The 66,142-nt window shown below is 44.2% G+C and overlaps 2 protein-coding genes across 3 annotated transcripts; one reads left to right on the forward strand and one right to left on the reverse strand.

Moving 5' to 3' along the window:
• The first annotated feature begins 3,845 nt into the window (after positions 1-3,845).
• On the forward strand, positions 3,846-54,774 carry gabbr1b (gamma-aminobutyric acid (GABA) B receptor, 1b). 2 transcript variants are annotated; one of them, XM_018754455.2, is made up of 24 exons: positions 3,846-3,876; positions 10,950-11,036; positions 12,320-12,384; positions 13,063-13,201; positions 13,487-13,672; positions 14,325-14,342; positions 30,281-30,441; positions 33,305-33,439; positions 33,831-34,001; positions 34,327-34,428; positions 34,991-35,056; positions 35,662-35,853; positions 37,056-37,301; positions 37,566-37,629; positions 41,035-41,112; positions 46,138-46,288; positions 46,678-46,810; positions 47,295-47,411; positions 48,987-49,094; positions 49,353-49,446; positions 49,805-49,932; positions 50,577-50,705; positions 51,497-51,640; positions 51,999-54,774. In XM_018754455.2, the coding sequence occupies exons 2-24, from the start codon at positions 10,958-10,960 to the stop codon at positions 52,281-52,283; spliced, it is 2,991 nt and encodes a 996-aa protein (XP_018609971.1). In that variant the 5' UTR covers positions 3,846-3,876; positions 10,950-10,957; the 3' UTR covers positions 52,284-54,774. The 2 variants fall into 2 exon arrangements, with proteins under 2 accessions (XP_018609971.1, XP_018609969.1); XM_018754453.2 differs by lacking the exon at positions 3,846-3,876 and adding an exon at positions 3,915-4,801.
• Positions 54,775-56,546: 1,772 nt separating this feature from the next.
• tnfa (tumor necrosis factor a (TNF superfamily, member 2)) lies at positions 56,547-59,333 on the reverse strand. Its single transcript, XM_018754366.2, has 4 exons — positions 58,762-59,333; positions 58,470-58,497; positions 58,293-58,352; positions 56,547-57,764 (listed from the first exon to the last, which is right to left on the reverse strand). Exons 1-4 carry the CDS (start codon positions 58,912-58,914, stop codon positions 57,310-57,312), a joined length of 696 nt encoding a protein of 231 aa, XP_018609882.1. The 5' UTR covers positions 58,915-59,333; the 3' UTR covers positions 56,547-57,309.
• Between the last annotated feature and the right edge of the window lie 6,809 nt (positions 59,334-66,142).

Here is a 66,142-nt window from a genome sequence, read left to right on the forward strand (position 1 = left end):
GGTTTAGAACCAGTACTACTGGGATTCACTTATTTTTGCACCTGAACTACTGCCGTGTTTCTGCGACACGCACGATTTCCTTTAAGGCAACATATGGAATTAGTCCTTACACGCCTATTGTGTCACATGAGAAACACTGCACCTCATTCAACAATCACATTGTCTGAACCGCTTGTCCCATTCGGGGTCGCGGGGAGCCGGAGCCTGAGCCGGAGCCTAACCCGGCAACACAGGGCGTAAGGCTGGAGAGGGAGGGGACACACCCAGGACGGGATGCCAGTCCATCGCAAGGCACCTCAAGCGGGACTCGAACCCCAGACCCACCGGAGAGCAGGACCCGGTCCAACCCGCTGCGCCCCCCTTATTCAATAATCATTTTTTGGTAAAACTAAAGGACACAAGGGGTTCGCATGCTTTTGAGCAGCACTGTACATGGTGACTGCATGGCTCAGGATGCTGGGTGGAACAGAGGCCTCTTTGCCCCCAGGGTTCGAGGGAAGAAGCCATACATTGCAGTGTTTCCTGCACGTGTGTGTTCCTCTGCCTCCCTTACTTCACATCTCAGAGCTGCGAACCTGGCAAAGTCGAGCAGATCGAGGCTGGAAAGAGGCGTCCGAAGAGAAAAGAGGAAAACCTGCTCGTGGGGGTGGGGGAGGTGATGTGATAGGAAGAGGATGACAGGAGTGGGAGTAATGGCCAAAAAATGTGACGGTGCAATGTCTGACGGCTGGGGATGCGGAATAGGATAGGGGATGGGGATGGGGGATGGGGGGGTGCAGGCAGCCAGAATATCACAGGCATCAATGGCTAATGAGCAGAGATTCAGAAAAGGAAAGATTGTCCTCTGTCTCTGGGCTTTAATTATTCAGCAGTGATATAAATATAGAGAAGAATGCACTTAGAGCTGGTCGCTGGGGGAGACGGAGGGAAGAGGAGGAGGAGGAGGAGAGGAAAGGAGAGAGAGGAAAATGGGAAAACATGATAATTGACTGATGGCGGGTGGGTGGAAAAAGGGTGGAGACGTGGCACTCGGGAGGGGGGAGCGGAGATGGGCTTTAATTCTGCAGGACAGAGGAAGGGGGATAAGATATGTTGAGGAAGATGACGACAGACAAGGGGTCCTGGACGCAACGGAGCGAGGGCAGCCGATCATGGCTGTTGCGGATTGAAAACAGCGCAGGGATTTTAAAAATTTATTTTCAGCGCCTTTTTAGACTGAGCAAGAAAAAAAAAAGTTTTTTTTCTTTTCCTTCATATATGTGTGCATTCCTATTTTAGACATCCAAAGGAGAACCATTAAGAGTTTAATCAGAGTCGAAGCGGGTCGTCGTTCTGCGTTTCTGTGCTTTTTTTTGACATTTTCCAAGTAAAACCAAAAGGTTGAGGTCACACTGCTGCGTACCGACCTTATAATTCTTTTTTTTTTTGTTTTTTCCCCCACATCCACATCTTTTAAGTGCCTGTTTGCAGCTGTGAGGTGGGGGGGCGAGCATGTCTCTAACAAGTTCGACTTCCTGATGGGCTGTCCAGGGAGATGCTTTCAGATGTCTCGTACCGTTGGTCTGCAAGGCTTACATTCACACATCACACATCCCTCTTTCTTCCTCCCTGCTGTATTTTCGAGTAGGAGGAAAAGAGTGTGTTCCTGCCCTTGAACCGCTTTTTTTTTTCAGCATTTCCTACCTCTCCCGATGGTGGCGGACCAGGTGACTTATTGTCTCTCCAGGGTTTCGCTCCAAGGATAAAATCATTATTATCGTAAATGAGATTCACCCCTAAAACACACACTGACAGGGATGGGAATTAATCCAGATTGCATACCAGCTATTCGTATTGTGGATCAAAGGCAGAGAGGTAACAATTGATTCGGATCAGTCAATTGATCTCAAAGAAAGATGTAAATTACACATACGAGTATGCATATAAGCATTGGAGATCGCTTTGTATTTTTAAGATGCGGTTCGATTTGAACGAGCAACAGTGGGGAAGGAAGGAAGGGAGAAGAACTGAAGCGTTGCATCGTCTCCATCCCCTGGGAGCAGCTTTTTCTGAATGCCTGTGGGTAGCATCTGGGAGGCCCGACGTGTTGTGTTACGGCCCGGATTTTTGTGAATTTTTGCACGTGCAGCTGTTGTGCAGGGCCTGGATGGAGCTGGGAGGAATTTAATTCTGCAGTTCTTATCCTGTGTGGCACACACACACACACACACACACACACACACACACACAAACAAGTGGTGCAAAGGGTCTGTTGAGAGCTGGTGGAAAGTGGGCGGAGTCAATGACAGAGGCGGAGTCAGAGGCAGGGCCCTGCCAATCCCCAGAAGAGGGTGTGGCTAAACTCCTCTAATTGATGTAGGGGGAAGATGTCAAACCTGTTCATGTCCTCCTGTTTGATGTTCTGTTCTGCTCGGTCAGCGTGAGAAAAATCACAGACTGTAATAGTTAAAAGAGGAACGTTGAGATCATCTCCGCAGTCGTGTTCAGCTGTTGCTTCCGACATGCTAGCGGGAAAATGCACGCGTGTGAGAAGATGACGTGACACGTGCTTGTGTGTTACATTGGCAGAGCAGCAGGTGGTGTAGTGCTTGGAGCAATTTCCTTCCAGCTGAAGGGCCTGGGTTCAAATCCTTGCCTGTGCTGTAGTACCCCTGCGTACGGAGCTTATCCTCAATTCACGCTGTAACAATTATGCTGCTGTAAAAATGAATAAAGTAGCCTAGTAACATATTATTGTAAGTTGCTCGGGAGAAAATGAAATAATACCTGTTTTACATTTACATACTGAGCAGACGCTTTTCTCCAAAGTGACTTCCAATGAACTCTGTGTAGTGTTATGAACCCACACACCTTATTCACTGCGGTGACTTACACTGCTAGATACACTGGGTCACTCACCCATACATCAGTGGAACACACACACACACTCTCTCTCTCTCTCTCTTTCTCTGTCACTTACCCACTATGGGTGAACCTGAATAGCATGTCTTTGGACTGTGGGAGGAAACCAGAGCACCCTGAGAATATGCAAACTCCAGACAGACTCCAGACAAACCCACATCCTCTCGCACCACCCAGGCGCTGTGAGACAGCAGCGCTACTATTAAAGTAGAACTATTATTCCCAGACAGTCGGTAACGAAGCAGTTAGACCAGCTACCTTCTAACCTGAAGGCTGTTGGTTTAGATCCCACCCCAGCTGCCGTAACCCTTGATCATGGTATTTACGTTGAATTGACCCTACTGTGTGACTGCGATTATGTGTAAACTTTCACAAAGTCACCAGCCAAACACAGAGTAACAATAATTTCTGAGAGATACAGTTTTGAAAATGTTCGCCCACTTGCACTCTGCCTTACGGGGAGGGGACTCTTCTTGGAGGACAGCGGGAGCATTTCAGCTTCGGCATTCTTGGAAACCTGACCGATAGCCGGAGACGGCGCGGCACCAGTGACACATTCTCTTATTAGAGTCCAGAACATATTAACCTGTAGCACATCACGTCTGAGCCGGAGACATGGAGGCAAACATGTACTGATCTTCACCATCGTTGTCATCATCATCATCATTATCATCATCATCCTACACGAAACATCAAGGCGCCAGGGAAGCAGGGCCTGCCTGCCCACTGATATACATCAACTCAGCACGGGGTGGGGGGGGCGGCTAGATGCGCTCTGCATTATTTTTCTGGGGCGCGCGCGCATCATCTGTCTTCCCCTCGTCCAATTAGAGCTGCAGCATCCCTCTCATTATGGCACGCGGCGCGTGCGCACGCTACGGCGCGCGCGCGAGCTGCCGCAGACCGAAGCGCGACTGCCGGCCTGACGTCTCGCGCCGTGACGTTGGAAGGGAGAGAAGGCGAGCCAGCGCGCGGGTGAGTGAGAGAGAGCGAGAGAGATTGAGGGAGCGCGCGAGGGGGTGAGAGACAGAGGGGAAGAAGGGACCGCCGACCCGTGCTTCGTCGTCTTGTCTTTACTCTGATTTATAAACCCGTCAGGTTTAGAAATGGAAGCCCTCTGATTTTTTTTTTTTTTTAAATTAAACACGAACATTTATTGGCTGAGGAAAAATGCCACTTTTTACTTGATAAATGTCGTCAGAAACGCCGTTTTCGGCCGACTCGTTTCTGAGGTAAAATAACGCGGCACTGCTTGACCGAGAGAGAAGCGTTCGTGTGGAGTGAGCCTTCCCTCAGCCTCAGCATCCAGCTTCACACACGGTCCTCCCGAACTCAAAATTCGTCTCGTTCGTCGTTTTCATCTCTCAGGAAACATATTTATTTGTGACCGAACGGGCTTTAGCCGCAGCTTGAAAACCGAGCAATACAAGAACGGGAAGAAATGAGGCACAGACAGATGTAGCGACAGATATTTAAATGATAGATATTATCTGACTAGTTTTGGTTCGCGCCTAGCGCATTTGGTGAACAGAAAAATGTTACATATCATATATTTTATTCAAAAGTATATTCATTCAGCTCTTGTCAGTCAAGGGTTCAGCTGTTGAATTTCTATGTAGCTCACAGCAGCAGGCTAGCTAGAAATATAGCAACATATATATATACCGTTCTTACCTTCATGATTCTTCCGTCCAAGAGAACATTTTGCTTTTCTTTTTTGCCTGAACGTGCACTCTGTGCTCTGTTTTCTTGCAAGTTAATGTTTTAATTGTCACATGATTTTCAGTAGCTCTGTAGTATGCACACACACAAGAAAATCCTCGTTCAAAAGCAAAACAATTAATTTTATTGAAGAAACTGTAAAACCAAGTGCTGAAGATGAACTATCTGAAGAGCCTGTGTAAGTGGTCTTTCAGTTGTTTTATTTTCAGTGTTTGGCTTATTAAATGTGTGACAGCCAGTGCATGTTAGTGTTTTAATGTCATGTTTTATACTGATTTATTCATTGCAGTTCTGCCCTGGCACCTGTAAGCATCTGAGAAGTAAATGAACGTTAAAAAACGACTTTGTAGTTATCCATTAACAACATTTAATTTTCTTCCTGCTTTTGAGGAAGTGCTACGGCCCCCATCATTTTCAGGATCTCTCAGTCTCCCTGAAATATATCTACTGTTCGTTCTCTTTCTCTTTTTACTTTCCTTGCCACATGAAAATACGGGAAGTTTGGCAAGTCCACATTGCTGTGATGTATACTGTACAGTAGCTCTATTATACTGGATGAATGATGTCTTGCACAGGTTCCACAGAACTTTTCTCACTTGTGTTTTATGGATTGTACCTTCACTGAGAGCCTTGTGGCTCAACTTTCAAGTGTCTGGTAGCTCAGCAGCTGCCTGCTCTGTCACCACAGATGCCTAATAATATGATTTGCACCATTGCTTTTGACCTGGAACTTAATTTTACTACTTTTCCCCCCCTCCTGCTGTGGCTACATGTGCTTCTCATTGTACAGCACCACTGTCTTGGATGCAGTGCCCTTCATTTCTGCTGTCCGTGGTTCTGAAAACAAGACTGCTTGCTGACAGCAAAGAATCAAATAGACCAGATGGCGTTGAAGCAGAGAGCCATGTGCTGCTGGGTAGTAGTGAGTGAGACAGACACTGGAGGAGAGATGAGTGAGAGACATGTGGCGATGCTGTGTGGGTTTGTCTGCTGTTTATAGGGGACTTTATTCTCACCAAGGAGTGCCCCATTGCTTTCTGGGCCTGTGCATGTATCCATGGGCACAAGTGAGACTTAATTGGTGTTTCTGTGGAGATGTGAGGTGTTTAATCACCAGGAAGAATATGCCCACGGGATGCACAGTGAGTTAACGAACTCCAAATGAGGGAAATAATTAAATGTTCCACTGTGCTGACACTTTTTGTCCCTGTGTGATTATTGACAAAATCAACTTCTTTGGATGTTCAGTGAGACAGGAACATGGTAACTCCACACAGGAGAATGCATTTCATCCTGAAATAGGGTTATGATATATATGTATGTATACTGAGTGAAAACTATAGATTGTTAACAGTTAGCCTGGAGAAAACAACTTGCTAACTGTAAGGTGAAGCAATTCATTAAAGGTGAGATTACAATGGCGATGCTACACATGATCTTTCTGACACGACTTTGCAGTATGTTGGTATTATTGTGTGATAGGTTGTGGTTTCTAAGGTATCTGTTCATAGGCTGCCCTTACAAAGGAGCTTTAACTAACTGAGACTTATTGGATGCAGACTGGAGAGACCATCTTATACACAAATGTAGGATTGCTGACAGCAAGGCAAGACAGATGGGTGGTTTGCTTTAAATGTTCCCTGACTGACATATCTTACTGCTTTCCTTCTGTGGCTGACAAACGTACTAACATCTTTTGGCATCTGCAGCACTGGCGCAATCACATTCATGCTTTTCTTTTTATAAGTTCCCAGGAATGAGGTGTATGTCCTCTGAGGTTTGTTTTATTTTCTGTCTTCACTGTCCCTTTTGATGGAGACTTTTGATTCATTTCTTAATTATGTTTCAGTTTAATGCTGAATCTTCTGTGCTGTCTTTAATTCATGCAGTTCCCTGCTAAAGTTGCAGATGGACTCAGTAATATTGGTTTTCCAAAGTGCTGTGGCAGAACACTGGTAATCTGTTTTTCCTTCTTTTTCAGGGCAAGTTCACTTTTTTAGTCTTTTTAAGCTTTCTCTCCCATGTCCACATCTGATGGTACTGCCTCAGTGGCGCCCAGCAGTTCTGCCGCACTTGTTTCATGGGTGACCGCAGAATCAGGTCATCTGTACAAAGCATGAGACTTCTGTGTTGTCTTTAGGCGAAGTTGGGAATGGCATGTGCATCTTATAGAAATACTGGCCACATGAAATTTATGCTCATGTCATTGGTTTTTCCTTCACACTCATAACATTGCATCTTAGTAACCAAATGTATTTTTGATAATAGAGTATAAGCATAATTCTTTCTTTCTTTCTTCCTTCCTTCCTTCCTTCCTTCCTTCCTTCCTTCCTTCCTTCCTTCCTTCCAGTGTTTTAGGTCGTCTCATCATGTGCCCGTCTCGTAGCTGATTTCAACCAGCCAGTACCACTGTGTATCACAGAGTGTAGCTGTCTCTCTCTCTTTGGGTCCGACTCCTCTTTGATCTCTACCAAGCAGTACCACTGCCTGTCTCTCTTTCTGGGTCTGACTTGATTTTGATTTCTACCAGGCTGTACCACAGTGTATCTCAGTCTGTGCCTGTCTCTCTTTCTGGGTCTGACTTAATTTTGATTTCTACCAGGCTGTACCACAGTGTATCTCAGTGTGTGCCTGTCTCTCTCTGGGTCTACCTCTCTTGTGATCTTCATCAGGCTGTTTCACAGTGCATCTCAGCATGTGCCTGTCTCTTTCTCTCTCACTGGCTTTGCCATCCCTTTGATCTCTACCAGGCTGTACCACAGTCTGCCTCAGTATGTATTTCAGCACCCTGGTGTGTGACTCCCTCACGTCTCTCGTTTAATAATGAACCTTCCAAGTGTTCCATTTGTTTCTGACCCATGTGTGTTCTCACTCAATTCCCAGCAAGCTGACTGTATATAGGTGCTCATTTCCACCTCCTCTCATAATTAGGCAATTAGGCCCATCATGTTGATACTTTTCATTAAAAAAAATGATTACATACAAAGACTACAACTATTTTGCAGCACATCCTAGAAATATACATTTCATTGTTGTATTTGTAGGCATACAGGTTGATATAAATAGTACAAATAATATGAAATACTTATTGGATGAGTTGAGCAAAGACAGTGAGTTGGAATAAAAACCAGAATACAAACACCTGCACTAACTCCGGACATTTTTCACAGTTGTAAGCTTATTTTCATCTCTGTTTGGAACAGTTCAGTTTTCATTCAATCTGTCACAAAACAAGGATGAGATCATATTACAACAGGAAGTTTGTATTTTGAACAAAGGGCTTACAGAGGAGAAATACTGTAACTCCTTTTAGGTTTAGTGATGAAATACAGGAAAGCAGGGATATTTTTGTATTGAAGTGCAGTAGTGTAACAGTATTGTGGTCTATGTCATCTAAAACATCATATCTGTCTTTAAAATCATGACTTTTAAAGTGGATTTAAATTTTTATGGGGTGCCAAAAATAATGATGTTATCCAATTTGGAATTTGAAATGTTTATGTTTAGATGCAGTGGCACTGTACTCTGGAGGACTGTAGGACTGGAGGACAATTCACACATTGTTTTTTTTTTATGAGATGTACATCTCTTTGTATAAAAGCATCTGCTAAATGAATAAATGTAAATGTAGTGGATTTGACCTTGCTTCGACCTTGGCGGTTCTTAAGCAGTACTTTGTGAAAGCAGAAGAGTCATATTTCTAAAGAGGCTTGTGCTGGGATAGTACTTAGTCCCTGTCAGGTTTCTTCTCTGGTACTCACCAGTGACATTCTAACAGCAGATATAATCACCTGTCATTCTAGGTCACCGAAGTACTCTCAAAACCACACTCATTGTAACTCTTGAAGCCTAGTGTAGCTCAGAGGCTTTTGAGGGATTGCATTTTGGAACAGGCTTGGAAGAGCTACATTTGCTCAGATTGTGTGACATGTAGGAATTAGATAAACATTTAGTAAAACATCATGTTCCTTTTCCAGGAGGAGAAGCAGCACTTCCCCAGTGAGTGGCTGGGCATGAAGAACCCCTGTGGAGGCTTAGCCAGGAACTTCATTTGTACAATTTTTAACATTGTTCATTAGCATTATTAGTGAACATCATTATTGAAAATCAGTACTGAATCTCATTAACGAAATCATGGAACAAAATAACAAAACACTGTTTTTTTCCTCGTGGGGGTGCAGTTGCATGCTGGCGCGGTGGCGCGGTGACGCAGTGGGTTTGGCTGGCTCCTGCTGTCTGCCAGGTCTGGGGTTTGAGTCCCACTTTGGGTGCCTTGTGACAAACTGGCATCCTGGCCTGGGTGTGTCCCCTCATGCCCTCATGCCCTGCGTTGCTAGGTTAGGGTCCGGCTCACTGCGACCCCAGTTAGGACAAGTGGATTCAGCCACTGTGTGTGTTTTTTATTCATTTTTGTGTCAACTCGGTTCTTCAGATTTCTGTATCAAGCAAATCTAGTGGTAATAGACTTATGTCTGTCAGCATACCTGAAAGAAGGAAAGAGTGGCTGTGTCGATGCATACTTCACCAAACTGATTGCTTTCTATAAACAGAATTAACACGCTGACGCCCAGTGGAGGGACTGTGCCGGTTGATTGATGAGCATGTACACAAGAGTAGTTAATTTACATCTGAATAATCAGTTCTGCAGTAAATAGTTAAATCAATAAACAAATTAACCAATCAGTACATTTTATTCCAGCATCTCTAGAATTTTTTTTATTTTGTGAAGAAAAGAAAACATTGACAAAGTGTCATTCAAATATATGGAGGAAATTCAAAGGAAGACAGGTGTGTGTATCCAGTATTTGGACTCTCTTGGCCTACAGTTTCTATCTGAAGAGAGAGGAACAATCTTCTGTCATGTTTACGAAAGTGTGTGCATGTGTGTGTAAAAGTTTGCGTTCAGATACAAAAGTGTGGGAGCAAGGAAGGTATGTATGTTAAAGGCAAGAGTGAAAAGGCTAGAGAAGGGAAGCTGAATGCAGACTATGTGAGCTTCAATTCCAGGTACTTTCGGCCCTTGTGCTCCCATGTCCATCATTGTTAATGTCATGTGGGGCCCTTCAACTTGTGCTGTGTTGGAAACTTTGGTCCCTCAAATTAAATTTTCTAAATAAACCAGAAATACAATAAATGTACTAATGATCATGTAACTGTTTTTTATAACTTTTTTGATAGTCTCAGAACTGAACTCATGCTGAATTTGAATAAAGTCATACAAAGAGATGTATTTTGCCTTGTTAAGAATTGTTTTTGTGTGAAAAGATAAAATTGTGTTGAAAAACATCTCTTCATAAAGGTTGTTGTTCTGATGTATTTAATAAGTTGTGACTTTTTACAGTTTCATGAAAGTGAAGTGAGATCAGACTCCCTTGTCCGCTTAATTTTTGCAAAATTAAGTCTGATTAAATGTGATATTTTTCTATTTGTACAAAATCAGTGATCCTGAGAAAAAATCTAACTAAATATTACACAATTATCAATTGTCAAAATATGTCTTTTGCTGCAAGTATATTGAAAGAAAGCGTATGTACAATAGATTTATTCCCCTTGATACATACATTTAGATTTACGGGCTGTTTTCAAGAGTAGTCAAAGGTCATATGCAGATGTGTGATTAGTCTTCAACTACTCCTCATTTTCATTTAGATGGAATTGGCTTGTGTACAGAACTGTGCCATGTAACCAATGGGTTATACCTCTGCCACGTACAATCTTTTTTTGGTTTCATTCTCTCAAAAAGTAGTGTCTAAACTAGTATTCTAAATATTTTTCTGAGGCCTTTTGTTCTTTCAGCCTGCTGCTGGTCATGCTCATCCTGTCCTGCTTTCCTCTGCACTGCATTAACCTTTTCTCCTCAGCTTCACTGTAAATCTGTACTTTTTTTTGTATGTCAGTGTGTAGATTTTGGGAATGTATCATATCCTTCGTATAACATTAATTGTAGGGTAATGCCATCATGCCCTCATTTTATTACTGACAGGAAAAGAGCACCTTTCTCAACTCATCCCTTTTCCTTTTGCTGCAGGTTTCGTGTCTTTTACATCTTTATTAATTTTATACAATTATAACATTCATATTTAGGAATTTTTGCAGACATCTATTTAACAGTTACATGGCTGTATTTGCTTTGCCGGTCACAGTTTGATAGATGGACTGAACTGAAAAAAATTAAGTAATAGCAGTCTTAAAATGAAGGATGTGGCACTGACAGAAGCTGCATTGTGGAAGCCACTGTAGCTCACAGATTTGAAGATGTTGTGTATTGTCCTTCAGCCTGAGACTATTATTTATCATGCTTTCTCCCATTCTTTCACTCTCTGCAGGTAGAGGAATGGCCCAATATCTGCTTCTTTTTATCTTTACTGTTCTCCCTACCATCACTGTGGCTACACATAACACAACATCTGGAGGTAATTTGCATCTGAATCTCTGCGTGTTTTTATGTCCACCCTCTGTCTCAGCTCTGTATTTACACATTTTTCTCAGTTTTACATGTTTAGTATCAAACAGCTTTGTCAGTCATTTTGACTGAACCACACACACACACACACACACACACACACACACACACACACACACACACACACACACACACACACACACACATTTTCAGAACCGCTTGTCCCATACGGGGTCACGGGGAACTGGAGCCAACCCGGTAACACAGGGCGTAAGGCCGGAGGGGGAGGGGACACACCCAGGACAGGACGCCAGTCCGTCGCAAGGCACCCCAAGTGGGACTCGAACCCCAGACCCACCGGACAGCAGGACTGTGGTCCAACCCACTGTGCCACTGCACCCCCCTTTGACTGAACCATCAACACATTTTTTGATTACTTTCATTTTTGAGCTTGCCACCTTTGTTCAGGCAGTGAGTCTAGGGTCCGTTGTCTCTTAGAGGAGTGGGGATTTACAGGTTTGCAGAGCATGCATTGTTCTGCTCAGCATATAGAAAGGTGTGTATATCTGGGTGCTCTGGTTATCTCCCATAGTCCAAAGACACATGTTTCAGGTGAACTGGTGACTAAACTGACCTTAATGTTTGGTACGTGCAAGTGAATGAATGTGTGTGATTGCCATGTCATGGACTGACGTCCGGTTCATATATACTGATGTATAAATATATATATATAAGCAGTGTATAGATCAGAATGCTGTACATACAGGGTGAATGTAGATACAGTAGCCAACTGATTTGAACCATGCATATACTGTATATGAGAGAGAGAGAGAGAGAGAGAGAGAGAGAGAGAGGTATGTAGTCTGTATAGAGTTATGCACTGATTCTGCTGGTATGTTTTGCATATTGAGATCTGCAGTGCATACAGACATATTGTGTTTATGCAGGCATGCAGTGTAAATACTGATTTATGCAGGCATGCAGTGTAAATACTGATAAGCTGTGAATATGCAGTGCATTCAAACTACAGTACATCCATTGGAAAGAATCTAATGATTGATGTCATGGTGCTACAGATCCAGCATTTCCTGTCCAGTCTCTGGGTTCTAATTAGAAAGAGAGATCCTCCTGGGCCAGGCTTAGATTCTCACTCAAGGCTTCTACAGCCCTGTGTTCTTGTCATTGCGAGAGCACTGCTTTAAAGTTTGTCTTTTGAGAACAGCGCTCTCTCCTGGCTAAAATACAAAAGAAGCAGTTACACCGGTGAAGTGCTTGGTTCGTTTTCCTCCCCAGGCTGTGCAATCATTCGCCCACCGAGAGATGGAGGAATCCGGTACCGCGGGTTAACGCAGGAGCAGGTACAGTTCAGCTTTCCTTTTTTCCCATAAAGAGCCTCTCTCCCCCTTGCTTTAAATGTCATTGCATTCTTTATCATCACATGCAATTGACTAATTTGATTTTGATTCTTTATTAGGCAGCAGAGGAAAGTCTGATGAGGCTTCTGAAAAAGAAAATCAGTTTAATGTGTACGACACACTGGCTGGCATGAGAGAATCTATGCATATACACAAGACACAATTAGTTGAGATGGCGAAATGCTCATATATGGATTTCTTTGCTGCTAATTAACCACTGATGATATTCAGCCCCTTATGATATTGATGCAAGTAATTAAAACCAGAGCAATTATTACAAGGAGACACACAAGCTCATTGTAAATTCATGAATGCAGACAGTGGGGTCTGATTTAGAACTATCAAGCTGCTTTGCCCTGTTAATATAAAATAAGGCCATCTTAGCTTCGTTACATTCAAATAATATATTGTTAATAATATCTATGTTTACTTAACTTGTTTGGGAGAGATAAACACACATTTATTTCTCAAAAACCCAAATAAACTTTAACACAAATATCTATGTCTGTACACAAACATCCATCTTAACACGAAGATACGCTTTAGATAAATAGGCAGAAAGACGTGCATATGGACAGATGCTAGATGGGAGCTAGAGACATTCTTCCTTTCTCTTTGAAGATCCGCAGTGTGCAGATTCTACCAGTGGACTATGAGATTGAGTACATCTGCCGGGGGAATCGGGTGATTGTGGGGCCCAAAGTCAGGAAGTGTCTTCCCAATGGCACCTGGACAGACCTCACACTGCGCAGCAGATGCTGTGAGTACTGCACTGCCTTTGTTTTCCTCTCACTCTTCATGTTTTGTTACCCATCATATCTCTTCTTTTCCGCTTGCATCTGGCTTTTGAGTAAGAACATTTGGACTGGTAGACATGAAAAAGAGCCTTCACATCAGAATGCTCTCAGACAGGCCTTAAAGCTCTGACTTGTGGGATGAGTGGAAGTAAATATCCTTAAATGAAGGTTTTAGCAGGAACTTGGTGTGTGTGTGTTTATCAGTGTCAATGTGTGGCACTAATTGTCTCCCCTCATTGCCCACACAGTGCTCATGTGCCCACGCGTGTGGACATCCTTAGAAAATGGGCAGGTGACAGTGTTACCCCCAGGGCCACCAGTGGAGGGGACAGTGTTGCAGTACAACTGCCTGACAGGCTTCCGACTGGTGGGCCGCAACTCCACACTGTGCACCAAACTGGGAAAATGGGACTCACCCAAACCTGTCTGTCACTGTGAGTGTGCAGTGTTCAAGGGGCCGTCTACAGTGTGTCCATTTGTCTGTGCGTCGTGTATGTGTTGGTTTCTGTGATTCTGTTTCACTTTCTGTAAATGATCAAAAAATGACATTTTAAATGTAAAGTCAAGATACTTGTTCTGAATAATTTCAGCGTTATAAAGAGTATAGAACATAATAAGGAGTGTTAGTAATTATTGAGAGGAACATTTTGTTTTATAATGAATAATATACACACACACACACATTTTCAGAACTGCTTGTCCCATACGGGGTCGCAGGGAACCGGAGCCTACCCGGTAACACAGGGCGTAAGGCCGGAGGGGGAGGGGACACACCCAGGACGGGACACCAGTCCATCACAAGGCACCCCAAGCAGGACTCGAACCCCAGACCCACTGGAGAGCAGGACTGTGGTCCAACCCACTGCGCCACTGCACCCCCCTCATGAATAATATATTGTGTGTCTTTTTATAACAATGTCTGGTGTGGAGTGGAATATTTTCATATTTTGACTGCAAACGGTACTTTTCAAGTCATACAACATACTGATAAAAATGGCAATAACTCAAAATAGCATTAAAATTTTCAGTAAATGCTGACTATGTATTCTTTCTACTGTGTTTTCTTTCTCCTGCTCTCATTTCAAGATGATCGCCATTACTCAGGTAAGAACAACTTTTTTCAAAAATAGTTCATATTTGGCCCAGTATCATAGTGCAGGTTTTATATCCCACCTTAAAAAATCAGCCAAGCAGGAAGGGAATTTTTTTGGCTCTATTTGTGGCTGTTATTTTTCATGTTTGTGGGAATTTTCTCATATTCCATTGCTCTTCATTCAAAATTCAGTGTATATTTGAGCATTGGTTGTCAGGTGGAAATACCAAAGGCAAATAGAGTAAAAAAAATAAGGAAATGTGAAAAACCTAAGTGATCTGAAGTAACAAGTAGCTGAAGTGATATAGTTGAGCTCAAAGTGTTGTAGTTATCTCACATATTTAAAATATTGTGGCAAAGTGCTGTGATTGTTCATGTATGTAAGCAGTGATATCATTAGATTATACCTCTTCACAATGCTTGTATTGGTTCACAGGGACAGCTGGTAGTGTAGTGGTTAGAGCTGTTTGATCCCCACCTCCAGCTGTATAAAGGGGTAAATAATTGTAAGCTTGTGATAACTGTAATCTTAACATTGTAAGTTGCTTTGGAGAAAATCATCATGTAAATTTAGCCTCTTTCCACTTTTCCCAGTTTGACTTCTTAGTTTGATTTTCCCAAAACACTTACGCTATAGTTTCTTACTTTTTTGTAATTATCCGCATTAAAATATAGTGAAATGCAGCATTATGTAGTGCTTCAGGAGCAGTTGGTGCTTGGGGAATAATAATTAGTTTGAAGATTTCAGTGTTTCTCTTGGGGCTGCTGTCTTGGCTTTTCTTCAAGAAGTGTTCAGTCTTGGGACTTTTTGACAGTTAAGTCTTCTTCAGATCTTTGTTCTCTTTGGGAATAGAGACTAACATGCAGAACATAGTGTAGGAAATGAGGTGATTCAAGCTGTTGAGGCCAAGGGTACAGAGATTCTTGATCCTGGTACAGATGGTCCCCACTATTTGACACCCTGCTTTGCACATGCATTGCTTATGGTCCTTATTTGTGACATTCTCTCACTGTAGGAAACTATATCTCTACCAGTAAATCTCTAGATCCACAATTTCACAAGTTTTAACACGTGTTTTTATATTTGAAATTCAAAGTTGATTTCAGTAATTATAGTAAGGTGTTTTCAAAGAAAATGCTCCACAGTACAAATCTTTTACAGTACAGTACTGGTTTGTACAGACATAGTATTTGTTGTTTCCTGCTACTACTATATTTTATTAACAGTGCTATAATAATGCCCATATAGTATCCTAAAAATTACAAAAATATAGTAACTATAACTTATGATTGCATTAGTGAAATAAGGTAGAATAAAGATGGAACTCAATCAAATGCATTAATGGTTAGATAAGAAAGTTAAGCTAGATATGAAATGTCGACGAACTGTTTCTTGCACTTTGTGCATCAGTTCATTCTTGGTTTAGTTTGGGTCATTCACGTGATACTTACAAATGACAAGTATATACAGTACAATCAGACTGTTTATATTTCCTCTGGTTATTCAACCAAAGTGCCTTTATAAGTTGACCAATCAAAATCTATGGCTTCACTAGTAGAAATAGAAAATTAAAACCTGAATCGGTGTCCATGATTTTCAGTTTTTCGTCATGACACGTTGGGCCACATTAACAATGCTTCTGTTCTTTCTTATGGGAAAAATTGTTCTGCTGTATATTTATATATGTTTTTTTAATATAAAATGTCCCTCTTTGTTTCTTATTAGCAATATTAGCAGAGTGGGGACCTTCTGTGTTGACCTAAGTGTTGCCACAGTGAGCGGAGTATTGAAGTATATATTTTTCTTGAACACAAGGTGGCAACATTTCTTGGGGGAACAAATAATTCACTGGCACAAGGGCACATAGTCACGTTGAAGTTGCACATCCTCCCTATTTGGTCCCAATTCATTCTGTGATCATGGGCAGAATTCATCATGTTGTGACTGATCATCAAACCCTATGGCACAACAGAGAAGCTCAAAACATTCTATAAGTGAACTGAATCACTGCAATCTCACACTATTATTGTGTGAGAGTGCTTTACTGGAATTAGTAATGTGTGAGCGTGGAAGTAGAGGCCATGTTTGCTGCATCAGTAAGAAACTTATTATTCTTATTCTATTTTAGAAAAAAGTAAAAAAATCAGTTTGAATAAATACACTTAAATGTAAAATGTGTTTGTATCTTCAAAAATGTGTAACTCGAGTATATGGAAGGCGAAGAGCCAATGGAAAAATGTTGTGGGTCACCCACACAAAGCTGCAACTACAGAAGTCAAACTGCACTGTAGTGAATAGCGTAAAACTGAAACAATGGAAGATTTTTCCTCATGAGAAAAATTTCTGCACACAAAAAGTAAATAGTACTATGAATATTATGAACCATGTTTTTTCTGCAAATTTGAAGAATTGTGGTGAAATTCCTGCCTGGTGTGTACCATGTTTCACCAGATTGAAGGTGTTAATCCAATGGAAAAATTTTCATACTGAACACAAGATGGCAGTGCAGTCATTATTCATCCATCCATCCATCCATCCATCCATCCATCCATCCATCCATCCATCCATCAGTAACTTTGTTCAGTGCAGGTCTACAGTGGAACCTAGCAGTACAGCCAGTGCAGTCAATAAATTACTCAGGTATTCAGTCATTTTACTTATATTATTCCTAGTCAAATACTGAGTGTTTAGATTCCCTTAAATTAAACCTTTATCACAACTGTCAACACAATATTTGTCACATTGCATTACATTAGTAATCTAATTGTTCTTCCATAAATAATGATCAATATAACAAAAAACTGTGTAATTTTTAACATTCTTTTTCCAGCTGTCACCAAAGTAAGAACTGATGCTGAGGTGGCAGTGATGGCTGTTTAATTTTTAAATAAATGTTACTTTGTTTTTCGTTTTTCCCTTTTTGGCTTCTTTATCAGCAATATCATTAACAGGACTTTGGGTGGTACATCATGCAAATTATTTATGTATGGAAATGTGCGGTTGAAGGGATATGGCTCCGATGTAGAATGTAAAATATCTGCGGGTAGAGCATGCACGAGTGCCTGTGGGGCTCAGCAAATAGCATTTTTGTCTTGCGTGACAGAGGCTGAAATGTCTGTTCCATTTGCTTGACTCTCCCTGAATCTAGTGAGCAGAAGCTGTGAAATTGTATCTCTGTTGCACCTTCTGTGTCATCGGCCCTGCTGCGTTTCACTCCTTACACATACGCGTCTCACACACACACACACACAGACACACACACCCACACACAGATATCCACGTGCATGCATGCAGACCGATCCCAGAAAAGCCCCCTTCCCTGTCTAAACAGAATGGATAATGCAAATGAAAGTACAACGAAAATGAGCATTTAGTACACATAAACAGAGGAAGATTGATTTAGCTCACTGAACAAGTCCTCCCACCTTGGGTGCCCATTCCATCAATCTATTTGCTCCTCATCAAGCATGCACAAATTCAATTTACACCGCAACTAACAGCCCCTTGAGAGGCCACTGCAGCTGATATGTGTTGAGCCCTTCAGAGTGAGACCAACGTTGTGATTATTTATCATTCATATCTCTTTAATGTCAGGGGTTCAGTCTGAAGAGTGAGGGTGAGAAGTCTTAAGATTAGAGTGCATCTGTTTATTGGCAGCAGGTCATTAAGGAACTGGTCTTGTGCTTTTTGAGAAAGGTGCAATGACCATACAAGTTATGCAAAAAATTATGCATGAGTCAATCTATCATGAAATGAGGTTGAATATGCAGTCTGTGAAGCTGTTTTTTTATAACACAAACCAAATTCATTTGGAATTTCAAAGCTTAACCCCTGAAGACATCTTTGTCAGTAGAAGCTGCATGGATTAAATAGAGGATGATCCTTCTTAAAATTGAAGATTAAATTAGAAATGTATGTGTTTAACCTGCATAAATATTATTGTACCTTAAAATACAAATAATAGACACCATGAAACTGTAAAAATACTGATGAAATTGAAAGGAGCATTACTAACAATGCCAGAGGGCACTGCTGGAGGTCTAAAAGCCTGGCATTCTTCAGTTGTAGGGTAATTACTGTAGGACACATGTTCTTACAATGTTGTGTGATATAGGCAGCTTGTGACAAATATTGGGAGTATTTCTGTAATTTGCACATTTCATTAAATTTTTAATTATCACTATTTTAATACAAATAGACTTAAAATAAGTACTATACTCAAGGGTTCTATTGTAGGAGTGGGAATTCATCTTTGACATTGACTGCAAAGTGACGGTTTTGACCACTACACTAAACTGCAGACAGAGTAAATGTACAACTAAGGTAGAAGATTAGAGCGTTTGTTTGTGAATCTTTTTCTGCAGACATAAATCTGTATGCTGTGTTAAGATTTCCTGTCTGTGGGCCGAGCGTGTGTTTTTCTTACCTCCCCTGGCTGCTGGTGTTCATTGAGTTACTGAGGACCCAGTGTGACAGTACCCCGTCCCCCCCGCTCACAGCTGGGGAAAGGTTAATACGGGGCCTCCGTCTGTGAGCAGGCTCTTGGTGTGGGAAGTGCTCCCCTTTGAAGATTAGATGCCCATATGGCATTTATGCCCACACCACTTTCTAGGAAAACAGCAGAAGGTTTTGTTTCTGACCTGCTAGAGGACTTAAACCCAGTCCACAGGGAAGCAGTGAAAAGTCTTTAGTGTGTGTGTGTGTGTGTGTGTGTGTGTGTGTGTGTGTGTGTGTGTGTGTGTGCGTGCGCATTTGTGCATTTATCTGTATACGTATATCTGTGTATACCATCATCGTTAAAGATTAGCTATGAATTATGTATCTTGATCTCAGGGAGTGAGGGGGTAGGGATGGAAAAAGGGGTGGGTGTCATGGAAACGTGATGGGGGGTTCAGATGACTGACCTTTCTCAAACACCTGTCAAAGGTAATGTTGAATACAATAAATATCTTGGGATGACAGCCTGCTTCTCATCTCAAAAGTTAAAGCCCAAGTGAGTTTACTGATGCAGTGTTACACTTGCATATTAGAAAAGCAAGAAGGACCTCAAAGGGCATGAACAATAGTTTGTCTATCAGGGTGCAATTTCATTTAATGGTGAACTAGCTAAAAATAACATTTACTGTACATTTCCCTTACATTTATGAATGAAACCAAAAATCTTGCTCAAAGTAACAGAAGTTAATAGCATATGTATACAAAACTTATTAGTATATGTTTTTAAAGCGATCCCTTTACATTTATTCTTCTGGTTAATGTGTTTTTTTTCAAAGGTACTTACAACGATTAGGCATTTATACAGAAGGTAGGGTAGATATCTTACTCAGTGGGTTCTAGCAGGAGGTGGGAACTGGGGCTGGGTCCTTTGGGTTCACAGTCGGCAGTTGCAACCACTGTGATACCTGCTTCCCCTTTCGGTTTCATTATGTTCGTGGCCTGGATTTCAGAAAATGATTTAAAATGTTTTAAACCACAGCAGTGTTTGTGCACCGCCAGACACACTGGAAACAGCCGTGACAGTGGCACTAACTCATCCCATGAGCGCAAGTACATCTGCCACATTTTCGAGTGGCTGCCATGAACCCTGAAGCACCGTTGGTACATTCTCGTTGCCTCAGAGAGCAGGTTTGGAGTTTACCAAACCTCGGATCTGCACAGTGCTTCGTAGCAATGACCTTACATGCACTGAGCAAAGACCTTTCCTACTGGGGTTGTGAATTATCAAAGTCCAGCAATCACACAACATGCTTACATGTAGTCTTGATCTTTAGCCACTCATCTGCCACAACCCCTGGGCAGTTCCTCGCTCACACAGAACTTTATCGTAGACAAAATGTTTCACATGTGTAGGGTTGAGAATGGGTCCGGGAAAATGGTTCTCAGGGCTGCGAATCCGGAAAATCATAAAGCATCCGTTTCCAGTGTGCAAAAGTAAACATCTCTGACAAAATTATTTAAACATGAGTTTTCCCACAGTCAAGCAATAATGACTTGTTTTTATTCCAAAATATAGTGGTCACATCTCATATTCCACCTTTATATAAAGCTTTTGTGGGGCTGATTAAAGACTGACATTTTTGGGGTGAGAATAAACAAAACTAGCGGAGAAACCAAAAACCTTTTTATAACCTTGCATGCAGACAACTCACAAAAAAAAAATGAATTTGGGTTCATTCCATCACTGTAAACAATTGACGATATCTTTTGATTCCATTCTAACCGAGGATGAATGAGCATAAAGAAAATATTGAGACTGAACAAATGCATTATTTTACCAGTGATTTATGATCCTGTTCAGTACCCTACCGAGAAAATGTGTCTGAGTGATGGTTTTCTTGGCGTTATGCACTTTCTCATGAAAACACAGGTGAGGACTGATCAAGTTCAGCTCACCATCAATTTTAAAAGTAATTTACACAACTGCTGTTGGGAAGGGTCCCAAAACTGGCCATTTGTCACTTTCATTAGCTTGAATCTATTAATCATAGCCTTCTCCTCCTCCTGTTTACATTTTGGTACTGTTATCCTTCTCCTTTGGGTCGCTCCTGATTTTATTTTATGTGTATTGGGAGAACATTCTTGCAACTGAACAGAAAACAAGCTCGTGCTTTCCCTTATCTCCAAATGTCCCAATGTGCACAGACCTTTTTTTGTTTAAAAAGCTGTCGTGCGCAGCGAAGGTAAAGATTCCCCTAATAAATCCAATGACCACATTGCCACTGTGACGCCACGGCTCTGCCGAGGCTTCCTTGTGGCAGCATCGCAGCAGGGGCTCCATTAGTGTTCCGACGACTTGTTCCTCCACGCTACTTCAGTCAAGGGAATGCAAAACAACAGGATGCCGACTCCAAAGGGAATGAGTTTCCTCGGCAAGGCTAAATAGACGATTGTCTGCTGAAGCGCTGCTGTTTATTCGGCAGTCGTTAAGATAACATTTTCACATGCAATCAGTTTTGCGGTCCAAATGCTAATGCTGCTGTCTTGCAAGCCTCATCAACACCAGAAAAATGTGAGCCACCACTCTATATTATTTGTTCTATCTGAATAGAAGGATCCTTTGTGTTGCTGCCATCTTTATTTAGACAGATAAATTAATTGCTTTTACATCCTCAAAATCTTAGGTGTTGCACTCCTGCGATATATTTATATCCAGCTCTGAAACACAAAGACCAGCAATCTTCCCTATTAATAGATATAAGAGCCTTGGAGTGAACAGATTCCTTGGACATCATTTTGTCGAGAACATTGTTTTCCATTCACTATGTTGAGGATGCAGCTGATGGAAAGGTTGGAAAGACAGATGTGTGTCTTCATTTTGCTAATACTACTGTTTTTTCTGTGTCTTTCTTTCTTTAAAGGGGGAATCACATTTTATGGTGGATATTCCGATTCATTTTTATTGGTTGAAAAGACACACTATTAAATTAGGCAGTTTTCCTAATCCAGAAATAAAAGATAATTCTTTCATCTTTATTTTTCATTTTTATTTCTATTTTAAGAGAGACCCTGCAGTGTAAATAGACATGTCCCCCTTTTTAACTGCACAAGTACATACTGCATCTATAGACATAAACACTAAAACCCAGCTCTACTAACCTAAAGGTCTCATACATAAATATCAACTTTACATACCTTAACACTGCTTCTGTGAACATAAACAATAGCTACAAACTACTAAAATTTCACTTTAAAAACATACTTTCTGAACAAACTGGAAATAACAATTCCCTGCCTAGATACTGTTTACAAGTAGTTAATAACTAATAATTGATTATGCTCGCAAACTATTTGTTTTTGCCATGATTCAAAAGGAAAAGTACTTTACACTTCAGATGTTTTCCAAATTTAAAATCACTCAACCCCCTGATGCTTTTAAGCAAAACTAAATTTTCACCCTAGAAAATGAGAAGGAAGAATGCGGGAGTCTGACTCATGTGCCGTGCGTGTGCGGTTTAAAGTGGCGGTTTAACACACCTTCAGACAGCAGCGCATATGACGAATATTAATTACAAAGTTGGTTGTGAAAAACGCCACTGCATTGTGTTTCCACGGCTCGCACCTGCTCATCAGTATTTCTGCGTAAACCAAAACCCTTGGCTGGGCGCCGTCAGGATAAATACACACAGCGAAAGATAATCCCTAATGAGAAAGACTTATCTGGAATATGCAAAAAAAAAAAAAATAGAAAAGAAAAAAGTCATAAATAACCATACTCATGTGCAGTGTGCAGTGCTGAATCAACTGCTCATAGAGGAACAGTCTGACAGATTAGAATGTATTATGGATGTACAGTTGGTTCTACTTTAATACCATTTCCCTAACAGAGAGATTAGAAGACAGCAGGATGGATAGCATGACTGCGAACTAAACGGGATGAGAGGTGGGGATGGAGAGAACGCGGACGTGGTAAATCGCTTGGCTGGACAAGTAGTGAATGCCTGTCCTGTAAGTACTGCAGCGCCAGCAATGTATGGACAAGGAGTGCGGAACTCATAGGCAGCCCGCATGCCAACCAAGACCAGTGTGTGTTTATTTAATCTTTCCCCAGTGTGAGCGGGTGCACAATGGCTGGGAACCTAGTGTGACAGGCGCTCTAACCAGCAGGTCATGTTTTGCAGCCCCGCGCAACAAAGGGTGCAAGCAGGACGCAATCCACCCTGCGGGATTATACATGGTGCAGGTGTGCGGACGAGCTGCCGAGCGTCTGTTCAGGCGTGACAAAAATGAGATCATCTCCATACCTGTCACTCGATAACATTTCAGTAAAAAAAAAAAACTGGGAAAAATACCTCGGGCCAAAATAATCGCAGTTAAAAATATTTCTCAATTTGCATCTACATTTAATTTGAAGCAGGGAAAAAGCAGTGACCTTGTGGGGAAGCTGAGGGAGTTGCAGTCGAGAAGAGAGCTCCTGTCGCTATTGCCAAAGTGACTGACCGCCGCAGACCGTCTGGTGGCGCAGGGCACCCGATCTGATTGCCTGCACATGTTTATGCATGTCGTTTGCACGTCTCCCCCTCTTGTGAAGATGAGCCTCTTCTGAGCTCAGAGCCACCTGCCGGTGACCCCACCCTCCCACACCTGCTGCTGTTTGCGTCGGATGTCGGGGGGGGGGACGTGTGGGTTATGAGGGGAGCTGGAACGAGCAGTGGACAGCTGTGCCTCGGGCCTTCTTTTCACAGTACCGACTGCGGTTCTTGTACCTGGCAGTGTTCCCGATCCAGCCCGAAAGGAGGCTCCGTCTCCTGTAAAAACGCTGCGCTTCTTGACGAGTGACTCTGAGTTTAGTGTTTTCAGTGTAATCCCCACCCTATCCCTTAAGAATGATTTGTAGATATGATCATTTTTAACTGTATCAGTTAATGAGGTGGCGCTGGAGATCAGCTGGTAGCACTGGTGCCTTACAGCTCCTGTGATGTAGGTTCAAATTTAACCGTAGTCTGTTCTGGGTTTGCAGGTTCTTCCCTTGTTAGGGTGGGTTTCCAGCAGTTGCTCTGGTTTCCTCCCACAGAAAGATAGGTGTTCACGGTGAATTGGTGACTAAATTCCCTGTAGTGTGTGTGTGTGTGTGAGTGAATGTGTGCAGTTTCCTTGTGATGGACTGGTCCCCCATCTAGGCTGTACTGTGACTCATGCCCTGTGTTTCCAGGGTCGCCACCAGACCACCACCTCTAAATTAGACACCCAGTTTTCAAGTTCAAGTTGTTTTATTGTCATTCGTCTACAGAGCTTGTATCCAGTGGAACGAAATGTCGTTTCTCCGGAGACCATGGTGCAACACAGAACAGGAGTACAAGACAGTGAATAAATACACAGGACAGGATGTGGATGTGGACATGGGCTGTGAACTGTAACTGGTGAAGACCACACGTAACATGCACCATATTTAAGGACCCGAAGTGGCCGCTGCGTGCTACCACACTACCATCTTGGAGCAGATCCAGGATGATGGATCCTGGAACAGAGTGTTGGATGATGGATTAATGGAAGTGCACCACTCAGATCAGGGGTTCAGAACTTTGGGGGTCCAAGGATGGGCATCAGCGGGTCTGTGAAGTGTACGCCTGCTTTGAAAATAATACTGTCTCATTACAGTTAGAAATATTACTATGCTGTTACTATCTATGACAATTATATATGGAAGCAATCGAGTTTGAGTAAGAAACAGAGTGCAGTATTTTCTCAGAAGTTGTTAATGGTCAGTTTTTTATAAGATTCTTAAAGGACTCCGTATTAAAAATAAGGGGATACTGAGAGACCACAAGCGGAGAATATCAAATCTCCTTTATTTCCATACATTTACAGCTATAATTACAGAGGGTGATACACATATCGGAATTATAAACTGTACAGTAAGAGGAGATAAAACAATGGCATTTTTCATTCACTTTATCAGTGTGCTCTGTCGTCTTTGGTGCTCCTGCTGTTTGACAACGAGTTCATATGACAGCTGCTGCTAAACCAAGGTAGCAGCATATTTATGAACACTTTGTGCATCAGTTATAGAGAAAAGACTAAGTAATACAAAAGCAGTACTTACTCCATTAGTTAATCAACTATCCCGTATTAATTTTTCATGAATCCTGTATAAATCAAGGATCCCATGGTGTTGGAGATACTTTTTATCCAGGAGAGATTGCAGGTGTCTGGTCACACTTGTTAGAAATGCATGTCACTGCTGTCTAACTGTATTATTTATTGTGCATAACAGGGGTTTAAATGAAAACTGTTCATGTGAATTGAGGTCTTGTACTCCTGTCACCTCTGCAATTGATTTTTTTTGTTTTTACTGGAGCACTTCAGGTTTAATACATCACTTGCGGGTACAGCAGCACAATCTAAGACTGTCACCTAAACCACAGCCATATTTTAGCTTGAAGTCCAGTTCCTCATCCCCTGTAGGTTCTGGAGTTATTCATAAATGCACAAATAGCTTCTGCTACTGCAGTTAAAAGAGCTGTATAGTCACACACACACACACCAGTGCTGTATAGTCACATTTTTTGAATAAGTCCTATAATGAAGGACTTGACTACATGGTGCTCCTGAACAAAACCTGGGATGTAAAAGAGGTTGTGTGTCAGTGAAAATAATAATTCAAAAATGTAATCTCTCTTTAGGAATGGAAGGTTTTTCAGTCTACTGGCCTAAACTGCGAAACAGTATTTTCTTTTTCAACAGCAGATGTCCGCATACTGTGATGATTATAGTTAATCTCTTTTCTTGTATGTTCAGATCCTTCGTGGAGCGTTTAGCCAGCATGCGTCCTTTTCATTCTGCAATTATGCCAGGAGATACTGACAAATGTAACTTGTGAGAAAACTGCAGATGCTACATAGCTATTACCTTTTGAACTTGTCAGTGGCATTGGTATCTTTATATAACACAAACTTTATATATAAAATGTAATACATATATATCTCTATGTAATATGAACTATAGTCCTTTTTCAATTTCAACTTCGAAAACGAGCCTCATTAATTCTTAATCTCATTGACATGACCTCATCTGATGTGACTTTCAAACACAAAGCTGTCAAATCATCTCCTTTAATAGGGTGGTCTTTTACTGCCATACATATCTACTCATTTGCAAGAATCACGTCTGTTAGTCAATCGGTTTTTCACATTAAATAATGCGCACTCATTCCTTCCTTAATGGATTCCTATACTTGAAATTTATTACAGTGGCAAATTAAAATATTTACACTTAAAAGCAGTCTTTTTATTCAACTGGCATTTTTGCTTCTTATGTAGTGATTTTACTTCCTTGGCAGGTATTTTATTCTGTGAATCAACCTACATCAGACATTTTGGGGCAGAAATGGACACTTGGTGTCTCCAACCAAAAAGGTTTTCGTCCCTCGGTGGTATCAGTCTGGCTATTTTCTGGCTAAATCTAATGTTTTAACTTCTACATTACCTGGGAAACAATGACCACTTGTATAAATAAAGCCTTAATCTATGATCAGTGACGACGGTTCAATATCAAATATTTGTTAATATGGTCACACAGCACCCTAAGGGCATGGGGTCCACATGCTTTTGTAGAGTTAAAAGCTCAAAGGCATTGATCTTATGCACTTCATTTTTTCATGGCATAAACACCTGTGAGCCACAGTTTATAAATTCAAGATATATATCACATGAAAATAATGGAAATTCAGCTTTCTTACAACATGAATTTGCCCAACAGGGTTATTTCATGGAACAAATTAACCCCGTTATGTGAGGGATGGGCGCAGTCCTCGTATCTCCTCTCAGCGCTTCCGAGCATCTCAGCGCCTGTTTGTTGTCACGGTCTGATCGCACCCCCATCCCTTCCTCCACCTCCATTATACACAGGTTGCATGCTGGGCTTTAGCAGCTTTTGAATGGACCATGCTGCTCATTGCGCCATTTACAGTGTATGTGTTGGCAGCGTGGCCTCTGCTAATGCACTCGCCTTCCTGGCTTTTTAGCAAAGTGAAAGTCTTTTCAGCCCCACTTACAGCTCACTTGTGTTTTTGGCGGAGATCAGTACCTGTTTGAAGTCATTCCTCTGGCTCTGCTATCGTACGCACGCAGCGAAGGAATCACTGACAGGTAATCTCGCTTTTGTTAGTGAAAACGGCCTCGGCACCCGCAGCCCAAATGTAGCTCGCTGATAGCATTTAGGCATATAACACACTGTGGGATTTAATTTCATGTCGTGCAGTAATGCAGAAGGCTCACAAGTTCTCTTTTCTCCAGTTTGCCTCTTTTTTGAAGTGCAGCTTTTTGCATTTTTTCTTTTAGCTCTGTAATTAAATGTTTTCAAGGTTGATTCCACTGAAGTCCTCTTAGACGGAGGTGTTAGAGAATGTGTTAGAGGAAAGCAAGGATGCATTGCAGATCCAAATCATGGGCCGGTGCCATCAGAACTTCTCTAAAAAGCAGTTTTCTTCAAACGCCACGCTTGAATATTAATGCTCTTATTAAAAAATGTGCTTCATTGGGTCTGAGCAGGTGGGAATGCTTTGAGTTCTAGAGCTATTCCTGGTTCACGTGCTGGTCGGTGTCTCAGTTACCTGGTCACGGTTGATGTATGTGCACTTCCGTGTGCGCCTCACGTGCTCTTAACTACTTGAAATGCATTGCATGTGACCCCAAGAGGTGCTGTGGGTCAGATCCAGAGAGGAGCTCATCTGCTGTACCATCGAGCGAGCCGCTTCACTGGAACGGCTTCATGTCCAGCGGTAGAAATGAATGACACTGCATGCTGTGTTCTTCATTTGGCGTTAAGGCGCCTACTTAGTAACCACAATGAGTGGCCCAGACCGGACTTATTGTAGCTTGGAGTTCAAAACCAAGAGTAAAAGTGGAAGAGGGGTGGAAAACTGGAGAGAGATACTTATCTCATATCACCAGAAAGTGGGAAGATAAGAGCACTGTCTGCTGTCAGAAAACACTGAAAGATGGCGAGAAGAAAAAGTAGACAGAAAGAAGGCAGAGAGAGTGTGAGAGGGAGTGGGGAGGAGGGGAGAAAATATATAGTTGCTGAAGATCAATGTCAGTCCATCAGATTGCAGATGAATTATTTAAAACCACGCTTAGGCACACACTGAACCTCCCGCACATGCGTGAGTGCACACGCACACAAACACACTGACACGCAGATTTGAAAAAATATACGGGCAAAAATTGAAGCACTCAGTTGTTTTCATGTCTTAATTTGCAGACATGGGCACATGCACACATGTTGGCCTTGTACGCACATATATAAACACACACACAGACTAGGTAAAATTCACACACACACACACAATGTCTACAACTGCTTGTCCCGAATGGCCTCGCAGTGAGCTGGGCACAAGGCTGGAGGGGACACATGTTGATTTATTCTTCTTCTTATTATTATTATTATTGTACAGGCAGCTGGCAGTGTAGTGGTTGAAACTGCTGCCTTTTGACCCAAAGGTTACAGGTTCAAAATCCTGCCTCCTGCTGCAGTACCCTTGACAAAGTAGAAATTACTGTGCTGTATAAATGGGTAAATAATTCTAAGCAACATAACATTGTAAGTCACTTTTGAGAAAAACATCAGCTAAATGAGTGAATGTATTATTACTATTAGTCATATGTTGGGTTTAATGACTTCCGCAGATGAAGTGTTTTGCATTTGTGACATAAGTGGTGACAGGACAGTGACACGGGGGACCATAGTGACCCAGCGACAAAGACTAGGCCCCTCCGCTGAAAAATACACACAAAGTGACTTCAGTAATGAAGCGGCTACATGTGACTGAGCAGAGGGTGGACATGGAGAGGGACTGTATGTGTGAAAAGATATATTTAGCGATCTGAACAAACAGTGTCTCCACTCGGCTCAGGGACGGGAGGGGGACAAAAATGAGAGGCTCATGGTGGTGATTGCATAGTTGCAGTGTTTTCTGAAACAGACCCCCATCCCACTCCATGTCTCTGTCTCTGTGTCTCAGTCAGTTTGTCTTTCTCTTTGTTGCATCTCCGTTTTTCAGTCTCTCTCTCTCTATCTCACACACACACACACACACACACACACACACACACACACACACAGTCTTTCGCACACACTGGTACAGTCTCTCTCTCTGTCTCTCTCTCCCCCTCACTCACACATACACACACACACACACACACACACACACACACACACTGGTACAGTCTCTCTCTCTCCCCCTCACACACACACACGCGCGCGCTCTCCCTCCCTGCTGCAGTCGTCAGAGCAGCGATGCTCAGAGCTGTCTGCGCTGCTCTCCCGCAGTGTTTCCGCGAGCTCCGCTGCTTCCAACCCTCCGCCGCCGCATCAGGACCACGTCGTTAGCGCCTCGAACGCATCTCCTTTGTGACGCACCGCCGGCGGAGCACCGAAGACACACCTCGGAATGATGCTGTACATTCGCATGATGATGAGGGGCAGTGTGTTTTGAGGAGGGCTGTTTCACTGCAGTCGTCGTGTGCATCTCCGTTCATCATTCATGGTCTCGCTTCATCACCATCTCTCTTTCGGACCCCGGCGTCGTCAGTCCGGCGACACTTTCCTGCAATAAGATCCCATCCTTTCATCGGCTGCCTTCGGCTGCTTCCTTTCACGACATCTCTTTTCACTTCATATCATCTTCTTTTCTCCTTTCTGTCCAACTCCTCCCAAGTCTCCTTATACTTTAATTCGGCATGATAATGAGGCATTATTATTATTATTCTTGTTGTTTTCTCTCCGGGCTGAATTCCCTCCTGTAAACCACACTTGAATCAAGCGCTCCTTCCTTGCTGAGGCTCTGCGGCGTGGCTGTCAAAGTTTTATCACCAGTCAGTGCTGAAAGTGTCGGGAAAGAAGAAGAAGTTGAAGGTCTCCGATCACGATTAGATCGAGCAGATCGGACCACCCACTTCGGGGGAACCCGCTTCAGCCTGCGCTCCTCCTCTCTGTGTCCGCGCGACAAACGCACATGATTTACCGAGGCGCTCACTCCTGATTCCCACTCTTTTCCCGAACACAGTACTTTATGATGCCCGTAAGTGTTTGGAAGATATTGACCAGGAGCTGGATATTTACCACTGCTTAGTCACTGGCGGTTGGATTCCTCTGGTTTTTCGTTGCTGGGAGATTTCTGGTGTTATTGTTTTACTGCCAGTACTGGTGTAATCCGACTAAAAGTACTTTTTATTACAGCTGGATACTTTGCACCCAGTGGTTGTGGAGTAGTTGATGGTCCACATGAATTACAGCTGAACTTTTTTGGAACAGATACACTTTCGCAGAGAATTCCTACTGTGAAAAGTCCCAAGGTCCAGTTTTGTAGCGGGGTGGACACTGAGATATCCCCTGCGAACACCATGAGACTCTGTGGACAGTGGACGAGGAGAGTTGGGGGCTTCCCGAGCCCGAGAAAGCTCACCCTCACATGGCTCACCTTGCTTCTCTCCTGGTCATGCCCAACTCTAGGCAAGAAGAAACTGTACATAGGGGCCCTGTTCCCCATGAGCGGAGGTTGGCCTGGAGGTCAGGCGTGTCTCCCCTCTGCCCAGATGGCTCTGGACTTGGTCAACAAGAGGACAGACATCCTGCCCGACTACGAGCTGGAGCTTATATACTACGACAGCATGGTAAGTGAATATAGGATGGAGGGTTTGTTAATGTGACCAATGCAATGTAGATTTTAAGTGTCAGGAATTTTATTTGTATTTCTTTCAGGGTGTCCACCCAAGGTGTAACACAGGTGAATGGGTTATGCATGTGTCTCATTGTTTTTATTACATTTTTATAGCTATAATTGAGATAATCCTGATCTAGTGTGGAGAACTTACAGATGTTCACATTCCCTGTTTTTATGGGTTTGGGTTAAGTTACTAAATTGTGTATATGATGAACTGTGTTCTTATCAAATGTTGTAAATGTTGTTTTTAATATGGTAGCACTGTGTTCTCTGATTAACAGTTTTGCACATGTAGAAAGATGACCAATAAGCTGAGGTCAGGTGGCATGCACAAGTGTTCTGCAGCTGTGCCTCATCTGGGGGTGTTAATATGTATATTTAGCCTGAGTGTGAGACCAGATGACAAGTTCGCCATCTGAGCTTGTGTGGCACGGTAATGTGTTTGGCAGCAACAATCAGGGTACATGTCACAGTTTTGTGTTTCCTGGCTAGGCGCAGTGACATCTTTCACAGTGCCTCACACTCCCACTTAGTGTTTTCACACATCCACTGACCGCAGTCCTGTGACCAAGAGCCCCCTCTCTTGGCACTCTGCCATTTAGCCACCTGCCTGACTTGGTACCCCACAGACCGTGTATATCCATACAATCACAGGCAATGAATAGTTAACATTGCTGTGACTGGCTGGTGCTCCTAAGAGCCCCTCGCTGATTGGCTGAAATGGCACTGCATTGGAACCCCACTTCAATTTCGAAGAGGGAGGGGGAACAGCAAAGAGTTGACATGGCAACAGTTACTGGGGAAACTGCAGTTCAAACAAACACATAGCTTCACTGAGATCGAGCTCTACATGCAGTGGCGATTGAATCAAATCCTTGTACCTATATGTCTGGGATTACGATGTTCTGTGTATGCAGATACCCAACAGAAGAAACAGTCCAGGGATTCAGGAGTTCAACACTGGCACTTACATGCTTACAGTTCCTTCCGTTTTGGTTCCATGTACCACGTGACGTTGACCTCATGGAGTTCCCAAGGACTTGCATATCGAGTCTTCATCAATTATCAGAATTCAGCACCCTAGGCGGTGACAGCAGCCAAAATTGTCATAGCGTGTCAAGTCAAATCCATTTACCCTCACCCAGATTTAGATGTTACTCAGACGTCGCAAGGGTGAGAAGACAATTGTCTTTTTAGAAAGCGTGCCCAATCTTTCTCCTGTCAAATGTCAAGTGTACCAATGCACCCTATTAGCAGGTGGTGGGGATGTGCATTTTCATGCATCTTTTCATCTTGCCTGGTAATTCAGTGCTTCTTTAAGTGATCTTTAAACCGCCGGTGGCTCAGTGAGTCACTAGCTTGACACAGATTGCTTGGAATGAGAATCCCTTTTGCTCCTGCAGCGGGTTATCAGCATTGGGTGGTTTAGGTCGACAACGGTCTCGACTGTGCTCGATCCTCATAGGAAGCGAAAAACTCTGATGAGCTAGTAAATGTGGATCGTGGCTCTCGGAGAACTTCAGACGCTGATTTGTTCAATGCCAGCACAGTGTACATATCCAAATCAGTCTTGCTCCCAAAATCTGCCTTTTTAAAGTTCCATAGACTTTTTTGTATCTCCCTGGAATGAGTCTTGTAGCTGCATAAAAATAAAAATAGGTAATTTGAGGTAACTCATAAATAGATAATTTGAGGTGTTTCATAAGCATCAACACATGACGCACTTTGTCGGAGTGGAAATATTACAATTTTCATCTTTAGCTTTTGTTTTTATGAATCTTTTTACTCCCAAGAATGTTTTTCATGTAATCTGCTTATACTTGAAAAATTCTGACTCTCCTTCACATTTACTGCTGCTGACCTTGCGCAGCAAGAAGAAAAAAAAACATGCGGTCCGCTGAGACAAATCTTTTTAAAGTGCGACCTACAGAATTAAAGGTAAATTATGGTGCATAATACCTCCTGGGAGGAACTGAAATTAAGGAAGAAAATGCAGCTTTGAAATCGTGGTCTGTTTTAACATACGAGACAAATGTTGCTTGTAAGAGAGAGCGCAACCTTCCTTTCCCCCGAAACTATTTAATGTGGATGCTGGGTATTCGCCTTGGTTACATGAAAGGCCCTTTATCTTGATGGATATCAGAGCTGAATTTTCTGGACTCTGATTTGACGTGGAAGGACCCTGCTGCATTCTTGGCATGGAGAGATCATGCATGGCCTCCCCTGGGTCCTCAGGAAAGTTGCCGCTCTCCTCTGAGCTGAGAGAAACGAGACCGACACACTCCGCGGAGTCTGGAGGGATCCTGCCCTGAACGGGAAGCGATGGTGCCTTTCTGATGCTTGGATGGAAATGTGAAGTGACCAGGTGTACAGACAGGTTCCTTCAAAGGGCCACTGGCTCCCCACCTTCCCTTCTGTCCCCCCTCCAAGCATATGGCTGTGCCACATTTCTTCTGCTTTACGGCCGGACTTCACCATATGTCAGGGCCTGTAACTGGTGCAGCATAATGTCGAGGTTACCTCCTTAAAAAGAAATCAGCAAGCGTTTGATAATTCAAGTTGTGTGTTACCATAGATTTTACTTGGCAAGGAGAGCACAAACTGAACACATCCTTCTGATATATTCCTCTCTTTAGGGTTTGAATGTCATCAGAAAGCGACTGTGGATGCCTTTACGAGGGGGAGAGCTGTAGACCTTTCGCTCGCAGCCGTTGACGTAGTTTTGAGTGAAATGGTGCCAATCACCTCCTGTAGCCTGCAACACTTCTCCATCACCTCACCTGGTCTATCTGCTGTCCTTCTGTCCCTGTCAGTGTGACCCAGGTGAAGCCACCAAACTTCTCTACGACCTCCTCTACACGGAGCCCATTAAGATTGTGTTGATGCCTGGCTGCAGCTCAGTCTCCACACTGGTGGCCGAGGCGGCTCGCATGTGGAACCTCATTGTGGTACGACTCCTCGGCACTCTCCTCCCCCGGTACCTTCAGAGTACGGGCCTTTTATCTTTTATCTGTCCAGAAGGGCAAAAAAAGGGAATTGCCAAGAAACTGGTATCTGCTGAATTCCTGCTGACTCTTCTTCCTCCTCTCTGCCTCTTCCTGTTTGTTATCTTTGGATGCCTTTAACCAGGAAGTTCCCAATTGTCATGGGGCAGCCTGACTTAATTCAAATGAAATGTAATATTAATAAGTAACTCATGAGAAATATAAGGAATTCAGTGGGAAAAAAAATTAAGGACTTGGTCTCAGGGTATAATTGATGACATTATCGCTATAATTGATAACGTTGTCGCTGCTGTTTTCATCATTACTCCTGTCCGCTTCCGCCGCCCTTCCCCAGCTGTCCTACGGCTCCAGCTCCCCGGCCCTCTCCAATCGGCAGCGCTTCCCCACCTTCTTCCGCACACACCCCTCTGCCACCCTGCACAACCCCACTCGTGTGCAGCTCTTCCAGAAGTGGAAGTGGACAAAGATTGCCACTATCCAGCAAACCACTGAGGTCTTCACATCTGTAAGTAACACCCAGCCTATCCTCACTCGTCCTGCACGTCCTGCCAGGCTGCATACTCTCATGTCTAGTAGATGTGCTTGTATTAACCTCTGTCGCCCCTTCTCTGTTCCCTTTTCCCTGCTCCTCTGTTCGTTTCTGCCTGTCAACCACATTCTGTTAATGCATTCTATTGCTCTTTATTTCTTTATCTCTGTGTACTTTGCCCCTCTCTTGGCTCTCTATCCTTTTTCTCTCCTCTCCTCTACTGCCTCCTGCTCTTTCCCTCCTCTATCGTTGTTTCTCTCTCGTTTGTCCTCTCTCCACTCTCTCTCTCTCTCTCTCACAGACTCTGGATGATCTGGAGCAGAGGGTGAAGGAAGCTGGCATTGAGATCAGCGTACGACAGAGCTTCCTCACTGACCCTGCAGTGGCTGTCAAGAACCTCAAGGTGCTTTCCTCTTCCTGTTGGGCAGCCCCTCACTTGCCCCTCACCCCCTGCCACCGCGGCAGCTGTCACATCATGTAACACATGAGATGGCAGCCGGTGACTACAGAAAGTCAAATTTTTCACTTCTAACGGCCCCTAAAGTCCTTCCGCCCTACCAGTAAACTCTCCTAGTGCCTCATTTTGGCTCTTTGTCCTGACAGGCCAAAGAGCCAAAATAAGCTTTATGTAAAACACAGCAACTGTTGCAATGGTTTGAAAAGAATCCTTTTGTACAAAGCTGACTAAATTCAGTGGCAGTTTCTCCTCTTACCACTCACTTCCCAGGTGTAAGGCAGGCTGACTCGTATGGTGTATCGGCCTACTTTCGGTCCACCGAGATACACAGACTAATTAGCAATGAGCCATGAGCCTCAGTAAAGGAGCACACTACAGAAAAGAGTTCACACACACTGTCCGGCCGCGTGCTCGGCTGCTCTCTCTGTCTCTGCTCTTGTTTTCGGACTTGGAACGTGACTCCTCCTTGGCCCTGTGCTGCATGTCTCTGTTCTCCACTGCTCTTCAGCGTCAGGATGCCAGGATCATCGTGGGCCTCTTCTATGAAACAGAGGCCAGGAAAGTGTTCTGTGAGGTTAGTGTCTACTCTGTGGTCACGTGGGTCTGTAGTTCAAACCATTTCATTGATTTTTTTTTCAAGCTCTTATTGGATCAGCAGTATCTTAGGGTACTCTTTAGAGTTCTGGCATCATTGTGGCACAGCAGTTAGCACTGGTGCCTCACAGGTGCTCGGCTGTGGGTTGGAACATGGGTTGAAATCCAGCTCAGTCTGAGTGGAGTTTGCATGTTCTTCTTGTATTTGTAGAGTTTCCTCCTGGTGCTTCAGGTGAATTGGTGACTAAATGGCCTGATGTGTGTATGTGTGTGTGAGTGAGTGAGTGATTGCCCTGCGATGAACTGGTGTCCTGTCAAGGGTGTACCCTGCTTAGTCTAGTGTTCTGTACTTCCAGGATAAGCTCGGTGCCGGTGCAACACCATAATGGACATGTGGTTTTCGATAATGTATGAATGAACAGATATGTGATGCGTGGTGTGCTTTTCCTTTCAAACTGTTTGGGATGTTTTTCTCAGACAAGTTTCCACACAGGGATGTGCAGAGATTATCCAAGAAGCAGGACTCACAAAGATGTCTCACCCCCTCTTTCTTCCCTGCGTTCTCTGTTCTCCCTCACACAACAGGTTTTCAAAGAAAAGCTCTATGGAAAGAAGTACGTGTGGTTCCTAATTGGCTGGTATGCAGACAACTGGTTCAAAATCAAGGACCCTTCCATCAACTGCACCGTTGAGAACATGACGGAAGCCGTGGAGGGACATGTCACCACAGAGATTGTCATGCTCAACCCAGAGACAGTCCGTGGGGCATCGAACCTGGTGAATGCTCAAGGCTCCCCCTCTCTTCTGTGCCGTGTTCCTGTTACACCATTCCCATGCTTGTCCTCGTTATACATTTTGTTGACAGATAATGCTGTAATCTCGTCCAAAGGGTTCACTCTTTCACTCGTGCTGTTCCAACAAAACATTCAATACCACTCAAGTAAATGTGTTGGAGTGCTATGTTATATACTCTCATTGAAAGCCATTTACGAGAAGGGGGATTCAAATTGCACTTCACATGTTTTTATCATTTTCCTAAAGAATCAAGGCTTTATTACTATCTGTATTGCTCCATCTAGGTAATTAAAGCAGATGCCCTTATCGAGACACAGTCAAAGGCTGACAGATGGCAGAGACGCATACATGAATATAAATACAGCCAGGAAGAAGTCGGTGCAAAAAACAGTAATTATTAGTCTGATGGCAAAATAATGCCTGCTCTGTAGTTCATTGTGACATAAATAGAGTGGCATATACTGTTATGCTCTTATACCATAATCTCAACATTCATGCTGAATGCATAATGAATTTAAGAGATCTAAATGTGAACGTCGAGTGATTTTTCTGTGCTCAGCCCCCTGCCATCACAGCTAGATGGTTGATTTATAAACCAAATAACTACCTGCAAACAACACCAACAAATTACCCTGCTACAAAGATTATCGTTGCATTAATGAATTGAGCAATGGTGCCTGTGATAGATTGTACAGTGAAACAGAATGTTCCTGGGCAGGGGGCTGTGTGATTTAATGTCAGGCCCAGTCCGCATTTACTCTTATGACGCGGACTGGATGGCAGAAGCAGTGAGTGAACGTTGTGTTGAATGTGCCCTGTGAGTCAGCTGTTGCATGGATCCCTGGTGACTTATGCTGAATTGTGCTGACCTACACTGACTGCTTCTCCTTCATATTCTCCATCACCTCAGAGACAATGTGCAGCTGTGTAGGGAATGTTTTGCCATTAGACTGGAAATTACTGCTGCTGACATGGACATTTTGTATTTGTAATTTCTGCCATTTGTCTGCCTGACCCTGGATTTATCCAATTATTCACTAACTGGTTATGTAAGGTTTTTTGTTCCTTCTGGGTCACATCTATAAGCCAATTAGCATGTGCTCTGGTGACATTCTTCGTCCATTTTAACAGATGGTCTTGACCGCTCTGAAGATCGTGATTTCTTCTTCCATTCTCTTGCCCAGACATCCCAGGAGTTCTTGGAGCAGCTGATGTCCAGGCTGGGGGGCAAGAACCCTGAGGAGACAGGGGGCTTCCAGGAAGCACCGCTGGCCTACGATGCTGTGTGGGCCCTGGCGCTGGCCCTCAACAAGACTGTAGAGCCCCTGAAGGCCAAGGGCCGCCGACTGGAAGACTTCAACTACAACAACCACGACATCACAGCCGAGATCTACCGGGCACTGAACACCAGCTCCTTTGAGGGAGTGTCGGTGAGTGTTGGTGGAGCAGAAACAATCAACGAATAGCAGCAGGTAGGATGCAAAGGCAGAGGAGCAGTTAAGTGCAGTGGGTAGCGTGGTGGTTGGACATTTACTGGTGCCCTGAAGGTTGCTGGCTATGTCCTCATAGTGGAAGGTGCACTTCATGTGAATTGTTTGCTGGAAAATATCCAGATCTAAAATGTCTGTAAACAGAAAGAAATGATAATATGGAGTCAGGAGTGGACATGTGTTTACTGTTTATTCTTCTCTCAGGGCCACGTAGTGTTTGATGCCCAGGGTTCGAGAATGGCCTGGACCCTTATTGAACAACTGCAAGGTACTCCTTTCTGAAGCATTCGCCTCTTCCATTTCTGTTTGTTTCTGTGATTCCCTGCCTTTCAGGCTTGATTTCATCTCTACGTTAACCATCCAAATCGTTCATGTTAGTCACTCCGCTTTAGCACTTTGCCAAGTCGACAAACACGAACAGCTCCACTGCCCTTTTGTTTGCTGGAAAAGACCTGTTTGATTTTGACTGTATTGTCTTTTTCTGTATTCCCTTTTACATGGTATCCAAACAGCTTTCTTGTGTTCCACTGCTTCAAGCTTTCTCTTGACAGAGAAGCTAACTTCCTAATGATCTGGAACACCATCAAGAGGGGAGAATGTTTTATTTACTTTGTTTATCCTTTATTTAACCATGTCGCCCCACAGAGGCTGGAAGACTTTTAAAAGCAACACCTGGCTCTTTTTCAAGACTCTCAGTGCCGCGGTTTTTCGAGAAGAAGAGATGTAGGAGATCTCAAAATCGATTTAAAAAAAAAACATAACAAACATAACAGTGGAACATAATTTATCTGCATCGCTAGCCGTCTGAAAATTCTGTGCATAATAATGCACATACTCTCGAGAGTACATGCTACGCACATATGGACGTGGAAAACAAATGGTGTTTTAAACTGTTAATTGCAGAAAGGGCTTTGATGAAGAAAACTGAATGACCATGAAAATGTAATAAATACTGTAGAGGAATGATAGCCTTACAAACGCAGGGGGGGATGCATACACTCCAGAAATGTGGAACTTTATACGTACCATAAAGAGGTTGTGTTTCCTTATCATAAAATTATGACAAATATGCACATCTGCATAAAAACTTAATACAGTTTTAAAATATTTAGTGAAATGTGGTGAGATTGGTGGGTGGTGTACACAAAGGCTGCTCAGGATGCACACTTTTAGTCTTTTACTCTGTCTAGTGTGACTCCCCAATCTCGTTTTCTTACCTGATCTCATGTAGCTGGCTGTCCCAGGCAAGGTTTTTCCAGAAGGGTCATGGCTTGGTATGGAATGAGCTTCTGATCTCCCTGCACACCCTGATGCTTTGCATTTCTCCGGGCTTTTTCTCCTTTTTTTCTTCTCATGTCTAGTCAAGGCTCTGTTTAGAAGTGGTGTTGGCACAGTCTTGAGTGGTTAAGTAACAATGCATATGTTGCACAACACTGAAGCAATGAACATCTGAGTTGAAACTGTTAAAAAAGGGTATCAGTACATAAATGGAATGCTGATTTAAAAAAAAAAAAAAATTATTTGACATTTCAGGAGCCTGTTTACACTCTGGCAGGAAACACAATGTCAACAGTATTAGTAAAGAAATGGTGGTGCCGGTGGACCGCAGTCCTGCTCTTCGGTGGGTCTGGGGTTCAAGTCCCGCTTGGGGTGCCTTGCGGCAGACTGGCGTCCTGTCCTGGGTGTGTCCCCTTCCCCCTCCGGCCTTACGCCCTGTGTTGCCGGGTAGGCTCCGGTTCCCCGTGACCCCGTAAGGGACGAGCGGTTCTGAAAATGTGTGTGTGTGTGTGTGTGGTGGTGCCGGACCTGGTGGAAGCTGCATTAAATTAGTGTATGCTGGGATCCCGCATTGCTGCCACTCGTAGTTTGTCACTTGTGTTCAGTGACCAGGGGATGCCGGCGTGTCCATCCAACCTGTACTATTGCTCTGTGATGACATCAGATGTGCGATATCAAAAGCTCTTGGCTCCAAGTCAGCGCATCCAGCTGGGTCATGTTTACAGCATTTCATTCACTGCTCTCAGCCTGTTATTGCTATGGTGACGGGACTCATTCTGCTCTGGATGCCTGGTTTGCTTGTATTGCCCTGTTTTTAGGTTAGGTTAGGACCTGCCTTTCCCCTACTGTTTCTAAGGGTGGAGCAGCAGACTGGATCTGTGGTATTTTCCTACAATGACATCTCTTCACTAGTCCTTTACACCAAGATCCCAGAGGTATACACAGTGCATTGTAACAGGTGTCTGACTGACACTTGAAATACCAAGAGAGGCAATACACACTCCAGATATGAGGAAATGAAGAGCTGAGACAGAGCAAAAACCAGCACTCTGTTGCCTTGCCCCACATTTTTGCTCCTCTGCTTTAGACCAATCTCCTGGATATTTTTTAAAGTAATGAAAGATATCTGTGAATATAAGTCATTAGTGAACCATATTGAAGAAAAGCTACTCTTTGCTGCAGTGTTTTAGGAACGATGCACAGGCATGAACAGCAGAGTCAATAGGCAATGTTCTGCTGAGACCCAGTAAAACAAAGGTTTTTGGCTTACTTTTCTGGGATTTTTAGAAATTTTTCCAAACCCCCCCCGCCTCAAACAAGAGGTATCGTTTGAAAGCATTTAATACCCTCAGTGAGTCAAGACTCAGTGTTGTAACAGTCTGAGAGATACATGTAAAAAATATTTGTCCACTAGAGTGGACAAAAATGAGTGGCAGGGTCTTGGGGGGATAGAAAGAAACTGTTCGAACTGAATACAGGCCCTGAAGGAACTGAGAATTGGAGCTGAGATGCAGAGGAAAGATGGCCTCGGCATTAGATGAAAGAGTGCTGCTGTCTCGTGTGTGTGTGTTTTTTGTGGCTTGTGTGACATTAAGTGGAACAGTTATGGCCTGGGGTGGAGCCACTGATGACTGAGTGGACTTTTCTGTCTGGACAGGAGGAGGGGGCTTTGGTGCGGAGGAACAGGTGCTTAGCTTACACACACTTCCATCACTGCTGCCCACTGCAGGCTCTTGCACTTGTTATGTTGATTCTATCCCGCTGGATGATGAGTGTGAGCATCCCCTAGAGAGAGTGTAGCTGAGTTGAAAAGTAGAGTCCTTTAGGATGACCCCTAAAGCAGCTTGGCCTTTTTACCCATTTACATGCTCATACATTCAGACACACTTTGGCCTGGACTTCCACATGTGAGCATGAAGGTATTGTATCTGTATATGTACTACAATTACGTATTTACTATACCGGTGTAAATGTGTAATGACACTTGCTGGAAAACATTTGGTGAACAAGCTTGATCAGGAAATCAATTGACGTGTATTTCCAGCTCCTCTACAGTAATTCCCAGAGATGTGGGACACTTGTGGGTTTAATGATTTCTCTCTTCTGACCAGTTCATGCCATATAGGTGTTACTCCAGCTGCCAAGATGCACTCACACTTTTCACTGGTACTGTAAACTTGAAGTATTGCATTCGTAATAAGTGCTGGTAACAGTGCGGGCAGAATAAAGTGCAATATAATGACCGCATGTCGGTATTTGAGAAATTTTTGCTGCTGAATGCTTTTTGTATCCTTCTTATTGCAAGTCAATTTGGAGGAAATTTGATAGATGAATTGGTCATGAATCTATCGAACCCTCCGGGGTGCACTGACACTTTCTTTCTGTAATGATGAAGGTGGAAGCTATAAGAAGATTGGTTACTACGACAGCACCAAGGGCAACCTTTCCTGGTTTGGCAATGACAAGTGGATAGGTGAGTCTCATCAGTCCCTCCTCTCCGCCCCTGTCATCATTGCTTTCCAACCGCTCTGGGTATCCATCCATCCATCCATCCATCCATCCATCCATCCCTCTTTCTCTCTTTTGCAACAAACAACGTTTGATGTTCAGGTTAGTTAAACCATCAGTCACTTTTCGTTTCAGATTCTGCCCCTCACAGCAGACTGTCATGGATGGGTCTTCCTCCTCAAACTAAATAAACTGAGTAAACATTAGGAGGGCACACAGCTACCTGTTTAATCAAAGGGTAGCAAAACAGAGTCATGAACTAGTGTAATAATGGTGACATTAGTACTTTGTACCTTTTCATTTGTCATTTTGTCCACTTTTATTTAACGTATTTTGTCAAAATTTGTTATGTGGGGCAGCAGGTGATGTAGTGGTTATAGCCGCCTTACAAATAGAGGACCTGGATTTGAATCCCTGCTTTACTCTAGTACTCTTGATCAAGGTTGTTATTGTGAGCAGATATTGTAAAAATGACTCAGCTGTATAAATGGGTAAATCACTGTAAGTGGCACAGTGACTTACTGTCACACCCCCAAAAACAAGCGGAGTAGTAACACATTCGGCCGATTGATGACATCGGGGGTAAAAGGAGCTCCAAACCCAAGCCCCGACGCAGATTCTTGCAGTCGCCCTTGTCGGTTCCTTGTATCCTGCTTGGTTCTTGTGTTCATGGTTTTTGACCCACGCCTGCCTTCCCTGACTACCGAGTTTTGCCTTGCCCTTGTTGAGACGTCCGCGCCTGCAAGACCTTCGCCTGTCCCTGACCCACAAGTTTTGCCTTGTGCCACGAACCCTGTTTTCGAAATAAAACCCGCACTTGGGTCCAGCACTCACCTGTCTCCAGTCCCTTGGTCTGAGGGGTGACACTTACGCTTCGATTTCCACAAAATCAAAAAGGTAGTAATAACAATAAAGTAACCTGTACGTAAAATCTGGTAAGTTTCTTTGGAGAAAAGTATCAGTTAAATGAATTAATAATAATAATAATAATAATAATAATAATATTTGCTCCTCATTTAGCACTGGTGTGTAACTTGTCATATGACCTTTCCCACTGCTCTTTGTGAGGTTCAAGTGTCTTTCGCCGGCAGTAGATGGACAACACAGAGGTGGAAAGAGGCACAGGGAGGGTGTGCAGGGGTCTCAGATGCAGGGACCTAATCCAAAGACCCCCCACTTTAGAGACACAGCCCTTTAAAGATGCTTCTGTGGGAACTTTGAAGTGTTCCCTTACTGTGGCTCTAAAAAACTGATTCCAGGCAGTTTACAAAACAGACACTTTTTCCATTGTTTTTTCTTTCCCATAAGGCCTTTGGCAGCTCAGAAACATGCCACCGGCTGATCCTGTCCTGTGGGAATGGTGTCGATGGAGCGATGCTGTTTTTTGTGTCCTCTTTTCAAAGGGTTGTTTGCATCTGAAGCCTCTCAAAGGTCCTTTGTGTCTCTCTGGGTCAAGATGTGTGAAAATATGAATATGTATATATACCTCCAAAAATCACACTTTCTCTCATATTGGGGGCAGCTGGTGGCTTAGTGGTGACAGTTATTGCTTTGCAATCAAAAAGGGGTTCGAATCCCTACCCCTGCTATGGTACCTTTGGTCAAGGTACTTACCCTGAAGTGATGCAGTAAAAGTTACTCAGCTGTATAAATGGATAAATCACTGTAAGTTACTTTGGAGAAGAGTGTCAGCAAAATGAAAAAAATTATAATATTGATAAGTAACTGCTGGAGCACACGCCCATGTTTATGCCCAGAGAGACAAAAAAAGCATTACATACATGTGTCTGACAAACAGCAGAATCATCTTCTATTTCAGTCATTTTTAGTGATCTAATTGTCTGATTTGGTGACATTTGGGACATATTTGATCCCGATTTTTGAAGTGAGTCTCCACATAAGGAGTGGCCAGGTGCTCTCCTGCTCCTACTGTGAGTTTAAAAGCACACTCGCAGTAATTTTGTCCTGGATTTACACGGTTCTGTTTATTAGAAGGAAGCGGTGCGGATAATTTCAATACAACCTGCCTTCACTTGCACCTAAATTGCAGCTGACCTGTAAACTGAAATTGCTTATATAAAAATGTAAAACAAACCGAGCTGCTATTACTGGCGCAAAGAGGATGACTCTTCTTTCTCTCTGTGACAGGGCAGAGTATAGACAATAAGTATATGTTATTATATTGTATTGATCCGATTGGAGATGCTCATTTCATGAACCCTTTTAGGGGGAATCCCTTTAACCAACCCACCTTTAAGTGCATGCCACCAGTCCAAAGACGGCGAGTACGGGCTATGTTCGCGGAGGCCCTATAAATAATGTGCTCAGTGAACTGAACGTACGGCGTTTGCTGGAGGGGAAAGCCTTGCACTAAATTAGGAGATGCGTATGACCGCTGCGCCTGCTTTGCCTTTGCCTTGCTTTCCGAGCCCCTCATCTCTTGGGGCGAGTGACTTTCCCCTGCTTTGGAGCAAAGTCATTCCAAGACAACACCCTCAACCACCCCCACCCCCACCCCCGTGTCCTCCTTTGCGTTGCATTCTGAAAAAAAATCAGGCCAAGAGAATGCGTAAAGGAGGCCAAGCGGTAAGACTCAGCAGAGTTTCTGTGTCACTTTTTCTCACCGCAAAGAGCAGGCAAACCTCCACCCCCACCCCCACCCCCACCCCCCCCTTCCCTTTCCAATATTGTCTCCTTTAGTTTTACTCACACCGTCGTCCCCTTTCCTCGTTCTCTCCATCTCTCCCGGTCGCCCGTGACAACCGCTGCGGTGCTGCTTCTCTCCTTTTTCCATCACCGTGGCAACCATTGTAGAGCTCAGTCTCCTTGGTAACACTACGTCCTGATCGCTCCATCAAGGGCAGGGGAGATTTTTTAATAGCACGAGCACACTGACCAACGCGGAGCTATACACATAGCCACGTGCGCCCATTCTCAGATGTGGATGTGCAGATGCGCATGTGTAGATGTGCGAAAATTCACACACTTACACATACACAGAGCCCTTTGAACTGCCTTAGTTTATTTGTTGACGGATTTGTCCACCGCAGAATGGAAGTAAAAGGAATTTCACCACCTTTGGACGCCATCCCTGCCTTAAACTGTTCTGTGTGTAGACAAGTTTGACAAGAGGGGAGCTGACAGCATATGTGTGACACACCCCGACATGTGGACTCTTTGCTGTGCTTTGCTCCACATGGACCACAGTGAGGGCAGCGTGTTTACGTGGACGCCTCGGTGTCACACATGGGCTAGCACCCTTGGAGTGCTTCAGCAGGGTGGAAGAGATTGGTGTCGCTCTGACATGGAGAGCTTCCAAGTCTAGGCTGCTCTGCTGTGGTCATCGGCTCCTTCTTACCCGACAGACAGCTAGCAGAGTGACGAAGGGCAGCATGACTGAGCCAGCTCTTCCACACAGGATGCACAACCTGAGATGCCCCAGTGGATGGGGGAGCTCTGGAGCTCTCTTCGAGCAAAACCGGGCTGCTGAGACAACGATGATCCCCTGTGTCCCCAGCTGCTGGAAGCTGATCGGTCTCCTTGTTTCAGCACCTTGCTGTTTATGCTAAATTGACCTTGTTATTAGTGCATTCACCTTGAAATACCTCCGTTGGCGCATTATTAATCTGTTTTACTGACAGTGTAATTCTAAGTGGTGGGTGGCACAGTGGCACAGCGAGTTGCGCTGTTGTCTCACTTCGCCTGGGTGGTGTGAGAGGATGTGGGTTCAATCCCTGCTCAGTCTTTGTGGAATTTGCATGTTTCCTCCCACAGTCCAAAGACATGCTGCTCAGGTTCACCCATAGTGTGTGAGTGACAGAGAGAGTATGTGTGTGTTCCACTGATGTATGGATGAGTGACCCAGTGTAATTAGTGTATCTAGTAGTGTAAGTCTTTGGGTGCTCTGGTTTCCTCCCACACTCCAAAGACATGCTGTTCAGGTTCCCCCATCGTGTGTGAATGACAGAGAGAGTGTGTTCCACTGATGTATGGATGAGTGACCCATTGCAAGTAGTGTAAGTCACCTTGATGAAAAAGGTGTGTGGGCTGATAACACTACATAGAGTTTATTGGAAGTCACTTTGGAGAAAAGTGTCTGTCAAATGAATAAATGTAAGTACCTTGAAGTTTTAGAGCTGTGGCATAGCGGGTGGCACTGATGCCTCATAGTGCCTGGGCTGTGCCGTTGCATGTGGGTTCGAATCTGGCTCAGTCTGTTACGTGGTCTTCCTGTGTTTGTGTGGGTTTCCTTTGAGTGTTCTGGTTTCTTCCCACAGTCCAAAGACCTGCCTAATATTGTAAGTTGCTTTGGAGAAAAGCATTAACTATGTGATTGGACTGGTGTATCCTATCCAGGGTCTGCTCTGCCTCATGCTCTTTGCTTTTGAAATAGGCTCTGGACCACTGCAGCCCTGCAATGGATAAGTGGTTACTGATGATGAGTCGATAGCTGGGACAGTTTTCTCGATTTCGACAGCCGGATATTTCAAGCAATGAATCAGAGCTGTGCCTCTCCTGGGTCTTGAATGAACAACCTTTGGGTTACATCTGTTACAAACCTTACTAGCGGCACTGCCACCCTCGCAGCGGGAGCAGAAGTGTTGCTGCTGCACAGCAATGTGAGCCAAGGTCACACACTCCTGACGGCCTTGAACAGGAACCCCTCGCCTCACTCCTGGTGAATACATATATTTATAATGTGCTGGAAGGGAGAGTGCAGCCCAGATGATTCCATCACTCGGGTCAGCGTGGTGCTCAGTAATGTACGGCTACAGCTGCATTACCTCTCCGCTGTGTGTCGGTATGAGTCTCTCTCCCCTTGTGACGCCTGGATCTTCTGTATATACGATATAATGCCGTATTGTCACAACCTCTCCCCTCTTCCTGTCCTCTTGCTGTTTGGTCAGGCAACCTGCTATAATGAATCACTGTTTTGCTCTTCCTCTCTTTTCCCTCCCTTGTCCCTCTCTCCTCATCTGCGTCCACGCAGGCGGGGCGCCACCTGCTGACCAGACCGTGGTCATCGAGGAGTTCAGGTTCCTGTCTCAGAAGCTGTTTGTGTCTGTGTCCGTGTTCGCCGGCCTGGGCATCTTGCTCGGGATCGTGTGCCTCACGTTCAACATCTACAACAGTAACGTCAGGTAGGTGTGATCAAAGTCATCAGTGTTCCGCAGCACCACTGCCAGAGCAGTGTGTAGAAGTCTGAGCGTGTGTCCCTCCCGCTGTGAGACAACAGCATCTGGTGCTCCTTTGTGCCGTGTGCCTTTGAAAGTCGCGTCCGCATCTGTTGGCGCACGCGCACGTGTGTTTATTTGTGTGTGTGTGTGTGAGCGCATGGCAGTATGTGTGTAATGTTTGGAAGAGATGGTGTGTGTTTTTGTTGACACATGAATGTGGCAGATACATCCTACAAGGCACATCGAGAACACACACACACACGGACTCTCTCTTTGTGAATGGGTCTTGAACAACTGTGTGTGAGTGTGTGTTTTTTGGAATCACAGGTGAACAGGTCTTGTGTGTGTGGCAGGTACATCCAGAACTCACAGCCCTACCTGAACAACATGACCGCTGTGGGCTGCATGCTGTCTCTGGCTGCTGTCTTTCCTCTTGGCATTGATGGGCTCCATGTACACAGGGTTCGGTTCCCTGTTGTTTGCCAGGTCAGTGTGGCAGGAGGTTTGCTGCATGATTGACAAACTGCTTGTTCCTGGGCTGATCGGAGCCACTCGGTGCCTTACTGGGGCCAGTAGAGGTCAAAATGAAGCTGCTTCATTTTCTTTGTTATATTGGACAGACCAGGGAGCAGCTGTTAGCGTAGTGCTTATAGCTGCTGCCTTTGGACTCAGAGATCAGAGGTTCAGTTCTAGCTGTAGTACCCTTGAACAAGGTACTTGCTCTCAATTGCTCCAGTAAAAAATTACCCAGCTGTCTGATTTGGTAAATAATTGTTAGTTACTTTGGAGAAAAGCATCAGCTAAATGTAAATATCTCAGCAACTTAAACTGATATTGTTAAATGAATTGTTCACCTTCTTGATTAGTTGCTTCTGTTTTAAATTGTGTTTTATTTTTCATGTTCATTTTCTGAATGTGCATTAAACCTACAAACTACTCAAAGAAGTTTTCTGTTAAATGTTCTTCTCAGTTCCGGCTGTGGCTGCTGGGACTGGGCTTCAGCCTAGCTTATGGCAGCATGTTCACCAAGATCTGGTGGGTGCACACAGTCTTCACCAAGAAGGATGAGAAGAAGGACAAGAGGAAGGTAACTGGAAGAATGCTTTGCGGAGCTTGGAGGGATTGAGAGAATGGCTCTGAGAATGTATTTTCTACAGTGTCCAGGGTCTTCTTCCAAAACACATTCAGGGTTCACCCTATGACGATCATGTCATATGCATATGTACAGTATGTATAATGAACAAATAATACATGCATTTTTTTTGCTGAAACTTTTGCATCATCTAAAAGGCATCAAACCCATGTGGAAGTGAAAATGGAAAAAGGAGTGGAACAGAGTCTTTTCATCAGTGGTTCTGCTTTAGCGAAGCAAGGCATTGGAAATGCAAAGAGAAGTTTTACACTTGCTGATAATGTGTCCGTTTTCTTGTCGGAATCCTCTGCAAAGCCCAATTTCGGTATCAGAACCTGGGATATTTTTGTCCCTTAATACAAAGTTCTGGTATGCACATTCTGATTGGGGGGGGCAAATTTTTTACCACGTCATGCATTTTGAAATGCTCTGACATGAAACACTTGCATTGTTTAAGTCCTACAACAAATTCATTTGGACCTAGTACATATTAAAATTATGCGAAAATGGAGCAAGGTGCCAGTGGGCAACTGCCTCTCCTCAGGAGGATGTGGACAGTGTGGATGTGTGATACAAGTGTTATCCACAAATAATGTCACTTTTAGCCTAATGTTTTGGTATTGTAAATGTAATTGTGATTAAAAAGCAGAATTACATCATATATACATTATCCTAAATTCCAAATGACAATGCTTAAAATGAAACTTTATCACATTTACAGATTCATCGGTGGCTTATAAGATGACTGTGGTAAACAGCACAAGTGTGTGCGAGGGACATGACCAGACTATGACCACTGTAAATCTGAACTGAGGGATTGAGTAGGAGCAGTTTTTTTTTTTTTTTTACAAACTACACTGTATGTTCCATGTGGCAGGAAGGTCCAAAGAAAATGGAATTCCCTTCTACTGTATGCACAACTCACATATAGGGAGAATGACAATAAAGTTGATTTTCACTTTGACTAATGAGCAATGATGTCTCTGAATGGCGAGAGCAGCTATGTTTTTACACCAATTTTCAGACAGTTGTACGATGTTGGAGAAAATGGATGGCGGCTTAAAGAACGATGAACAACTTAATCTGTGGGACTGTTTATATGTGAAAGTCTGTTTGCACGATCCATTGTCTCCTGACGTTGTCTTTAGAGCTCCGTCTGTGGACCCCTGAACTCCACACAACTTACAGTATTAGGATTTTATACTAGCCATCCTGCAGTTATTTACCTATTGTTATATTTTTATTGTTTTGACTGGTATCAATTCATTAGAAGTACCTTGATCAAAGGTACTGTGGCTACAGTACGGATTTGAAGCCGGTCCTTTGACTATAAGGCACCAGATCTGACAGCTGCTACTCAAAGAATACTCAGTGAAATAATTTTACAACTAATAGTGTCTTGTTCTTTCATATTTAGACAGTGCTGTAGTCAGCATCCTACCACTTACAACATGCTCATCCATTCACTGGTTTACGTTCTGTTGTGCTCTGTACACTGAAGTGATGGCTCTCCCTCCTCTGTCTCTGCAGCACCTGGAGCCCTGGAAGCTCTACGCCACTGTGGGTGTTCTGTTGGGCATTGACATCCTGTCACTCATGATCTGGCAGATTGTGGACCCCTTACACATCACTGTGGAGGTGCTTTGAGGCTCAGTTTGTTAACTTGGGTGCCTTTGTAACTCTATACGCGTTCGTGTGATGCCTTAAGACTCGGTGGTACATTATACTTACCGTTGTAAAACGGTATTGTCATTCTCAATCAAAACCTGCACCATCACAGCAGAAATTAATAGTAAGAATGGAAATTAATTGGTTCAGGACAAGTAGATACTTGCCAAGGTAGCTGAAATAATATAGTTTTGTCTCATTAAATGTGTTTCCTGTTTTTCTGAGCAGAAGTTCACTCGAGAAGCACCAAAAGGAGACCTGGATGTCTTGATCCAGCCGTTATTGGAGCACTGCAGCTCAGAGAAGATGAACACATGGCTTGGTATTGCTGAGATCTATCTATCTATCTATCTATCTATCTATCTATCTATCTATCTATCTATCTGTCTGCCTTCTCTTTGTTTGTGTGACATTTTGTGTATTTTTCTGTCTGTCTTCTGGTCTGTCAGTTTACAAATCAGCTGGCCCCCCCTCTGTCCCCATGTGGCAGTTGCCAAATGAACAAGTGTACAGACTGTTGTGTGTATGAGGTCGATTACAGAAACAGATACAAAATGGCAGCAGTCATACACTATATAAAAGCATGGAAAAATTCTTTTATGAATGTTATTGCTATTATTTGGAGCGATTTCTTATCAGTGCCCTGTAAGAATGCACCCCATGTGCTGTCACATTCCTAGGGGTGGTGTATGGATACAAGGGATTGCTGCTTTTGTTGGGCATTTTCCTGGCCTACGAGACCAAGTCGGTGTCCACGGAGAAGATAAATGACCACCGCGCCGTGGGAATGGCCATCTATAATGTGGCAGTGAGTCTTCGGGCCGCTCATACAGCTCTGTGTGCAGCCTTGTACCTCTCTATTGTGGCTCCCTGTCACTGACACAATAAAAGGAAAACAGCCTTTTTCTGTCAACTCTGCCGCTCGATTTCCTATGACTCAGTATGACTCCATAAAATGGTGTAAGTGGTATACTAAATATTATCTTATGGCATTTTTAAAATCATATTGAAAAATAAAGGCATTAAACAGACATGAGGAGACCAATGTGTCTGCTGCTAACACTGAATTTCACATTCTGTAATTCAATGGAAAATCCTAAAACTATCTCAGAGACAGGAGTGCTCACTAATTTATAACATTCTAGTAATGGGATGGTTCAATATGGCTAAATTAATCTTCACAAATTAGGTGTAAGTGATGAAAAATGAGCACATAGTAAAATTAATTATTCTATTAGGAGGCCCTAATGAGGCACCATCACTTGGTAGGAAATTTTTGCTGCAATTGAGACGTGTAGTTTTTCACACAGTACCAAAATCTCTGCCACGTCACACTGATATGAAAGTTATGACTGCTGTATTATGAATAATAGCACAATTTTCTATAGTGTGTGCTGATGAATGGATGGAGCGTCTCACTGTCTTTCATCTGCTCTGTTTGAACCCCTACAGGTTCTCTGTATGATCACAGCACCCGTCACCATGATCCTCTCCTCCCAGCAAGACGCCTCCTTCGCTTTTGCCTCTCTGGCCATTGTCTTCTCCGTCTACATCACTCTGGTAGTGCTCTTCATCCCCAAGGTGCGGCAGGCCTTTGATGATAAACCTTATTGTTATTATGTCATTTTCATGTCACTCACATACAGTATGGGGAAAACACAAGTTTTGAGCAAGAAGTGACCCGATAAGTCTTCCCAGCTCTTCTGCAGCAGTACCCAGAAATATTGGGCACTTGTGTCATGCTTTGCTTTCACACTCCTGCCCAGATTGTCCCATACAAGTATAGCTCGGCTTTCCCAGGTGCGCTCAGACTTTTCGCTGATACTGTAGATGGATGTTTGCTCCAGCAGTCGAGCTTCAGAGCAGCGATCCCCTTTTTTTTGCATTTGAACCCGTGGTGTTCTGGAGAAAGTCCAGTTCCTTTGCCACCACGCCTCTTGTTGCTGTTGTCATCTGGTCCTGTCCTCAGTGCTAATGAAGTGAAAAATTATATGTAGCACAAGTAAACCTTTTCAGCACTCACTCTATCGATAAAAGATTTGCCACTATGATAATAGTGGATTACTGGTTATTTAAGATGAAATATTTTAAAAAGTAGTTTCCAGTGCATTCAGACCGTTTGTATTGTTAGGACGTAGCTATGTTTCCAAAGATATCTCTGCTTTCTGTTCTCTGTGTGATGAATCCCAAGGACATAAACAGCTCTTCTCTGTAGTTGTTTCGCGAAACTCTCTATTGTGTTGCAATGCATCTGTGGGTCTGTATGTCGCTCTGTAAATGTTTTTGTTCGTCTTTGATGCCATTGAGTCTCCATGGTACTCCATGGTGCTGTGGACTTGCGAGTTGATCATAGAGTTTCTGCTGTGCTCCAGATGCGACGGCTCATCACTCGCGGGGAATGGCAGTCAGAGCAGCAGGAAACCATGAAGACTGGCTCCTCCACCAATAACAACGATGAGGAGAAGTCGCGGCAGCTGGAAAGAGAGAACAAGGAGCTGCAGAAGATCATACAGGAAGTATGGCTCTTTTCAAGTCACTCTCCCCTTCTCGCGTTGCGACTCCATCGCTACCTTTGTGCTCCTCTGTTTTTTATCGGCACTGCTCCTCCTCTCTTTGGTCCTCCTCTGTTTTTTCTGTTACGAAGAGCTGAATATTGCAACTCGAAAAATGAAGACTGCAATTTGGGGGTTTTTGGTGAAGTGTGTCAATGGTTTTATGACAGATTTTCTAAAAATTATTTCAACAAAGGCTTAGTTTTTTCAGCATATTGGTTTTGTACTGATGATGGGTCTCCTTGCACGTCAAAGCAGGGTCCTCAGGTGATGTGCCAGTGTCATCAGCTCTAAATACATCTCTCTCTATCCTTGTTTTCAGAAAGAGGAGAGGGTGTCGGAACTGCGGAACCAGCTGACTGAAAGACAAGCGCTACGCTCCAGGAGGCGTCTTTCTGGCCAAAACCAGAACCACAGCACCCCCGCGCCCCCTGCCTCCCAGAATGACCCTAAATCCCTGCTGCCCCCACCCGGATACCCCCTCCCGTCATCTGACAACCACTCCCTCCCACCTTCCTTCTCTAACTCCTCCAACCTCTACCAGCCCGACGGCAAGATAGGTCGCAACAACTGCCACACCAGCCGGCTGCAGCTACTCTACAAGTGATGGAGGAGTGAGGCAGGAGGGAAGGAGAGCAGAGAGGAGTGAAAAAGGGTTTAAGCAAGAGGAGTGGAAGGACTGTGAATGGGAGGAACCATTATGATTCAGGGGTGCAATGTGAGGGGTCTCAAATGGGACATGAAGGCATTGCCTAAGAAGAGCAAACAAAGTGACACGAGATATGGATGAAGAAGTGGAAAAGGAATATGGTTGCGATTAAGCAATAGAAATGAGGGGTAAGACAGAATGTTCCAGGAGGTGAGGATTTTGGTGAGAATTACAGTTTTCCCTCGATTTTACTTCATCTCTTTCTGGGTGTAAATGCAGGGCTTGGTCTTTTGTACACACTAAGCCTTCCCACATTTTTTCAACACATTTCTTACTACTGCATGAAATGTATTACATGTTTACTGGAAAAAATTCATATATGTGTGACCGTCATGAAGGGGATGTAGTCATGGTGCTTAGATGGTCTTATGGATCTTCTAAGCATTTGCCACAAGTCCTTCCATGAGGTGACTCCTGGGATGAGAAGACTCCCTCTTATTTTTATGAAGTGAATGGCAACTGTTTCTTCGAAGAGGCCTGTGTGTGTAACACAGGCAGTGGTGCTGGGGGTGGATTAAAGTTGCTTTTCAACAGGTGGCTGAGCTATATATGAAACACAAGATTGTTTCTCCAGTTAGCAAATCATGAATTTTTGTCCCGCTCCTGAATGCTGAGACCAGCTCATCCTGAAGTTCAGAAGGACCTGGTTTGCCCCTCCCTCAGTCATTGTGTTAAAGGTGACTCTTAGGGCTCTGCTTGTGTCAGGAAACTATTTTAAATGTTTGTGAATGAAGGGACAGTTTGGACAAAGCGAGTGTTATGAGGGTAATCAAGTATGTTGGATTAATAGACCCTGACAATGAATGATGAAGATGACTGCACTGAACCAAATACACACAACAACTCCTGGTTGGGTTGACTGCCCAAGGTGCTGTCTGTGTGCTGTGTGACTAATTATAAAGAATTACTGCACAATGGTTTTACATGCTAAATTAACTTGAAAACACACACAGATTTTCTGCATAAACCTAAGATGTTTAGGAGGAAGTTTTTTTTTCTCATTTGTTTGCAATAATATCACTGTAAAGTAAACATGTTCATGCCTCCTGCACTTGTATTTGTATCTGCCGATGAAGTCCAAAAGCAATATCGAAGAGGTGCGGGCAAACCAAGGACTTCTTTGTGGAACTTCGTCCCATTCCATCTTAGCATTGCTTGAGACCTCTTTTAGTTGTAGGCGGAGCTGTATAGTAGGCAGAACTCTGTTGTAGCTGGAGCTCTGTTGAAGGTGGGGCTCTGTTGTAGGCGGAGCTATTTTAAGCACAAACTCAAACCGGTGAACTCCCTTGTCCTGCGTTTCTCTCAAACTGCTCCTTGAGAAGCAAGATCTAGCTGTCTGCCCAGCAGTTGCCAATCTAATCATCACCTCTCTGCCCAACCTGTATTATCCATTGATCAACCCATTATTGATTATTATTCAGTGCAGAGTTCTGTGTTCCTGAACCTAGTCCAGAAGCATAGGATGTGCCAACCTGTGTTATGTGGAGAATTAGGGATGCATGGTAGTAACCAGAGGCTAGAAAAATTCAGTAACAGTCAGAATGTTCATATGTCCTTCTTTCTGTAGCGTTTTGTTCTGGGTGACCAGGACATCCGGGAAAAGTTTTACTGTGCTGGAAAACAGAAGGCACTGTACGGCGCAGGGTTGTTTGGTGACTTGTGAAATGCACTTTGTTTCTTTGACATTTCAGAGTTTTCTGATACTGCTCACGTCTCCCGAAATTTGTGAATCCGTCACTAATGTTGAGGGCATCCTTGTGCTTTAGAATTAACCTGCAGTCTCACAGATCCATCCTGTGCCATTATTTGAGCATTCATCATCCAGTGTCCATCATGTCACAGCACACCAGGCATATTGCACACTCCCTTTCTGGAATGGAGGCCCCTTGTGCCTGGAAAGCGTAAAAAAATGCGACCGTGTTACGCTCTGTTACACTCTGTTACACCATGTTTAATGTTAAGTTATTGCTGTGCTTCCTGTGTTTCCGTGGTAACAGTCCGAGGAGCTACTTTTACCCTACCAAGCTTTGTGGTTAACTTTACAAAGTAGAGGAAACCTTTAAGTTCTATAGCAGCTTACAGGCGTATGAAAAGCTTTGTAAATGGAAACGAGAGTTATTCAGCGTTCAGGCCCGAGCAGGAAGCGGGGGGGGGGGGGGGGGGGGCACAGGGGCCTGCATATGGTTTAAAGTTTATCATTTTTGCAGCAGACATATCTTTCTGTTCCTGCTGTCCTCTTTGCTGATGTTTTTGTGAGACACCTGTTGCTCACAACCTCACTCTCTGTCTTCTTTTATGTTGGTTAATGTATTTTTCATTTTTCTGACTTTTTTTAAAATGAAACCTACCTGCCTATCAATATTTGTCCAATAGAATACTGTAATAATGCTAGCACAAATGCTTATTAAGGTTACATGAATATATTGTATATTAAGAAATTATGGAAAAGATTCAGTACCATTTAACATAAATGTATTCTTTTGCACATGTACAATTGTACTCCTCTGTGGTATTGAAATTATATTTATATCTATGATTGGTATTGTTGATATAAAATTATGTGGTATGCAATCAGGAATGGTTATTACAGTTAAATAAACGGATTGTTTTTCACTGTGTATTCTTAACAGTCTGTGCGTGCGTGTGTGTGTGTGTGTGTGTGTGTGTGTGTGTGTGTGTGTGTGTGTGTGTGTGTGTGTGTGTGTGTGTGTGTGTTCACTCTGCATTGTATCTTATCCATTAGGGGCCGCTGGTGCCATAGCAGCTAGAGCCTTGAGCTTGCAGTTGAAAGACCTGGGTCTGAATCCCCTCTCCTGCTGTAGCACCCTAGATCAAGGTACTTAACCTTGATCGAAGTGTAAATTACCATGCCATATAAATGGGTAAAGCAGTGCAAGTCACCTTGGATAAAGGTTTTAGTCAGTTAACAGATTATAAACAATAGTTTTCCCACTGTGCAGCTTCCCTGACCTGGCAAACCAGTCCCTGTGTGGTACGTAGCACTAGAATGTGTCACAATTCACTTTTATTTCTGCTCCTCTCTGCTGTGCCTTCCTCTTAATTTACCACTCCTCCAAAGGTAACTATTAACTGTGTCTTCTTTATTCCCCTGACTGCATTATTTCCCTCTGGGATTTTTGGAGATATTTCTGTTTTTCTTTCAGTTTCAGCTGTGATCCTGTGACCCTCTGGCTAGCAGTTTCACAATATCTTCATCATCTGCATGAATAAAAATTTCAGTGGTAGGTTTTTCCTTCTTTTCATCATTATAAATGGTATTGATAGTGAAATGATAGTGACACTGTGACCAGTAGTTTCCCAGCAGGTCAATTAGAGCTTTTCTCAGGGTCATACATTTCGTCATACTGGTGTGACTCACCTCCTCAGTGCGGTTAATCTCACCTCCCTCGGCCACACGGGTCATGTTTACCACGGCACTGGAACACCTGACACCCCAACCCCTGCAAACGCCCATCTAACCTCTAATGTCTGTTTTCAAAATGTATTATTATTATTATTATTATTATAGCTCTTTGGATTTCACAGCTTTTCAGATGTAATAAATTTCAGGATTTAGGTCTAGTTAGGGTTGGCGTCTGCTGGTCAAGGCTAGCTCAAAGGAAAATATCTGGTCTTAATCACTGCTAATGTTGCCATTACTTTGCTGACAGTGGATGCCCTTTGCTGACAGACTGAGCCCTCCAGGACCCCTGATATACTGGTTTCGACCTGAAGATTAATGGTTCAGACTCGGAAAGGTAGAATTATAACATGTCCATCTCTAGTGTGACATCCAACTATATCCTGGGGTAAAAACAGTGGATCGTTTTGGAGGTGTATTTTACAGCGCGTTGTGTCTTTTAAAGATGCCGTGGTTTAATTCTTTTAAATGTGTCGCAGCGTTGGTCACGGTGTTTGCACACAGTGAGAAGCTATTAAAACCACACGTGGTCTGTAAAGTAAAAGCGTGCATAGGTATAGCTGGTTTTATCTCCCAAGGCGCTATATCAAATAAAAAATGTGTGTCTCTCCAACACTGATACACACTGTCTGCTAAGCAAAAAAAAAAATTAATTTGCTACATAAGCAATGTAACGGTGGCAATTAAGTACTGGAAATTTTGAACTAAGATGGAAAAGGCGACACTGCGACATTCGATCGAAAACATTTTTATTGATTGCTTTTTTTCGAGGACAACTTTGAAAGTCAGTTCAGCGCCTGGTTCAGAACAGGAAATAAATAGCTTTAAAAAACATTTCGCATAAATAACAGGATAAACAGCAATGTCTTTCCTCTCCTGAGATAAACGTTCATCGGTAATAAAAAATAATAAATATATATAAATAAATAAATAATTTCTTGTATAAATACTAAAGATAATACAACATTCAAAAAGTTTTACAGTTGCTATGGTAACATGTTGAGTCTATTCATATGCTATTTTCCCCTGATAGACTACAGCTCTCTGACCTGAGTATAGTATATGAGAGAGGTGTTGTCTTGCAGCTATAATGTTGCACAGTAAAGTACAACAATACAGTGGAATAATACATTTAGTGCACAGAAGAAGTAGTCAGTGATACACACAAGCGCACACACACACGCACGCATGTACATACACAGTGACACAGTGTGTCTAGATATACAACCTAATAAACTGTTTCAGTTTGTACATTTACCATGGATTTTACCATGGGCAATGATAACATTCAATAAGGCAAGACGATAAGGTCTCAAAAGGTCTATCAGCGTTGTTTGGATACCCACTAATAATTACTCTTCAAGTACAGGTGTGAGCCGAGCAGCTCTGCCATCAACTCTTATTCAAGTGCTTTCCCTCTCGTTCTGCTTGTGGTTTCTCGGCGCATCCTATTGTGTCGTTTTGTGCCGAGCTGCAAACTCTTTGCGTGTTCTTTCCGACCTCTTACAGCGCGAACGCTCCGAAAAAGGTCTTCCCGTCTTCCTCGTCCATGTCTGGCAGCAGTTTGGGACTGGTGGTGGTTTTTAGGCGGTCTCCGGCATTGAGGCTGAACACGGCTCCCAGGTAGACAGCGCTGTACCAGCGCTCACCGTTGTCGGACCCGCCGGTCACCTTCTTGCAGGCAGAGCGGACGGCACTGAGCAGCGGCTTCCAGACGCTGCCGTAGGACTCGGACCAGCGCATCACCGCGTGGCTGATGTGCACAAATTGCTCGTTGGAGTATGGGTTCTTCTCGTGGCAGTTGACCTTGAAGGAGGCCTGGCTGTAGACGAAGTAGAGGCCCGCCTTTTCCACAACGATCTCGTTGTTCTCCAAAGAGAGCCCCCCCTGGGAGAATGCCTGGCCGACTTCACTGTACCACTCTGCCGACTCGTTGGACACAAGAGAGTTGTGTTGACCTGGAGGAGGGGCGGCAGGTAGAGTGCGATGTCAGAACAAACACGCATTTACCAACATTTAATGTGCACATCTGCTCCTTTTGCGGAGAAACGGGAACCCGGTGTGTGAACTGACCGACCTGACCTTCGATGATCTACGTAATGCTGGTTATCTATCTATAGGGAACAGCCGGTAGTGTAGTGGATAGAGGTACTGCCTTTAGATCCAAAGGTCGTAGGGTTGATCTCTAGCTGTAGGCCCCTTGAGCAAGGTTATTACTCTAAATTGCTCCAGTAAAAATTACATGGGTGAATAATTATAAGCTTATAATAAATGTAACCTTAACACTGTAAGTCACTTTGGTGAAAAGTGACAACTAAATGAATAAATGTAAATAATGCACTGAGGTCCACAGCTCCTAAGAATAAAATAGATAGATGAGATACTAGATAGATGCGAACTGACTTTTGAACGTATCATGAATATATTGTGTGAGAAATATAAATATTTACCGACTGAATGCAATTTTCCACAAACGATTTTCTTACCTTCTAAATGGATAGCACCTTTGACGTTCTGGGAAATTTGCCTCAACATGTGTCGGAGATCTGAAGAGGGAAAGGGAAATGGACTTGAGCATCCAGCGCATCCGAAGAAAAACAAAAAAAACAGCGTGGAAAGTGAATTTCCAAGGACAAGGAAATGAGGAGGAGAGGTGAACTCACCGGTCTCTTGTTCGTCTTTGTTCGCCACCTGATTGAAAAGAGAGAGTCGGGTCAGCACCGTGACGCGGAAGGGAAACAGCTTTCGCTGTGAGGTTCTCCCTCTGCGAGACACTAAAATTAATTTGACTTTCCCCAAGCGATAAAGCGACATTATAGACAGACCCGACACCGAGAGGGAAACGCCCAACTGACCGCGTCCCGTTCGAGCCCTTGGTGCGGCGTCTCTCTACGAACTGCTGAGTGTCCATTGAGAGCTAGAACAATTTTCTCCGCTTCTGTCGGAGGTCCTTACCTGTTCGTGCAGGGTGAACAACACGGCCGCGGCGGCGCACAGCGCCAGGATCCCCAGCAGGCCCCCCAGCTTCCATCGGCTGGCCGAAGGACCGCGCCGCTGCACCTTCGCGCTGTTCTCCACCTCCACGATGCTGCTGCAGCTGACTTCCATGATGCCGTATTAGTGATCCAACAGAAGGGTTTCGCAGGAGTGCCGGCCGACTGCGAGCGACGAAGCTGCGTTTAAGGCTTGCAGAAGTGACGAGTTGTGTGAGGACTGACTGTGGAGCTGTGCAGCTAATATATGCTCAGCAGTCATGGCTGGGGAACTCCAGTGATGTCACACAGCGCTTTCACAAATGGCAAGATTGGACACTCTCTGTGGGGTGGGGGGGGTGACGGTTGTGGTTTGGTTATGACAAGATAGAAACTTGGTCGCCCAACACACACATGCGCACACACACACACACACACACACACACACACACACACACACACACACACACACACACACATACATACAGAAGCATCTACCTTCCTCCATTTGTTTCTCTGTTTGAGTCAGATAAGTGCTGACATATAAGCCCGAATTTAGACACCCTCACCGCCGCTGCTGGTCTACCTCCAGAGCGGAACAAAGGCGGTCATCCCACAGAAGCGCCATTCGCTCACTCTCTTTTTTGTGTTCCCCAGCGTACTTCCCTTCCACTCTGGGGTTCTCTGTGGGGTTTCTTCGTCAGCCGTCCGCTTCCCTTCGCTCCTGCTTGACTTCGTTCTCTGCGGTTGGGACAGCAGTGCGGATGGGGCAGCGGTAGAGATGGGTTAGTGCTGCGGTCGGGGCACGAAAGTCACTGGGGCAGTAATGTCACCAGGATTTTACCCCTGTAGTGTGGTGCGAACCGCTGCCTGATGAAGGTTCAGATGAGCCTGGGCACCACAACGAGCTCCCTGCTCTCAGAGCTGTGCTGCTCCTCCAATCAGTGACAGCGCTCACATACACACACACACTGCGTAAAGGCGCCCCACTCCCCAGGACCGTATCAGAATATCACCCTTCCAACAACAAGAAATTATATCAGGCTCAAGTTTGAGAGGGAAGTGAGACGGAGCAGCTAAATGGTGATAAACACTGCGGGGATGTTGAATCGGATGATAACGCTCGGAGAATAACCGGGCCGCTCAGTGACTCACTCGGCGATACTGTGACGTCCATACGACGATCCGACCGCCAAGAAGGACGTTCAGGTCCTTTGCGCCGCAGAAGCAGCTCTCGCTGTTTAAAATTCGCATTTTGAATTTAGCAGACACTTTTCTCCAAAGCCACATTGCGGTAATTATCACCGGTGTTTATCTGACGCCATCCTGAATCATGTCTTTATTTATGCAGCAGAAAAATGTAACACATTCACCAACTGTGGACACATCAGTGTCAGCCGAAACATGTCTTTGGTGAACACGCAAACTCCGCGTAGACTGAGCTGGGTTCGAGTCCATATCCAAAGCCAGAGATCAGAAGATGTGAAGGGCCAGCACACTATTATTATTATTATTATTATTATTATTATTATTATAGACCTGTACTGCTGCAGACATGTCTTGATGCATTTTAGAGAAAGCATTTTATTAACAATAGCAATGGGTCACAGCAACATAGAGACAGAAGCAGTAAACTGAGAAACTGCAAATACTACTCATCGTACTTCACATCGTCACCTTTTTCTCCAGGTGCGGAGTCACTGCTGCTATGAAAGACGGACACGGATCAACTGATGTTTCCCTCCTGACTTTAATTGCTGACGCATTCATACACCCATCTGAACATGTCAAGATGGTCTTTGTGTCGTGAAAATGTGTCATGGCTACATTGAGCCGTGCAATATTGAATTTTCTGCATTTCCTTCCTCCTTGTCAAATATAGGGCAACCGCAGAACGGGAGAGAAAAAAAGAAGCTTTTCTCCACCCAGCGTTTGACACCTAACCTGCTCTTCCGCACATTTTTTCAAGGTCCTGCTCTCTGCCGAAACTCAAATTTTCCCTCTTCTGTCTCTTTTGCCATTCCGCTTCTCCATCCCTCCCGCCAGTTTTCACCGTTACTGGGGTTTTTTTTTTTTTTTTTCCCTTTGTAGACACTTTCTTTCGAAGGGATTTGACACAGCCTTTCCCATGTTTGCTGCCCGAGACATTTCTGCGTAGGTAGTTCATTTCAAACGCTCTCCTCGAGGCTACAGCAGCTAGGCCTTGCGTGCGTTTCGAACATTTTCTCGATATGTTCGCGTCTTTAACCGCTGCTAAGTGTCGCATCGGTTTCAATTTAGATTTACACCATTCATCTGGAAAGTGCTTCTCTCCAAAGGTTCATTTAATAAGGCCGTACTTGCGGGATTTTTTTGTAACCCTTTCCTTCTCCTGAGATCGGAACAAGATCTTTCGTTGCAGTATTTCAAATCTTGAACTTTACTGTTGTTGTTACGAAGAGCGGACATCGCGGGCAGTCAGACTGACAGTCACTATCGTGTGTCGCTTACCATGTTGGCATGTGATTTACCCGTTTATAGAGCTGGGCAAGTTATCAGTCCAGGGTAAGTACCTCTCTCAAGGCTACTACAGCTGGAGTGGGGATGTGAACCTGAGGCCTTCAAGTACAAAGCATCCCCAACTATGAACACTTCTCTGAATTCATTTTCCACTTATATGTCTAACAAGATATAGACCGGTCCTGTGCATTTTACCTTGTTGTATCTGTTTATATCTTCATATAGTTGCACATCATCGGTCTTCTCTGTCCGGCGGATCGCGGTAAATGGCTACAGTTATTGGACTCACATGGATCCGGATGTCGTGCGTACAGTAAGTGTTTGTGTTAGGAGTTTGTTGGGATTTTAAGCGGTTGTAGGCTTAAGAGGCTCGGACAACAGAATCCTCCCGGAAATGTATTTTTCAAGTTCAAATTTAATTGCCAGTTAAAGCAAACCAGGGTCATGACACCTGATAAACGCAAATGAATGAGGGGAGAACATGTGTAGATGCTGCATGGGCTTCATGTAAAAATCCTTTCGTTTTTATCCTCTCAGATCATTCAAGCGTTGTGCAGAAAGCAGCTTTGGGAGTAAAACGTTTCGGGGGGAGCTCTCTGGTTCCAGTAAGCAATCTGGGGAAAGTTGCCGCCAGATCATCGGAGCATCGAATCCAAATTGACGGTCTTCCTGTCTCTTGAACAGCCCCTTCCTGCCCCCTGTTTTTATCTGCTCCTTCGCATATGCGGTGCCTGAAAATATGCACGCAGAAAAGCGTGGCCGGAAGCGCCTTGAATGATACCTTTTCGTGCAGCTGTTCAAAATTTAAAAATTCGTTGCGCGGCGTTTAACAGATTTTTGTTTTTTTTTCTCGATGTAGGGGCGAAGGAGTCAATGAAACAAACCCTTCCTTGGTAAACATACTGTAGTTCTCAGATAGAGAGCTTCTCAGTGAAAGTGCTGAAAGGCACAGAATATTCTCTTTACGAAGCCTTAATGACCGGACGCGAATCTTTGAGTACATTTTGGAATAAATTTAAATTTTTCGGCCGTGGTCATCGACTTTCAAACGAAAGCGACGACCTTAGAAGGAAAACCTGGAGACACGGAATAAAAACACTCTGGCTATTAATAGGAGGAAATACAGATATAGGGATATTTACATGCTATTCGGGAGAAATCCTGTTACTCACATCAGGGTCATTGTGTGAGTTTCCGGCCCACTCAGTTCTGCTTTCGCAACCTTGGTGTGAATGGACGTGTCTGTGAGTCAACGCACATGTTTAGAAGTTCATGAAACGAAGATAGGAAGAAAATCCTGCCTGATGATGTGATGCCAGAATGTTTTATTCCTTCTGTGTGTTTTCTCACACTTACTTAATCAGGCCTGAGGACTCGTGACGGGGTCTTGCGTCGCATTAAGGCGTAGTCGTTCCAGCAGACGCGCTTCTCCAAAGCGACGTACATCTCCGAGAGAAACGCAACGGGTGCTTCGCATCGTTACATGTTACGGTTTCCGAGCTAAAGCCCGCATGAGGGAGCGAGCGCCCCTTCGTGACGGAGTTGACACGCGGTATGGGTGACGGAGTTGACGCGCACGCAGTATGGGTGTGCTTCTTCACGCTGTGTTTGCTTTGGGGGCTGGGTTAGCACAATAGCCGTGGCGAGCTCTATCAGAGTTTCCTGAATGAATTATCCAGCTGGGACAGACCCGTCTGACTAACAGCCAGCAGTGAGCGGCGGACACACGCCGACACACACACATCCGCACGCCTACAACCCGAGGGCTCGGCGACTCTGTATTGTGATACTGTGTTGTCGATGCGACGTTCCGACCGGCGAGGCGCGGTACGATAACCGCGCGGTTCCGTTCCGAGTCCTCCCCCGACTTCGCCTTCGAGTTTCTCTGCTGCTAAGTTCTGGGGAGCTCCTCTCAGCTCCGCCTACGCGGGCGGCGTGGTCCTGCAACCCCCATCCTAGTTCGGCAGCGACGGAGATGAGGACGAGGACGGCGAGGGAGGGAGTCACGGAGAAAAAGGCCGGGCCTGCGGGGAAGACTCCCCTCTCGCACCGAGACTCAGAAACTTTGAGAGGGAGGGAGGGAGGGAGGAGGCTACTGGAAACGAGAGGAGGTTTAGAAGAAAGACTCGTACGCTGTGTTTGAAGTGGGCTACCTTAGAATTCACAGCTGTGTCGTCTACCTTGGCTTCCGGCCTCACGTCTCGTTCTCGCCGTCTCTCGCCGCACGTCTCGCTCTACGTCTCGCTCTCTCACGCACCGCCTGTTTCCACTGTCCCGACCCAGGGCGCTTTGCATCCTCTTAGCCCAAGCAAATGAGGGATTCCCGCAGCGAGCGTGGCGGCGGTATTGAGGGCGCTGTGGTGAACCATGGCCGACGCCGGCGGGGGGGGGTTGCGCCACCGGAGAGGGAGCCTGATTTCCACGAGGGCTCCCGAGGCTGCGCCCCGGCTCACACCGCAGTGCGGGGGAGGCGTATCACAGAAACGTGTGAATACCTAAGAAGGGAGGATCTGAAAGCAAACAGCCTATTTAGACGTCTACCTCGGCGTGTTATTTCCCTTCAGATGTAGCGGGGAGTAGATGCTTGTTACCTACTGAGTGGGGGAAACCCCTTCATCCCCCCAACCACTTTCTCACTTCGACACAATGAGTGGAAAAACACAAGGGGAATGGGGGTCCGTGTCTACTAACAAGAAAAACAAGGTGGGTATGATAAAAGAGCGCGTATTTTATCATCAAAGGGCTTATGAAAATCACCTTTTTGGTACTTTCCACTCCTTTGCTGAGCTTTCAGAGCTCTGACTGACCGTGAAAACACATATCTATTGTTGGGTTTTCCGTTACATGGCCTCTGATCACCCCGGATGACCTTTGGGTGGATCACGCCAGCACAGCAGGAAGCACCGAGTGGAGTTTATGCACACGTTCTTGTTTGTGCGCATCTCCTCTCACAGTCCAGACGCGCGTGTTTTAGGTGAACTGCTGACCATAAAGTGCCCTCGGTGTATCAAAGCGCCTGGGTGGTGCGAGAGGACATGGGTTCGATGCCCGCTCAGTCTGTGTGGAGTTTGCATGTTCTCCCCATGTATGGTTTCCTCCGAGTGCTCTGGTTTCCTCCCACAGTCCAAAGACATGCTGTTCAGGTTCCCCCATAGTGTGTGAGTGACAGAGAGAGTGTGCTCCACTGATGTACGGATGAGTGACCCAGTGGAAGTAGTGTATCTATCGGTATAAGTCACCGCGGTGAATAAGGTGTGTGGGCTCATAACGCTAAATAGAGTTCATTGGAAGTCGCTTTGGCCAAAAGCTAAATGAAGTAACGTGAACGTAAACGTACACTGTTTGTGGGAGTAAATGTATGTGTGCAGTTGCCATGTGGGCGACTGGTGTCCTGTCCTCGATGTGCTCTGTCTTACACTCTGTGTTTCCAGAAGAGGCTCTGAAACCTTGGACAGCTGGTTCATGATAGTGTGTCTAGCTTTGTAAGTTGTGGGCTAAATATTATTATTATTATTATTATTATTCTGTCCTAGGGAAACCCTCATCCATTACGACTGTGCTTCAAATGTCTAAAACGCACAGGATCTGGCTCAGTTCAGCGTGGAAAACTGCGGCGTCACCGCGGTTCCCAAGATCCTGCTTTGTCTCAATAGCGGTATTTTTCGGCTTCCAACCCAGCTCATTATGTCAGGATCCACGTGAACGCACAGCGAAGTATGTGTTTTTCACGCCTGACCCCCCCCCACCCCCGCCTCCGGCGAAGGAAGTGCGAGCGGACATTTCCTTATGTGGGGAAATGAAAATGAAAATGTCGAAATAAGAAAAAGTGAAGAATGTTGCTATATTTGAGGTCACACGTCCCAAATTTCCTGGCTGATGGAAGAAGAGACGCTTGACAAATACAAATACAATAACAAGCTGTCTGAAAAAACGAGAAAATCGCTGGCAACGTCAAAGAAGAAGAAAGCCTACAATTGTTATTCGTTTATTTTCACATTATTTTCCTGGCAGGTTAAAGCTTTTCAGGATAGCGCCTTTCGGATAAACGGGCTTCGCAAGAAGGAGGCTCATCAAAATAATCAGGGGAATTTGCCTTTCTGACTAAAGTGGAATTTATAGTGTGGTTTCCTGTTTGCAGTGGTATCTGCAGTGTTGGTGCTGCATCGTGTCGACGGTGAACGGGCCCTTTCACTCTGTTTTTATGTTGGTTTTCACCTGCGATTTATTGCTCAGCCGCTCCCCGTTTTCCTGAAACAGAGACGCGGCGGAAGACGCCGAGAAGGTCCCTCCGACGGCAGAGCGGTTGAGGTTTGAAGGGTCGGTACACGCGGTCCTGTCGTCGTAACGGCACCGAAAGTCACGTATAACCCTGGTACGGTCACAGTGGGCCATCGGAGCTCCAGAGTACCGGTAGTTTCCGTTGCCCCGGCTTTGGTGACCCCAGATCGCACCTTCCTCCCGTGGCACATCTCACGCGGGTGTGTTGGCACGAAGACCCTGAACCCTCAGCTCGCAGACACAAGAAGAGCTGGAAGTCGGTTTATAATTTGATCTCCTTCCAACTCCACTTTGGCCACAAAGCCACGATCAATACGAGCTCAGTGATACACGATCGATGGAAAACTACGTTAACAATCTCTAACAATCTTAGCTGTAGCTATATATCTATATAGATATAGCAGTATATAGATTTAGCTGTCGTGGAAAATCCGTTGCAAGCCTTTAATATTTCTTTCCTACCTCGGGGTACGCCTGTTGGAGTTACAAGGATTCGATTTCACGAGGATTTTTTCACCCATTTCTTGGCGTTTGTGAGGAGCTCCTTTGGATTTATATCGACATTTATTAATCCAGCAGGTGAGGTT

Source organism: Scleropages formosus, chromosome 23 (assembly GCF_900964775.1).
Source record: "Scleropages formosus chromosome 23, fSclFor1.1, whole genome shotgun sequence".
NCBI lineage: Eukaryota > Metazoa > Chordata > Actinopteri > Osteoglossiformes > Osteoglossidae > Scleropages > Scleropages formosus.

Coding starts and splice junctions, on each gene's coding strand:
- gabbr1b (XM_018754453.2), top strand. CDS start 4,780: ATGAACTATCTGAAGAGCCTGT. Junction 37,630..41,034: donor CCTTATTGAACAACTGCAAG/GTACTCCTTTCT, acceptor GTAATGATGAAG/GTGGAAGCTATAAGAAGATT. Junction 49,933..50,576: donor TGGCCATCTATAATGTGGCA/GTGAGTCTTCGG, acceptor GAACCCCTACAG/GTTCTCTGTATGATCACAGC.
- tnfa (XM_018754366.2), bottom strand. CDS start 58,914: ATGGAAGTCAGCTGCAGCAGCATCGTGGAGGTGGAGAACAGCGCGAAG. Junction 58,498..58,761: donor TGTTCACCCTGCACGAACAG/GTAAGGACCTCC, acceptor CTTTTCAATCAG/GTGGCGAACAAAGACGAACA. Junction 57,765..58,292: donor AGGTGCTATCCATTTAGAAG/GTAAGAAAATCG, acceptor CCCCTCCTCCAG/GTCAACACAACTCTCTTGTG.